The sequence below is a fragment of the Carica papaya genome, chromosome 8, assembly GCF_054855325.1.
Source record: "Carica papaya isolate Zhongbai chromosome 8, ASM5485532v1, whole genome shotgun sequence".
Lineage (NCBI taxonomy): Eukaryota > Viridiplantae > Streptophyta > Magnoliopsida > Brassicales > Caricaceae > Carica > Carica papaya.
This window is the reverse complement of record NC_142316.1, coordinates 25,519,487-25,582,391: the sequence shown is the minus strand read 5'-3', so window position 1 is coordinate 25,582,391 and position 62,905 is coordinate 25,519,487. Positions and strand designations below refer to the sequence as shown.

At 33.6% G+C, this 62,905-nt stretch overlaps 3 protein-coding genes and 1 long non-coding RNA gene across 7 annotated transcripts; 1 reads left to right on the top strand and 3 right to left on the bottom strand.

Moving 5' to 3' along the window:
* Nucleotides 1–2,320: 2,320 nt before the first annotated feature.
* Nucleotides 2,321–12,645, bottom strand: TPR15 (Heat shock protein DnaJ with tetratricopeptide repeat-containing protein). 3 transcript variants are annotated; one of them, XM_022035804.2, is made up of 12 exons: nt 11,028–12,641; nt 9,688–10,733; nt 9,329–9,568; nt 8,362–8,491; nt 7,349–7,501; nt 6,945–7,189; nt 6,796–6,865; nt 4,802–5,008; nt 3,624–3,853; nt 3,439–3,517; nt 3,189–3,329; nt 2,321–2,716 (listed from the first exon to the last, which is right to left on the bottom strand). In XM_022035804.2, exons 1-12 carry the CDS (start codon nt 12,459–12,461, stop codon nt 2,537–2,539), a joined length of 4,155 nt encoding a protein of 1,384 aa, XP_021891496.2. In that variant the 5' UTR covers nt 12,462–12,641; the 3' UTR covers nt 2,321–2,536. The 3 variants fall into 3 exon arrangements, 2 of the variants coding, with proteins under 2 accessions (XP_021891496.2, XP_021891415.2); XM_022035723.2 differs by having other exon boundaries at nt 9,688–12,641; XR_015813890.1 differs by lacking the exons at nt 2,321–2,716; nt 3,189–3,329; nt 3,439–3,517; nt 3,624–3,853 and having other exon boundaries at nt 4,938–5,008; nt 6,945–7,056; nt 7,118–7,189; nt 9,688–12,645.
* Nucleotides 12,646–15,784: 3,139 nt separating this feature from the next.
* Nucleotides 15,785–20,202, bottom strand: LOC148252751 (uncharacterized). 2 transcript variants are annotated; one of them, XR_015814130.1, is made up of 7 exons: nt 19,824–20,202; nt 19,457–19,691; nt 19,287–19,377; nt 18,772–18,883; nt 18,559–18,697; nt 18,411–18,485; nt 15,785–16,478 (listed from the first exon to the last, which is right to left on the bottom strand). It is a non-coding gene; the product is annotated as an uncharacterized LOC148252751 (long non-coding RNA). The 2 variants fall into 2 exon arrangements; XR_015814131.1 differs by having other exon boundaries at nt 19,287–19,344.
* Nucleotides 20,203–21,686: 1,484 nt separating this feature from the next.
* Nucleotides 21,687–26,939, top strand: LOC110813584 (uncharacterized). Its single transcript, XM_022040790.2, has 4 exons — nt 21,687–21,845; nt 23,456–23,536; nt 24,813–25,240; nt 26,645–26,939. The coding sequence occupies exons 2-3, from the start codon at nt 23,506–23,508 to the stop codon at nt 25,220–25,222; spliced, it is 441 nt and encodes a 146-aa protein (XP_021896482.1). The 5' UTR covers nt 21,687–21,845; nt 23,456–23,505; the 3' UTR covers nt 25,223–25,240; nt 26,645–26,939.
* A 14,497-nt stretch (nt 26,940–41,436) lies between these two features.
* CKX1 (cytokinin oxidase/dehydrogenase 1) lies at nt 41,437–44,240 on the bottom strand. Its single transcript, XM_022032181.2, has 5 exons — nt 43,301–44,240; nt 42,880–43,007; nt 42,505–42,765; nt 42,109–42,371; nt 41,437–42,019 (listed from the first exon to the last, which is right to left on the bottom strand). Exons 1-5 carry the CDS (start codon nt 43,944–43,946, stop codon nt 41,689–41,691), a joined length of 1,629 nt encoding a protein of 542 aa, XP_021887873.1. The 5' UTR covers nt 43,947–44,240; the 3' UTR covers nt 41,437–41,688.
* Nucleotides 44,241–62,905: the final 18,665 nt, after the last annotated feature.

Here is a 62,905-nt window from a genome sequence, read left to right as displayed (position 1 = left end):
CTGTTATGATCTTATCGGACATAGTGCCCAAAAAAATCTCTAGAATGGCTTATTCCATAACCAACATACTCATACGGTGTCTTATCACTTTTAGCAAAACATTGTTATAGAGAATGAAGCAAATCTCTAACTGTTGTGATCTCATTGGACATAGTGCCCCAAAAAATGTCTAGAATGGCTTATTCCATAACCAACATACTCATATGGTTTGACCAATCCTATCTTTCAAATTCTTTCTTTTTTTCAGGGGTACTGGCAGAAGTAATCGGATTGAGTTGATCAACCCGTAGAGCCCAATCCAAATTCATAACTCTAAGAAAAAATCGAACACTATTTTCCATTGCTTGAAGTTTGTTATATTCAACATTAGGATAGAATTAACATTCGCAGTGGTACTTCTAGTAGAAAAGAAAGTTGAACAGATAACGTACAAAAAATAAATAAATTAATGATCACATAAAACTGTAAATCATAAAATTTAATAATAAATTTTAAATAAAAGTATATTTTCATCTCAAGATACCAAGCACTCCATTAACACTCTATTTTTGAACAAAATATTAACTTATAAGTGGCAGTTTATAACAGTAATTAAATATAGATAGTAGGAATACGTTAAAAAATAAACATTCATTGAGGCCGATTTAAAATTCACATATTATACTAAATAACTATCATGTATTTATTACCATAAAAATGAAATATAATAATAATATTAAATATTAACATTTCTTTGGGCCGATTAACATTTATATAAATTATATTCATATAACTGTTTATATTATAAAATAAATAAATTATTTACAAAGAATGTCACTTTGGTAATATGTTGTATAAATTAATTTATTTCAATATATATATATATATACCAATATTAAAATTCAAAATTAAAACTAAATATATTATACTAACATGTCCTTGAAAAAAAATCATTCTATCCCGACAATTATTTTCTTTTTTCTAACTTCTACTATTATAAATTAACTCTGTGGAAATCCTATTTATTCTAGAAATGCCAAGTAAATCAAAATCGGAAGGCACTAGAATTTTTTTTTTTTTTTGGTTGGAAACATATAAGGTAATTGGATATAAAGAAAAAGCAGTTAATAGGTAAAATAGGAAATTTATTTCATATGTATTAAAACCGATTTCTAATTTATTGCAGAAATAAAATCCATTCAAACACAAATTTACTACAGACTACAAAATAGGAAACAGTTGTTTCTGATTGTGTTAATAATAAATCATCTTTGTAAACTTGTCACAGCTAAACTCTTCTGCCAAACTCCATTGATTTTATCCTATAAATACATACATACTAAATCAACCTCATAACATACTCTCTTAAGCACAGCAGTTTTTTAAAACTTAAAAAACAATTTTTCTTCAGTGAAAATTAGAGCTGCTTGATCAGATTTAGTCATGAGTCCAAGCTTCACAATGCTGTGTGCTTTACTCATTGCTCTTGCCTTTCTCAATGGTATGTCATATATCTCTATACATCATATATAAGTGAGTAATATAATATACATATATATATATATTCTGCTACAAGAGAAGAAAAATCAACAAGTAGTGCGGTATGACAAGTTGAAATGCTGTCAAAATAATCTATAAAAAAAAAATATGAGAAATTTAAAAATCTCATTTACAGGAAAGGCATTCATTAACTTCCCATATGATGTCCGATTGGATTCGAATTTCCTCTGAATGAAAGTATTTGTATATCATTGAAATAGGTTTAGTTAAATATGTTTGTTGTAATTACATGTTCTATACATATATGAATATATTGGGTGATATTTGGACAGGTATAGAAGGAGAAGAAACTTGTGGGGGCATCTAATCTGCAGATAAATCAAGCACCGTTGGAGTGGCAAGGAATACCTACATACGGTGTGGAATTAGTGAACATGTGCAAGAGCGGCTGCAGTCTGTCTAACATTCATCTAAAGTGTGGTTGGTTCAGTTCCACCAACCTCGTCAACCCTAAAATCTTCAAACGCATCTCCTACGATGACTGCCTGGTCAACAATGGTCAACCATTACCTAGTGGAAACATTATTACTTTCAAATATTCAAATACTTTTAAGTACCCGCTTTCTGTTGCTTCCATGCACTGTGATTGATTCATTCTCTACTTATACTTTTTTTTTTTATATATTCGTTCGTCTATAACAATAATAATTGGATTACACTTATAGTTTGGTTTAATAATAACACTGCCTTTTTTTTTTTTCTTTTTGATAATCAAGAGTAAAAAATGATAGAGACAAAAATTGTTCTTCTATAAGCACTTATTTTTTAAATATAGAGCAGCTAAGCTTAAAATTTGACCCACTTATATTATCTACCAATGAAAAATGTCAAATCTCAAGATTGAAAAGTCTCTCTTTTTCCCTTTTGTTGTATGGAACAATTATACGTTTATTCATCTTCCACTAGGTTAGATGCAATTTTTTAGTTGCCCTCCGCAATCTTTCAATGATCAGCAATTCACAAACCTGATACTTGATAAGAACTTCTTTCTAAGTTTCTACCACCAATCATGTGGATTACTGTAAGTTTTCTGGCTTCCACGCCAGTTTCGTCTGTTGGTGGTTCTCTCATATTGATAACTGTATCCTTTTGATGGTCCTCTGAAAGGGCCGCTTCCATACGTTTCCTCTGACGCTCTCTCTTTTCTGATTTCTTCTTCAAAATCATACTCTGAACGCTACAAACAGAAAAATGGTATATCAATATAATGCACAACTTCAATGAATACAGACCCTTCTAAACCGCATGGGGGCATCAAATGTCATCTTGGTGCAGAACAATATAAGACTTTATTAGCGATATATATACTTAGAGATTCGGTGGGTTCAAATCTTTTTCATTCAATATATACTTTTACTAGGACCAGACTCCAGAGCTTCAGATGCTGCACAAGAAAAAGGGAAGATGACAGCTGTCACTTCTCCATAAACAGCATGTTCATAAAAAAAATGGTAGAACCAAACAGGTTCCAAAAAAATGGTTGCCTGCCAAGAAATTTTAAAGGTAAAATCACATGCCATGAACTACAAGCAAGTTAAACAAGGAAGAGTCAGTAAAATCATTAAGCACCCATTACACAGTGCTCAAACATAGAGTGCAATGATCAAGAAGAAATTTAAACTGAAGCCAACAGACAAGAATTGCCAAACCTTAGTGGTGTCCGAAAGTACTGCATATGCCTCTCCGATCATTTTAAAGATCCTGTCAGCATCCTTGTGGACCTCTTGTGCAATTTCCCTCCAGAGTTGTCCCTCATCCCCACTTACACTTCTTGCCAGGAATTGACCAGCCTTAAGAAAAAAAAACAAAAGTACTATGTGAGAAACCAAAACAAGAATTAATAGAAGTGAGAAAAGTGTGCAGATACATGGTGAATTTGTAGGGAAAAAAAATTAAGACCTTGTCTGGATGGTGTTTAAGTGCTGCTCTACGATATGCCTTTTTAATGTCAGAGGCTGTGTCAGATGTTTTAATTCCCCTGGCATCATCATTAGAAACATGAATAAACATCAGATTACAAGACAACTTCTGGACATAGCATGTTTGGTTGGAGGTAAAAAAATTCAAGATTGATAGGAACTTACAAAATAAGATACAAATCCAAAGGGTTTTCCTTTTTAGCTTCTTCCATTGCAGACAAACGCCGACAAGCTTGCTTTAATTCCTTTAAACTGTTAGCAGATTCAATAGTAGAGCCTGGTGATTTGACCTTGTCAGACTGATTTTCAAGAATATCAACAAGTCTTCGGAGGTCACTAGCAGCTTGTCCATAGTCTCTGATTATCTCATGTAATGTGGCCCTTCTAGAAACTGCCTGAAGAAGGGCAGGGCCAGTCGGGTGAAACAAAAAAATATATCAACATAAAGAATTAATAATACCACTGCAGCGAAGGTAACCAATAATACCATTTCTAAGAACATTAAAGCAAATAAAAGTAACACAATAATTATAAAACTACAATTTTGGAGAAACCTGTCCCCATTAAAAAAAATGCATAATTGTGCATAAGTTCGTCGAGATTCAGCCACAAAAATTGCACACACTACATTTATCCTTTAGTATTTTGAAATTTTCATGAGCAAAGAGATCTCAGTGTAAGAATGTGTTTTGTTTCCCTTTATATTTGTTCAAGGTAGAAGACAGACCGTCAAACTCATACTCATCTTTGTACTAAATCAGAAAAGCTAACTCATTAACTTCAACCCGAATTTTCTAATATTAAACCCGAAAGTAACTGCTAGCTTATGGGTGGTTGAAGACATAATCAATCAAAGAAAATGCAGATGATTATGACCTCTAAATTTTCACATATTCACTTCACAATTTAATTGGTGGAATTTTTTGATGATCACAAAAAGGAAAAGTCTCTGGCGCAGCTAACATGAAAGAACCATAACAAACAATTTTGTTTCGATAAGCCTTGAAGATAGTATTTAAGAGTCCTAAATCAAATAGTTGTCCTTTGCTCAATGCATGATCCACAGGGAATTAGTCTTAACATACAGATGATCGTGCAAGTTGTTTAACAACCCTTCCATTTGTGTGTCTAATGTATTCCTCTGGAAAGCACTAAACTTTAACTTGTCAATGAACAAAAATACTATGGATATCTTATTAATAGCTTAATTCAGCAGCGACATAACTGAAAAAATTGCAATCTGCGGGAAGAATATGCATCACCAAGTAATAAGTATGTTCAGAGTTACAAGTGCAAGCCAGGAAACTGTGATAAGAATGTTTAGATAATAAAATCAGGCAAACCTTTATATATTTTCCATCCAGAGCCATGGCAAGACTGCAATCTGCAATGGCATCAACAATCTGGCCTAAAGCTTGGTGTGCAGCAGCACGGTTACACAAGCAGATTGCCGTGAAAGGACGTGACTCAACATTTCTTGATAAAGCCACAGTATAATGCTCTATTGCGTGTGCATACCTTTGTGACCGTACTGCTTCATTCCCTGCATTCTGTTATGGGAAGAATAGAAAACATAGTTAATATCTTAAATAGGAAGAAGTCAATCATTCACGAAACTTAGAGATGAATATAAGAGTTGCTTACTGAAGAAAACGAGAGAAAAAATCAGGACTAAATAACATATCTTATGTAGCTTATAAAAGACAACTATATCCTATATGCTATGGATTTCCACTTAAGCATCAACAAATTATGTTCTGCCTCATTTTAATGGAAGTTTCTACACCTATAAAATTTCTAGCACGATACTATACTTCAACTTCAATACAATTAGGTGTATTCTTCCAACTTAGACATGATAGGACCAAACACTTTGGTCTGAGTTCAGGAAGAACAAAATATTTTAATCCAGACCGAAAATACCAGTTTTAATTTTAAACAATAGAAAAATACATGTTCGACATTATGATATCATGAATGAAGGACGATGATTATGAATATGATAAATCATCAATAAGAATAGTAATTGTATTTGTGCAGCTTTCATTTTGAACAAACATAAATTAAAATTGAATTAATAATTGAACATTGATTTAATTGAATCAGAATTTGAGATAATTTCAATTTAAAGAATAATGTAAAAGTTATGATTTTTTTTTCAAGTAAAAGAATATTCGAATTAAAAAATACCAAGGAGGTACCGCCCATATACAAAAAGATGTTACATGTCAATCAGTATATCAACAACCACTCCAATATCTTCTAAAGATAGTAAATTGTGATCCAAGAGTAAGTAGCCAAAATAGTATAACCATCTATCTCTAATATTTGTAAGAGTATTTTTAATGCCCTCAAAAGCATGATTATTCCTTTCTTTCCACAAAATCCAAAAAATAATGAGGGGGATAAAGCAAGCAGCTTTGTTATAAGAATGTAGACATTCTCATGCCAGAAGTTCTTTATGAATAGAGCCCGCCATTATCCAGTTTATACCAATCAAGCTGTAAATCATATACCATAAATCAGTAGAGAAAGGGCACCATAACAGAATATGGTTGCAGCTTTCAGCATTGCATTTGCAGAGGAAACACTGGTTGACCAAAGTTCTGACTCCTTTCATCAAATTATCCAAAGTCAGAATTTTCTCCCTATCCACTTCCCATGAAAAGGAAGCAATCCTGCGGGGAGCCTTTGTTTTCCATATAGATTTAAATGGAAATGGCAATTGCTGATCGGAAATGTTCCCGTCCCAAAAACCCGTAATCTTTTTACAGAAAGAATTGATGGAAAACTTGCCATTCTTACTTAATTTCCAGATGAGGGTGTCTAGAGAGTCTCCCAAATGAACACTGGCCATCATAGAGAGGAAATTCTCAAATTCCTCCAGTTATGATCTTATTATTTTATCTAGATAATTTAACTTTATCTAGATAATTTAATATTTATGGTTATGTAAATAATTGATTCTATTAGTTTTATTAATAAATAGATTGTTTACATATTTTAGTTTACTTAGATTTTAAACAGAAATTGATTTTGGTTTAAGCTGAATTGTGTCTGAAAAGAGTCCTGCTATCTGTTCTAGTCTATTCAAAATCTGGGCCAATACATACACACCCCTAAATCCAATTCTATAAGATGAAGCTATTCTTGAAGATAATGTTCACAACTAAATTTAGCAATAAACATTGCAGCACAAAGAAAAGTTGACATATTAAGTATTATACCCATGTTCAGGCTAATAAAGGACCACATAAATGCTCTGGATTAACTTGCACTAACATCTTAGTAAGAAACCTTAGCAAGAAAAAAGCACTTGTCACAACAGATGACATACCTTAGAGGATAGAAGTTCACGAATGGCAGCAGCTAATGATAGTGATGATTCCAAAATCCCACTCCCACGCCTGTAAAATTGAAAGATCAGTGTCAATAATCACAAGGTCACACAAGGTATTAGCTGTCCATTAAGAGAATGTGTATTACTTGTCATTTATAGATCCAACTTGCTCTTGCTTCTGAAGTAAATCAAGTGCCACCTCAAGCTTTCCCATATAAAAGTAGGCCTTGGATATATAGTGCGTCCTCCAAACCCTTGCTAAGGAATAATTGTCAGAATCAAAACCATCAGCAGATGGTAATGGGTTAAGGGAACTAACTGATGAAAATTTTGTTTCAGCAACATGGAGAGTCAGCTCACATAGCTTAACTACTTCTTCATACCTTCGCAACTGCAAGATGCCAACAAAGGTGCAACATTCAAAGAGTAAATGTGGCATAAATCAAATTATGTTAGAGGTCTCTACTTTCCTCTGTTCCAAATATTTTCTAATTTAACAAGCGTGGAAAAGAACAGACACGAAGGATTCTTCGGTCGAAAGAGAACATACGACAAAAAGAGCCTCTGCTTTCATTTGTAATAATTTCTCTGAACATGAACTAATTGTTAAAGCCTCAGCAATTTTTTCCAAGGCACTGAGTGTTGCATCAGATGTTTTCTGTTCCAAAAGTTTGGTGGCGTGGGTTGTACACTCAACTACTCTCTGCAGGTGAAAAGGATCAAAAAACCAGTCACCAACCCAACAATGAAGAAACGTCTTTGAAGAGTGGAAGTTTTTAGTAGTTTGAAGAGGAAACCTAAATGCCAATACTAGTAATGCATTAAACACCAAGCAAATAACTAGTAAGATTCAAGATTCTACAAATTGAAAATGAAGAATTTTTCACAAACAAATAGGTTATGTACAAAATTGACTTTGGGACTGTAAAGATATACAAGCATTCTATAAGTACAGTTCATCCACATAAGATATTGCCAAAGAACAAAGGTTAGTCAGAAGCTGCTCTTGTAGTAAGAAAACAGTAATAAATTGATTCATGTCCATATATGATCGATTGTATATAGGGAATTAGGAATTTAATAAATGCGCAAAAGATGATTGAGTACATTAGACATTCCTTATACATAATATTCACATTAGGAAATCATATTTCTCTCTTAAATAAATTTCCAATCTTTCTATCAAAATATCCAAAGCACTTCCCATCTTGTGTTTCATAACAAAAGGAACCAATTCAATATAAATAAGAAATACGTGAAATAAACGTGATAAATGGTAGAATATATCTCAATCAAGGTTCTTTTGGGAATTTTTTTAAATAATTCTTTTGAAATATTTACTCGCGATTTGCAACCGACCAGGCATTATTTAGCCAGAAAGAGTTGGATAAGAAAAGTTTTTTGAATTCAAGCTATATCAGGTATATAAGAAATTCTATTTATTCTCTCTCGTTAACTCTTCTAATCTTTTTTCCTCCTTATAATAACTTAATTGCAAGGAAAAGCATCAAGCCATTTTTGTCCTTTTAGTGAACCATTAGCAGCTTCGCATGGAATGCATACCTGAGCTTCCTGCAAGCCATTAGCAGCTTCTATAGTAGTTCTGCGATCCAAACACACATCACCGCCAGATTTTAGGCATTTATGGAAATACTGCAGTGCATTTTCAACTTCCCCCAGCACAAGATGACAGCTGAAAAGAAAAGCTCAAGATATAAAACAACAAAATAATTTAATAGGAAATATAACATATACAGGCAGGTTATATTATAACACATGCAGAGATCAATTACTGCCACTTCCTCAGATGATTTTTCAGCTTTTAACCTCAGTAATTTCTTGCACTCAAAACAATCTGCAGCACTAGTAGTATTCTTTCTGAGAATTCATCAAGAACATGTCATGGAAATTTTTCCACTCCATAAAGTGATTAACTTGATAGCATTGAATAGAAAACTGCAATCAATCAATTAAATGGCTCAAGCATGTGTGACCTTTAGGCAGATGGCCAAGAATATTGATCTCAAGCAAAAGAGACAATTTGACTTTTCTTGATAGGAGCAACCAGTAATTATGTGGAGTTGTATAGATATCATTTATGATCTTCAAGGTCCTTATTCTCCAAAAAAAAATTGAAAAAAATTGAAAAAAAAAAACTGATTTACAAATTCCTTACTAAAAAGAAGAAAAAAAAAAGAGAAAGGATTTCTGAGACCCCTCACTAGGTCAAAAAAAGAAGCCCTAAGTAGTATAAAATTTAAATAAGCATATGACCATCTGATTTTCTTTCCATCTTTCTTTCTAAATTCAAAACCCAAACTCATGGACAACTTCCAGAATAACTAAAGGAAACAGAAATAAATAGATGATGCATGGGGTATAAGTTGTTATAATTAATGAAAACAGAAGGAAACAGATAATACAATAGGACATAAGTAGGTTCCAAACAGCATGCCACACAACAGCACCTATTAATCAAACAATAAAATTAGTCTAATCATCCATAAACTAACGCATAACAGAACTTTACTTTGCAGCTCTCAAGTAAGCTTTAAGAAAGCTAGGATCCAGTGTCACAGCTGTCATACAGTCTCCTAAAGCTTCCCTCAGCCTTCCAAGAGATATTAGTGTTGCTGCACGATTGCTGTAGCACAGCACAAGAGGCTTAATAGAACAACCCAAACTCTCACTAGAAGGTACAGCATTGATTCCATGCGTGTAATAAACCTCAGCTTGAGCCAGATTGCCGTTTCTATAGGCTTGATTACCCCTGTTGAAAAAGAAGATTGCTACATAAGTGAGGAACCACTTATATTAATTACTGGACGACAGACAGTAAGTGAAACCTGAATATATAACTTAGATTGCTAAACAATTATATTACAGTACCGGAGTCGCCAAGTCTCACAAGTTTCTGAAATCATAGATATCACAGTAGACCCTTGCTCGACTTTTACACCTGCTTCAGATTTATTTCCAATTTCACTTTGGGAAGTAGATTTATCTTCCTTCTGACACTCACCAGAGTCCAACACACTGGAACTAGGCGAAGAATGAGCAGTTGACGAGGTAGGCTTATCATTTTGACTTGGCATAGCTTTTACTGAACTGTTACGAAGTTTCGTCCTAGTTTTCTTTTGGGAGCGATGCTTTCTCGAAGATATGCTACCTTTCACAGACGACGATGAAGAAAAGATAAAACTTTTCTTGTCTTCAGAACCCATAGCAAAACAAAATTGCATTGTACAATTTCCTCTTTCCCTCTGCGCGACAAAGGGATCTTCATCTTCAGCTGCAGCAACGCCACCATCACTACTGGAGCATGAAGTTTGAGATCCAAAGCCAAACGTTTCCAACTTACAATCACCACTTGAAAACTTTTCATAGCTAGGACTCTTCTCATTTGGCTTGCTACATCTCTGATCAGGAGATGCTTTTGAAAATTGATTAGCTGCTGCAGTTTCCTGATATGGAGAAAAATCCATGGGTGAGCAATATCCTGGAGAGTTTGGGTTTTCCTGGGAATCTTCTTCCTTCACTACATTATCTTTTTGCAACCGCTGCTTATCTCGGGCAGATTGCTTTGATTTTCCTTTCATTTTCTTCAATTTTCTGTCCTTGGGTAAAGGACCCCGTCCAGTGAATTCCAGTTTTCTACTCATTGCGACAAATAGACTGGCTTTAAAGGAATTAGGATCCCATTGAGGTGTGTTAAAATTAGTAAACGGCACCCCTGATACTTCTGGAGTGCTTGTTGAAATATTTTCATTATTCTTTCCAATTCCATCAGTGGATGCTGCTCCAGAGATACTACTGTTTTCCTGCAAGCTGAGACCATGTGATGAAACTGATGGTACAGCAGCTCTGTTCTGGCGTACATCTTTCTCTACTCCTTGAAAAAACTGGCCCAAATTGGAACTCTTCCCCACACCAACCTGAAATTCAAATAGTTTTGAACTAGAATTTCCAATTCCAGAACTATCCCTATTGCAAGTAGTATGAAATGTCATATGGTCTACATTCCTAGTATTAGCATTATCCTTGAAAGCTGTCTTAAATGTACAAGCAGTATATTCTGATTCATGATCATGACTAGTTTCTAAATTTTCATTAGATGAGTTAAAATTCTTTTTATCACTAATGAACACAAATGCAGGATTAACATTGACGTTATTTAAATCATCACTTGCTTCAGCACGAGGAAGATTCTGAAAATTCTCACTGTTTACCTCCGTCTCATGTGTGAGCTTTGATGCCACACACTCATTGACAATGGAGGTCTTACTAACACTACTACCAAATACAAAAACACCCTCATCTCCCACAGGTCGAAACTTAATTTCAGCATCTTCTGCCTTTCTCTTATCACTACCGCCAAATATAGAAACACCATCCTTTCCACCATTACAAAATTTAGTTTCAGTATCTTCTGCTTTCCAAGCTTCTGTTTCTGTCGGAGCTTTGACATTCCCCTGATCATCAGAAACCAGTTTTCCAGAGTTTCCATCCTGCTCTGACTCCCCTAAATTCAAATTTGACATCAAATTAAACCAACTGGCACCAAATACGATACCCGAGCCAGAATCACCCACAGCTCTTATAGATTCATTACTTTTTGAACCTGAAGTTGATGACAACTCACTTGGAACATCAACGGAGGTACAAACCAAATCATCAATGTGTTGCTTTCCAACTTTCCCGCTGGACTCTGCCAAGTTTGAATTTGATATTGAATTATTCCCATAGGCACCAAACACAAAACCACCATTGCTGTCCCTCCCAACTTCTGGTTCAGTCCGTGATTTTTCCTCGTTACTAGACACTAATACAGCTGCACTTTTTCTATTTTCTCCCTTACCCGATTTTGATTGTGCTCCCACATCACTCCTAGTGGTGCCAAATATAAAACCTGCATTCTCAAACTTCATGCACTCAACTTCTCCCTCACTTTTCACCTCCATTGTTTCAGGGAATTTTCTCTTTTCCCAATAGAAGTTAGCTTCTGCATCAATGCTATTAGCACCAAACACGAAGCCCGTACACTCATGCTTTGTTGAAAGTTCACTATAATTCTCAACAGCATTCCGCTCTTCACCGTCACTAACCAACTTCGTTTCGTTTCCTCCAGGTTCCCCCTCCCCTGAATTCAACTTCACCGCACAATCAATCCCATCCACGAGAAATACAGAACCAACATTCCCATTTGACACACCCTTCCCGTCATTCACACAGCTTGAATTTAAATACCCGAGCGAAAACCCAGTTAATGTATCAATAGTATCGTTCTTTGCAGAAGGTGGCCGCTCGCCCGTCTGTTGGAACGGATTGAAACCGGAACCAATCTTACGCAAATTGCCATTTCTCGTGGTCCCATCATGCAACTGCTTCCGCAGCTTAACTAGCCTTGGCCGCAGCCGACCCGACATCCCCGGACGGGTTCGCTCCCTACTCTGCGAAGAGAAAGCTGCATCGAAACCAGACTCAGTTGCATTCCCGTCACTCGAAAAAGAAAATGACGACGAAGACGGAGTCGCCGAGACATTCAAACCCTGATGATTCTGTGCATAATTATCATGAGCAAACGAAGAAAAAGTAGGATTAGGGTTCTGAGCAGCCGAAGATTTGCTGACAGAAGACCGGATCTCCACCGCCGCCGGCGACATCTCCGGTGAGACAGAAAAGCTTTAGGTTATTGAGCTCCTCTTGTTACTGAATTTGAATGGATCCTTGGATGCTGCTGTAAGGGTTTTTGCTTCCTTTCAAAGTAACTGAGAGTGTTTGTGGAGCGGCAGAGGCTCGTTTGAACTCCCGTCACCGAAGGTTTTATAATCTTCTCCGCTAGCCCCCTTTGTTTTTTTAATTTTCTAGTCACAATGTAATTTAAAACGTGGCAGTGATAATGTTTTATTATCATTAATAATAAAATATGACAATAATTATTAATATAAATAAAATATATTGAAACTTATAATATTAACATTAAATTAGTTTTACTTGAATCTATAATTTTTAAAAATAAAATAAATTTAATTTATTTATATTCTCAGAATTTTAAAGAAAAAATATATTTTAAACCGAAAAAGACTAATTTAGAATGAAAATAGAATTAAGGCAATGAGATCTTTTGTTCTTATTTTTATTTAATTTAATTGAAGATAATTTAGTCAAAATTATAAAATAGAGCAATTACCAACAGTTTCAACAAAAATATTTTCTTTCAATATCTAAACATGATAATTAAGTTTATTTTCATTTGCGAATGATATCCTACTCTTTTGTTATTTAAATTACAATCATATTGTAAATATTAAGAAATTTTTGGTAAGAAAGTTTTGAGGTGCTTTTAAGTGATTTCGATTTAAATGTTAATTTTTTTAAAAGCTAAGATTGATAATGGATCATGGAGAAAATTAAGTGTGAAATAAACTCTTTTACTTTTGGAGCTAATCTCACTTCTAGTTACATGGCAATCAGTTTTTGACAAGATGAAAAAAAAAAAAAAGTTAGTGGCATCGAATGTTAGATATTTATCAATTGGGTCAACTACATTATTTGAATCAATTTATATATTTTTTATATTACTCATAAAACTATCAATTAATATAGTTAAAAAAATACCAGTATCAATAGTAATTTTACACAAGATCATAGGAATGTTGACATAATCTCATAAAAAACAAGTTGCTTACCTAAGGAGGGAGGATTAGAGCTTGCGAACATTATTAAAATGGATTGGATGTTATTGAATAACTGAACTTATAGGTTTGGCAGTGAAAGAGGTGGGTTGTGGATGAGAATTATTTATGATATTTAAAGATATGAGGAGCATAGGCTTTGTTTTTTGATGAGAGAGTTCTGTCAAGGTCAATGGGCTATTGGAAATAAATCATTAAGAATAGCCTCCAAAGATGTGAATCTAATTTTAATTGGTGTAATTGTTTTAAAATTTGTGTAAGAGATGACTCTAATATATGTAGTAAAGAAAAGCCTTAGAAATAGATTCACTAGAATATTCTATTTGTTTGGTATTAGATTTGATCCGATAATAGCATTTTGGGAATGACATTAGTTTAAACATATCTGAAGAGTATAACTGAAAAAGAATATTATTGATTGAAAAAAAGATATGAAGGTTCTGTTTGATAATATTTTTAAGAATATAGTATAACACAGAGTTTAAAGATAATATATTTTAAAATTTTAGCAGAAATAAAATTTTTATGTAAAGGATTGTACGGGAAGTGCCAAAAAGAAGGTGGAAAGTGGAGGTAGTCAGGTGCTTGAGGCTTGTATTTAGAAGTAAAAAATATCTCATAAATTTTAAAATATTTACTTGTTAGCTAATTAAAAAAAAAAATTATAATTTTAGAGTATCTCGATAGATATCGTATTAGGTTAGATTCTCTAACTGTATGTGCTTTATGTGAAAATTGACTATATTTTTTTGACCATATGTTCCTTTGTTGCGAGTGGAGTTAGAAAGTGCCAGCTTCTTGTTTAGGATGGTGGGATATAAAATGGGCAACGATGGTACAATTAAGAAATCTTTTTTGGTTGTTGGACATACTTATGACAAAGTAAAAGAGAGAATTGAGGAGTTTTTATTTTATTTCATTTTGTAGGGTTTACAGTTAGAGAGAAATGATAGAATTTTTAGACAAAAAAAAAAAAGAGTTTTGCAGATTTTATGAACTTGAATGAGATTAGGTTGGTATGGTGGATTAATTTATTTATTTTTATGTTGGAACAATTACTTTATAATAATATATTGATTTTAATTCTAGAAGAATTAGTTTATAAGAGATAAATTCAAAAATCATATCTAAAATATGTCATTCTCCTTTCGTTAGATATTAAAAATTCAATGTCGACAGCTCCTCTAGGGTAAACTAGAACTTTCAGGTTAAAAGACACTTTTGAGGGACTAATATGGAATTATAAGATATTTATTTTCAAAAAATTATACTATGTGGGATTCGAATAAAGTTGAACTGATTGGTATTAAAGAAGCACCTAAATTGCTTATTGAGTACCCATTCGAATAAGTAGATAATTTCCATGTGGAAAATGATTCCATGGTAGAAGTGGCATAGGTTTTACACGACAACTTCCCGTAGAAATTGAATGAGATCAATAGTGAAATAAAAAATCTAAAAACGACACTAGGAACGTCTTATTTGTTAATATAAACAAAAAACGAAATATAATAGCAGATCGTTTAGTCCGATCAAGTGTAAACTAGAAGTAAAATAAATATATGTAGCTTTAATTTGTGAGATTCATCATATGATTTCACTATAATTTTAAGGTCCTTTATTGACTTTGTCGACTATGCTTCCTTCTACTTGAACTTTTTTGTTGGCTCATTCAAGTTGGGAGTTTGGCTAAGAGCAAAATGATCTTATTTTATGTCTTGGAGTTTTGAATGGATCCAACTGGTTTAATCTTATTTTTGTTTATCAATTCATTTATTTTTTGTAGGTTGGTTCATTATGGTATCACTTATTAACATATGGTGGATTGTGGGATTAGTTTTTGGTATTTTTGTAACATGTTTTTTTTAGAAAAAAAAAATGTGTTAAATAAATTTATAAGAAAAAAAAATAAACTCTAAAATGAGTATTGGATTGGGTAGGTGTTGGATCCATACAGTAGTCGAAGAGTTTTTTTTTTTAAAAAAGTTTTGTGTTGAGTATCTACGTCAAGGGTAGGTTATTGTGTTGGTCATGAAAGAGCACCAAATCCAATTATCTGTACAACTAAGAATATTATACAGCCGTTACACAAACTGTCATTAGTAAATCACACACAGTTCAATATTTCCTCATGAATATATCTCATCTGGAGAATATTCTGAGTTAATTACAACAGATACATTTATATGTAATATATTTATCTTTATTATCTTGTATCGTAAAAAGGCTCTATATAAATGAAAATTTGATAACTCAACAAATATTCAAGTAGAGAATTGTCCAGCATTAAGATCCCATTTCATAACAATTCTTTTCTTGGTATTAGAGCCGGAAAAATGGCAGGAGGAAACAATACCAACAATGGCAAATCAAATAGCCAAGCCAATTCATCAACCTTAAACTAGCAAATAAATACAAATATTACAAAAGTTCAAACACTATCAAATAATCTCCTGTACTCATTCTACGCTTTGAAACTGAATCATGATAATTTTTTACTATGAAAAAACTTAGTGTTCCCTATTATTAGAAGAAACAAACTTGAAGGATTCATCACAGAGGCAAAGACCAATCCATCTGAGTATATAGAAAAAACTATCGAAAGAACTACTGAAGTTGAAATTATAGTGAATTCGGAATTTGAAGATTGGTTTGCTCAAGACCAAATGTCGTGGGGTTGGCTCTACAACTCAATCGAAATAAATGTTGCTGCTGAACTAATGGACTACACAACTTCAAAACAACTTTAGGACGCCATTAGAGATCTATTTGAAGTCAAAATAAGATCAAATATCGTCTATAACAAAAGAGAATTCGTGAAAGTGAAGAAGGGGAACATGAAAATGGAAGAATACCTTAAGAAAACTAAGAAGATTGTTAATAATCTCGCATTAGCCGATCATCCAGTTATAATTGAAGATCTTGTATCTCAGGGTCTTACAGGCCTTGGTTTTACTGGATATAACCATGTTGTATGTCAAATCACTGAAAAAGAAAGCATTAGTTGGTTGAAACTCCAATCCAAGTTGTTGAGCTACGAAAAAAAGTGTAGAGCAACTAAATGCAGGCATAACTAGCATTAACCTTACATAGCCATCAACTAACTATATTAATACAAAGAAAAATCTGAATGCAGGAGGTTATAACAAGAATCCAGGCTATTCACCACAACACTCAAACAGATGAGGATGAGGAAGACGACCCAATGCTAACAGCCGAGGTAGTCGATTCAATCAAGGAAGAGGAGGCAGAAATGGTGGAAATACAAGACCAGTGTGCCAGGTCTGTGGCAAGATAGGCCACACAGCTGCCTATTGCTACTAAAGATATGATAACAATTATATGAGAGCAATACCTGAACCAAGCAACAAAAATCAACACTCTGCATTTACAGCAGCTACTAAAACAATTATTGGAGGTCAGGCTTGGTATCCAGACAGTGGTGCTAGCAATCATGTGGCCGACAATGCAAATAATCTTCATTCAAAACATGACTATGATGGAAAAGAAGGTTCGGTCATAGGAAATGGTGAGAAACTTCTTATAAAACACATTGGTAAAGCTTAATTGCATACTTTAAATAACAGAAAATTGTTATTAGAAAATGTGTTTTATGTTCCAGAAATTGAAAAAAATCTGATAAGTATTTCCCAGCTGATTAAAACCAATAATATTAATGTTTTATTTTATTCTTTTAGCTATACTATGAATGACAAAACTATGGGAAAAGTGTTGCTGCTGGGGAGGCTCAAGGATGTTCTCTATCACTTTGAATCTTTGAGTCAACCATCACTTCAAAATCATTTTCCAGCTCGGGCCCTTTTATCAAAGAAAACCAAAGAGTTAGTAGCATTTAAACTCAAGTTAGAAAATTTTCAAATATGGCACAGACGTTTAGGACACCTCTATTCAAGAATTTTGTCCAAAATCTTAAACAGTTGTAATGAAAAATTTATATTGAATGAAAAATCTTTTTATGATTCCTGTCAACTTGGGAAATCTCACTTGTTGCCTTATTCCTTGTCTCAATCACATGCAAGAGTTCCACTTGAACTCATCCACACAAATGTTTGGGGATCAGCACCATTAAATTCACTGTCAGGGTAGAAATATTATGTCATTTTCATAGATGATTTTAGTCGTTATATATGGCTTTATCCCTTGTAAAGTAAATAAGATGTTAAACAAATTTTGGTTCAGTTTAAGACACAACTGAAAATCAATTTGAAAGAAAAATCAGGAGTATCCAATTTGATATGGGTGGAGAGTACATAAGTCTCATCAAAATATTGCAAAATAGTGAAATTCAAATAAAATATTCTTACCTTTTTACCTCTACTCAAAAACAGTAGGGCAGAAAGAAAACACAAACATATCAATGAGACTGGATTAACTCTCCTTGCTAAATCAAAAATGACATTACAATACTGGGTTGAAGCCTTTAAGACAGCAACTTTCCTAATCAACAAATTACTTACACCTGTTTTGCAAAACCTCTCACCCATGCAAAAATTATATAACAAATTACCTAGTTATCACTAACTCAAGATCTTTGGTTGCGCTTGTTTTTCGTGTCTTAAACCCTATCAAAACCATAAATTTCAGTTTCATTCCGCTAAGTGTGTGTTCGTGGGATGCAGCCTTCAACATAAAGGTATAAGTGTTTGAGTTCTACGGGTAAAATGTATATTTCCAGGCACATTATATTTAATGAAATAGAGTTTCCTTTCCACTCTGGATTTTTAAACACAAAATCATCAGAAAATCAAACTATAGTGTCTTTACCTATTTGGTTTAATACCTCTCAAATAGGTCTTCACACACGTGTACTCTCTCCTTCAAATTCAAGTAATTGAGACCTAATTATAAAATCTACAACAGCAACAACACCTCAAGTTGAGTCACAACAATCGTTACCTCAAAATCATCCAAAGCAATCAAGTGCTAGTAGTTCTCTATAGTCAAATGAATCAGATTTTGGTACTGGTCCACCTGCCATACAAAAATAAAATATTAGACAAGAAGAAGAAGAAGTATTAAACACTTATAATCAAGAAGAACCTACCATACACCAGATGTTGATAAAAGCCAAAGTAGGGATTCATAAGCCCAAGAAGTACCCACCAGAATACCAACTCTTCAATGTCAAGAAAATAGAAACTGAACTTTTTGATGTTAGTTGCAGCACCAACCAGTCATGCACCCTGGAAAGCAACAATGTAAGACGAAATGGATGCACTAGTAAGAAACAAAACCTGAACCCATATTCCTCACAGACCTGAAAATGAACATAGTGGGCAATAAGTGGGTTTTCAACGTCAAGACAAATGCTGATGGGAGCTTTCAGAGATGTAATGCAAGGCTTGTAGCTAAAGGTTGTCATCAAAAACCTGGCATTGATTTTAATCAAACGTTTAGCCCAGTCATCAAGGCATGAACTGTAATAGTAATACTTACGGTAGCCATTTCAAAAGGATGAAATATTAGACAGCTAGATATGAACAATGCGTTTTTAAATGGAGAATTGAAGGAAACGGTTTATATGAGTCAACCACAGGGGTTTGAAGATAAAAAAACCAACTTTTGTATGCAAGTTAAACAAAGCCCTTTATGGACTCAAACAAGCACCCAGAGATTAGTTCGAGAAATTGAGACTGACACTACTACAATAGGGTTTGAAAGACTCAGAATCAAACACTTCCTTGTTCTTTATGGTCAATGAATATCTTGTTATCCTAGTACTAATATATCTTGATGATATTATAGTGACATGAAGCAACACAAAGAGCTTACATTATTGATCAGCTTCACAACTTTTGCCTTGAAAGATCTTGGAGAGCTACACCTATTTCTGGGAATTGAAGGGACACGAGATGAAAAAGGCCTGTACCGGACACAAACTAAATATTTAAAGAGCTATTAAAGCAATAATGATTTGCTTCTCACTAAACCATGTGTTACACCTGCAATTGTTGACATTGCAATGTCACTTTATAATGGTGATCCATTGTCGAATCCATCATTATACAGACAAATCATTGGAGCCCTCCAGTACGTTACTCACACACGAGCCAGTTCATGCAAAAACCTACAAATCAGCGCCAAAAAAAGGTCAAAATAGTGCTTAGATATCTCAATGAATAATTGACGACCTTCTGACAGATTGGCGTTGGTAGGATATTCTGATGCAAATTTAGCCTGCAAAAAAGGCGATTGTAGATCAACAGCAAGATACTGTGTATTCTTTGGTTATACTCTAGTGTCCTCGAACTTTAAAAGCAAAATGTAATCTCTAGATCCAGTGAGTCAGAGTACAAAGCATTGGCACACCTTTCTTGCGAAATTAGTTAGCTTAAATCTCTTCTTAAAGAACTTCACTTCCCTTTGTCCCAAATACCAATTGCCTGGTGTGATAATGTGAGTGTCAACGCCCTTGCAAGCAATCCCATTTTTTACTCTCGTACTAAGCACATAGAAGTTGATGTCCACTTCATTTGAGATAAAATGATAGGGAAACAACTGGACATTAGATATGTACCTTCTTGTGATTAGATAGCTGACTGCCTCACCAAGGTTTTCTCTTAATCTCAGTTTAATTACTTCTGCAACAAACTTGGAGTGGTGCTAAGACCTCTTTCACTGCCAAGTTTGAGGGAGGGGGTGAAAGTGCACCAAATCCACCTACCTGTACAACCAAGAATATTACATAACCAGCTGGAGGAATATTACCATTACACAGGTTGTCATTAGCAAATCACACACAACTCAACATTTCCTCATGAATATTCCTCAACTGAAGAATATTTTAGGTTAATTATGACAGATGTATTAATCATAGATAGACACCTGTATATACTATATTTATCCTGATCATCTTGTATTGTAAAAAAGCTCCACATCAATGGAAGTTTGATAACACATAAAATATTCAACTTGAGAATTGTCCATCATTAAGATCCCATTTTATAACAATTCCTTACTGGTGATTAGTTCTATTGTGGCCTACTATGGTGCTTTGGTAGAGTAATCACTACTTTTTTGTTTAGAGTCTTAACATTAATTTTTTTTTTTTTGTTTATACTTTGTCGAGCACTACAGATGAAGATCTTTTGGATCTTTCTATCAATCAAAATTACTTCAAACAAGGTTGGTCTCTTATTTTTTAGGTTGGCAATTTAACATATGCTGGTTTAAGTTAATTAGATGTTGTGGTAATGGAATTTTTTTCTATTTTGATCCCATGTGGATAGGGCCATGGAGGTTAATTTTATCCTTTTGCTTGTCTACAATTGTAAATATGTAGTTTTTTTAGTGGTTTTTTCGATTTGGTTTTGTCATATTCTTTTTATTAAATTTTATTATTTGTCTTTTGGTTGTTGTATTATCTTTTGGGAGATATTTGTTATAAACTTTGATACTAATAAAATATTTATTTATTATTTTTCGGGATAAAAAAGTTAAAATATATAAAATTAAAAAGATAAAAACCATAAAATGTATAAAAAAAATTAAAAAAGATATAAACAAGTATATATTGACATATATATGAGAAATAAAAATAATATAAGAAAATAATTATGATAAAAAAATAAAAAAATGTATAATTCACATTTTTTTGACATATTAACTAAATATTACATACTACTAAAAAATTATAATTTATATTTTATTAAATAACGAATTAATTATTTTAATTTACATATTTATTGACAGTAATATATCTATTTAAAAAAATTATAATATAATTAAAAGTATATTATTTTGTTTTTTGTGATTTATAATTAAGAATACTTCATTAAAATATATTTAATTTTTATCTATATACTATATTAAAATAAATATATAATAAATTATAAATGGTTGCTTGTATAAATGTTGGACTCATTATTTTATAAAATATCATGAGTATAATAAAATATTAACCATTTGAGTATCCTTTTAAGTTATGTTATAAAATTTTGTACTCCAAAGGTGACATAATAAGAAGGTACTCTTTTAACTGGAGCAAATATTTAAAAAATATATTCATATATTAAATGCGTTAAAATACATTAATTTTGTATCACATATTAAATGGAATATTTCGTCCATTACATACAATAAACATATGAAATGACTTTTAAATGTCAATTTATGAAATGATATAAATGAAGCCACGTCACCAATTATTTTATTTTATTTATTTATTTATTTTTCCATAAATAACTGGCCTCCGCACCGCCTCACCACCCGCACCGTCACTGTCATCAGGCGTAGCCATGTGTATTCTGCTGTACTCATGGTAGCCATCACTAGCGCAACATTTTCTTTCTTCACCGCAAGCGGCAAAAGCTGAGTGTTTACGCTGTTCAGGTACGCAATGAATGTGTTTTTCTCTTGACAGCATGTACATTTCTGGTCGCTGATTGTCGATAAACCCTAGAATTTCTCTCTCTTTTCTGCCGGTATGTATATCGACGGATATGATATGTGCTTCAAAGGACAGCGATCTCTGGAGATAATGGATTCTACTTCGGTCGTGATTCTTGAATTTTTTATTCTAGAATTGCTGATTCTATGAAATGGATAGATGAACTATATGTATTCTTGTTGGTTTTTCTGTCATTTTCGCATTTTTAACTGTTTAATTATGTGCTGTTTTACGTGGTTCTCTTCCTCGAATGTCGTTCTAGCATTGAGAATTTTTTGTTTCTTTTATTGTAGAAAAGCATTTTCCAGCTCCCATTTTGTATATTTATACAAATGCACATATGTATAATACACACTTGTATATATATGTATGTAGGCCTCCATGCAGTGTTACTTGTCTGTAAAAATATATATTTTAATATTTAAGATATATATATATTCTCAAATAATGCAGCATCAAAAAATTACTGTATCCAAAATCTCTGAAGATTGTCATCTCAGCCTGTTCAATCTCTGAAGACATCAATAATATACTTATATATCAATATATATACATATGCTTGAATATATGAATTTTTAAGTGTATATATCTTTTTATATCTATTTTAAAATTTTGTATGTGTATGTATAAATAAAACACTAGACACATGTGTATCTGTATATACTAGTGGAATCATGTTAATCGTTTTTATGTGCATATATGATAAAAATTAATTTTTTCAGAAAAATTCTAAAATTAACTTTTACTATTTCTTAGAATAATTATACTCGATTTTCTGTTTTTTATAACTTCTTTTCATTTTCAACTACTATACATTACCATTTTTCATTTAAAAAATATATAACTTTGTATATGCATATGTATAGTATAGAACACACGCATATAGACACATGTATAAATGAATAGAAATGAAATTTGATGAATTGGATGTAGCATTTGTTATTGTTCTTTTTCCCATATTTTCCTAAGGTTCTCAATCTTTTTTCTTTGGATGGTTACTAATTGAACAAATTATATAAGATGAAATTGAACTGCAATCCTAGGATGTTATATGACACAGCAAGTACGAAAGATCTTAAATGGAAAAAATGAACTTAAAGAGCGAGCAAGGAGAAAGTGTCAACAACTCCACACACATTAGGGTTTTGTTTCTTGGCCTTATCCATTTATTTATTTTAATAGAAGCATAAAAGGATTAAAATTAGATTAAGAATAACAAGAAAAATTTGTCAAATAAGGTTTCTGACCTAATGCTTAACATATTACCAAGTGAAGTAGTGACAGCTGATGCTTGAACTCATTAGTTTCCCATTATGTTTGTTGCATTAGTTTCCTCAGTGCTTTCCAAGTGAGGTCCTATCTTTCCTATTTTTATATGTTTAGAATGAACTTATGTTGTTCCATCAAGGGTTTTGCAACTTCAGGTTCTTTGGTCATTCCTCTAATTTGTCTAGGTTGGCGTCATGTTGAATTACAATTATTTTGTGTTTGAAGTTTATTTGGCAAATTAATTGGTTATAATCTATAAATAGCATCGTTTATTCTCTTTCAGAAGTTCAAAGAAACTGATTCAGGCCAAAAAGAAGAGATTGTTGATAAATCATGGACGATGAATCAATTAAAATTTTGCATGGTAAGATCTACTTTAAATTGATCGCACGGAAATTTATTGTCCCTCGACCTCTCTTATTTGTCGTATCTCCCCTGCCTAGTCCTCCATTCCTGAATGGATAACTCTGTTCCTTGTTGGGGGAGGCAACATAACATGGTTCTGATACATCTTAGATAAACAGGGTATGCTTGCCATTTTTAAATACTTCATTTGATATTGGGGCTTATTTTAACTATTACTATTTCTAGCTGAAATATTTCTGTGAAGGCAATAAGTTAAGATTGAGTTTCATTCAAATTTTAATTTATGAAATATGAATGACAATTTAATACATCTATGATAGAAAAACTCAGATGAAAATTAAATTTTATCTCTGGATCGATTCCACATTCAATTTAGTTTTGGTGTTCTTTTATTTTTATTTTTTTTGACAAGTAGGAAGAAAAATCTTTTTATTTTTTTTAAAATTGAAGATGTGAATGGAGTTAATTTATTTATGTTTAAATATGTAAATTATGACTACGTTTTATTTGTCAAGTAATTAAGATCTATGAACAAAAATCTAGAGCTTTGATTCAAAGTTTTCTTGATTCATCCACCCATGAGGAATTGCCAAACCATTTGACTCTTCACACATTCCAATATAAAGGATTAGTCAATCAAATAATAGATAGAAAATGTGTCGGTTTGAAAATAGATGAATGACTTGTCGTAAAATATTATTCTCGTCAAACTTAAAACTAACTTAACTAAAATAAGAAAAAAAGAGTTCGTACAACTTTGCCCCCTTTTGCCTAAGTTAAGGTTAAATAAAGGGGCACAAGGTAAGGGATTTGATCCGGGGCTTTTTATTCCCATTCAACTTTTCTCCCATTCATGTAGCATAAATTAGTAGGGAGATTTACATCCCTTGTTTGCTCTTTCCAGTATTTTCCATATCAAAGAAATTAGGAATAGAGAATCTATATGAAAGAAAGGTCTAACTCTTTGGTCTCAATTGTTATTTGATTTGAAACATTGTGGTCAGTAGCATAAGATTGGTGAATTCATTGCGAATATGGAAAGAGAGGGATTCGATACATAATGATTATGACTGAGCACCTAAATGAGAATAGGATAAAATTGAATCGAATGCAATGGAAGAAATCTGGGCAGGGCTTTGTCAAAGTTCCGCCTTTATTGGGCCTGATTTATCATTATCAGAATATATGTCTTCTTCCACTGCTTTGTTAAAAAAATCATTGCCTGTGTGTGTGGGGATTCCTTTTTTGAACTAGGGTAATTGGTCCTTTAACAGATGCAGCAGACAGAAAAGAGAGCATAACAGAGAACGAAGCAGCTAAATCCAAATATCCTGATATTGATGTGAAAGATGTGTGTATACCAAGTCCAGGTCCAAGTCCTCCAGGAAAACATGCTCTGGGGAAAAAGGCTGACTGGAAAGATAGTGAACTTGTTTCCAGAGGTGGTGGCATGGAACATATAGACACTTTTGGGGCTGTAAATATGGAGGCTTCCATTACAACTGAGGATATCATTCGTGCTGGGGGATTTGGAGCTCGGGATGATATAAGTAGTTTCCTTCCTGTTGCAAGCGATACAACTGATTTTGAAGCCTCAATTCGCGATGCACATGACTATGAAGAGCCACAAGGGGAACCATGCAGACCAGGTCTTGGCTGGACAGATGCATCAGGAAGAAAGTAGCTCCATGATGCTGCTTTTGTAAGTGGTCTGATGGATCAGCTTGTCCAGCATTTGCTTTTATCAATACTTTATTGATTTTATTACAACTTTTGATGATTTGCATTTGTTTATATCTCAATGTCATAACTTGGCACGAGTTTATGCAGATAGTGGTATAGATTAAGTAAATATCTGCTATCTGCTCTAAAATCACTTCCTATAATGCTGAAATTATTTCTTTGATTACGATGCAAATTCTGATTCTTGATTTTGTTTATTTATCTATTTATTATTTTCTAAATCATGAAGAAAACTATAAGGTAGTTCCTAATTAGACATTGACCCATTGACCAATCTAAAGCGAGTGTTTGCTGCAACATGATGTGAATAGACCCAGAGTTGATGTTGTCTTATAGATTATTGGCTCTGCAAACATGTCCTTTCTTATATAGAACTTATGGTTGCTTTTTCTTCTGTTAATTAGAACGATAAAGAGTTTGAGATATTTGAACCTAGGAAATTGTTCTTTTTGCAGTTATTCAACATCGAATCCTTACCATATGTGCCAAGACCCAGAACTAATTGTCATAGTTTGTTAGAATTAATTGGTTGTTTGTTTCATTACTTAAAATTAGCACAAGATTAGCTATAATTAGTTTGTTTAGTTCTGCTATAAGAGCTAGCATTTGGAGTTGTTTTCCAAAAAAAAAAATCAGTAAAATTTAAACTTCTTTCTCCTCAAATTTTCTGCAAAGTTGTTATTTTTCTTCAAATCTTCTCTATTTCTTTGTCATAATGTTTTCAGCTGAGTATACTGGATTTCACTCTTAGCCTTTAAACTTTGAAGCTGTGGTATAACTTAGGCTCTGTCTAGCTGTATAAAATTTTCTTGAGTTTCCATTTTATAAATTAGTATATATATGTACACATACAAAACCTGTATAGTTGTTGAAAGTGAGAGTAAGGTCTCTAAAGTAGTAGTGAAAACATGGCATAGGTTTTTAAAAATAAAAAAGTTATTTCAAGCTCATGTAATATTTCCACTGTCATTTTCCCAAACTTATTCTGATTTTCAACAACTGTACATGTTTATTTTCTATCTCGATATGTGCTTTCTATCTTAGAATTATGAGACTGGTTTTTTTTTTTTGGTTAAATTCTCTAGACTTTGATATCAATTACTATGACAGTAGATTACAAACAAATAATATAAAGGGAAAACTAAATTTTATTTTAAATGGAATAAATTTTAAGTTTCCTCTCTATATTGTATACTGAACATGTAAGAAAGTTACTCTGCTTGGAGTTTCTTAAAGTGAAGTCACGTGATATTTAAATTCTTTGGAGTTCATTTTGGTTCTGATTTTTAAATTCCCCATTTCTATCTTGCAATAATTGTTACCAAACAATGGTTTACTAGAAGCTGTTGTTCCTATTTTGCAGCCAACATGTGTGCAGATGGATAAAGGGAGCCTTTCAAGAATCCAGTGTTCATTCTTCAAAGGCAATGTTTTTGGCAACTAGATATCTTGTTTTTATATGTCTTACTTGTCGTGCAATCTTATTCCATTCAAAGCTAAAGTAATATTCTGTACTAAGGTGATTTTGAGGTCCTAGATTCAGAATTTGCTCTTATTGTTGTTGTTCTTGTTATTTACTTGTAAAACTAATCATATACTATATGCTTTATTAACATGTCACGTCCCAAAACTCGATAATGAGGCGCAATTCCTACGCATACTATTTTCATATAATAGGCCCACAAAATATGCATGTGCATAACTCAAAAATTAACATAAAACTTAATATATAATGTGATATATACAATAGTTATATATACAGAATATGAAATCAAAATTTAAAGTTCAACAAAATAAAACGAACATTTGTAAAATATGAACAAAATATACATGAATGTGAACATTTTCACAAGTTCTAATCGTTTGACAGTGATTCTGACTCTTGTTTTTCATTTGAAAATTATCAAGATGAAATTTAATGAGTTTCATTAACTAAATAAGTATTTTCGTTCTTTCATACTCAAATAAGACCTCATGCAAAACACACAATATGGAGTATATGCAGAAATGATATTTTCAATACAAAAATCTATTTGTAAGTTATACCATTTTCTAAATCAGAATTTGCTTATTAAATACAATTGTTTCTAACATTTTAATTTTATATTTTTTAAATCGAATTCCTCAATTATACTTGAATATCATTTATAATCTCGAAATATAACTATATACACTCGAAAGAATATATATATATATATATTATATTCGACTCGAAAGATCATCTCTAAAGTTTCATCTCGCGATGTCTTTTATATCGTCATCAAGGAGAGGTGAAATGGATCCTCCCGCATGGATAGCACACACACAAAATTTCACATTGGCCACAACAGTTACGTTTGCTAAGTGACCCACACTTACAAACACCTATTCATGTCTGGATTAGGTTTCAAACTCTATCCATATGCAGGTTCACCATCCCCGCTGAATTTCAACCACACACACATGCACCCCTCTTCGGTTCAGACTAAACAAGAAAGTCTTCAGTATCCATGCACTATTCACTCGCATCATCTTCTTTTCCAATTTCTTATTCACTCCCATTTTTTTTATTTTTCTTTTAAGTATTATTTAAGTTTATTTGTTTCGCAACCATAATTAATTCATCTTTACTTTTATTTAATTTCTTATGTTATTTTTTTTTTCAACCTTTCGCTTTGTTGGTGGTTTTTTTTTTCAATTATAATTTTATTTCTTTTCACAATTTCAAACATTCATCAGTTCTTCATTTTTATCAGGTTTTCCATTTCCTCATAATTTCCAACAAGTTAGAGTTCACTCGTCATACGTCCATGTTTTGTTCTTCATCAAAAAGTCAGGTCAATATCTGTTCTATATTAAAACACACACAATTTTAAGAATACCTATGCATAAATCTTTAAAATCCCAATCCATGTTTGGAATAAGGAAATACTCACTAAAGTCCCTCAACAGATTGTACTCCACTTGATCAGCAATCTAAACTCACCATACATAAGTATAATCAGATTTAAGTGGTGAAAATAAATTAAACCCTAGGAAAACTACTAATAGTGGCCGTTTCAGGTAATTACCACAACGAATGCCGTTTCAGGTAATTACCACAACGAATGCCGTTTCAGTATTCGACGAACCACCATTTCAGCTTCCTGCATAGGTATGGCGATTTACTTTCTAAAACCTATACTTATATGTATACAGATACATACGTATTAGCATCTGACATCACCCAAAACTCCATAACGAAAAAGGAAACGAAAGGTCACTTGATTTGGTTTGGTGCTATGAAGGCCAACAGTTTTATTTATTTCTGATTCACACCACCGGAGATAATTTCCGGTCTTCCTGAGAGGACTCTCACACTCACTATGGCGAGGCGAACGCTTTACCTCCCGAACTTGCGCACACACACATACATGAATACCCATCTCGTCAAAAATAGACACCGAAAGAGGAAAATGAACGCACTTGGCTAGGGTACGGTGCTCCGAAAACCCAAACAGCCTCGGATTCGACTCCGATGATGGTCTTTTTGGTTCCCTGCGAATACTCCTTGCTTGCTTCAAAGTTTGGATGATGGATTTCACATCTACATGCCGGGTAGTATGAAATAGAAAATTGGATTCTCGAAAAATAAAGATGGAAATGAAGAAACTTAAAAATTTTTCGTATACTGGCATCGCATGCAACTCGGCTTCGGATTCTGCAGTCGACACGGTGTTTCTCAGCCCGATTCCCTTTCCTTCCCTTCCTTTCAGCTTTCTACCTCTGCAATACCTCGTCTTCTCTTCTTCGGCCACGTTTCCTTGCTCGTCTCTCCCTTGTGTGACGTTCCCTTCTCATTCTCGGCCCGAATCTTCCTCAATCTCGACCTCCTCTCTCACCCGATCGGCTCCTCTCCTTCTCTTTCTCATTTTTGGCTCCTCTTTTTTGAATAAAGAAGGAAACCCTAATTGTTTCCTTAAATACACGTCTCCTTGGTCATTGGATCTTGCAAGGTTCAATCTGGGCCGCTTAAACTAAATAGAATTCTAACCATTGGATCCCTCAGACGGTTCGATCAGGACCATCTATCTTCTGATTTCTTTTTGCCTCATTCAATTTTCATTTAATTATGCTTTTATCCCTTTTTTTTACCTGTTTCATTTAGATCTTTAAAATTAATAAAAACCCATTAATTATTAAAATTTCTTTCATTTAAATCCTAAACCGTAAATCCTAATTTAATTTATTTATTTACATATTCTTTTGTTTTTGGAGTTCGGATATTATAATTCTCCATTCCTTAACAAAATTTGGTCATTCAAATTTGATACACCTTAAAGTAAAGATATTGAGCTCGTATCGAGTCCTCAGTTTTGCAAGTAGCCTCTGCTGGTGAATGATGTTGTCAGAGTACTTTGAGCATCAGAATAGTCTTATTCCTTAATACTCGCTCTTGTCTATCCAATATGCCTATGGGTACCTCTTAATAGGACATGTCTTTCTCAATAGGAATATCTTCATATTGAAATACATGAGATGGATTAGGGTGGTACTTGCGTAGCATGGATACATGAAAGACATCATGGATATTAGCTAACTCCGGTGGCAATGCCAGTTGGTAAACAGTAGTCTCAATTCTTTCGAGTATTTCAAACGGTCCAATGAAGCGATGACTCATTTGCCTTTCTTTCCGCATGCTCATAATGCTCTTCATTATTGATACTTTTAAGAACACATGGTTCCCTGTCTTAAATTCCAAGCCCATTCTACAGTTGTCTGCGTAACTTTTCTGTCTACTCTAAGCGGTTTGAAGATTTTTCTTAATTAGAACAATCTTTGATGTAGTTTATTTGACTAATTCTAGTCCAATTAATTTTTTATCTCCAATCTCTTCTCAACATATAGAAGATCTGCAAGGTCTGCCATAAAATATTTCATACGGATTTGTACTAATATTAGACTGATAACTGTTATTATAGACAAATTTGATTAGTGGTAGATGGTCGTCCCAATTTCCTCCCATCTCTAATACACAAGCCCTAAGCATGTTTTTTAATGTTTGGATGGTTCTTTACGTTTGACTATCTATTTGTGGGTGAAAAGTCGTACTGAAAGATAATGTGGTGTTTAGAGTCTGTTGAAGACTCATTCACAATTTAGTGGTAAAACGAGCATCCCGATATAAAATTGCTGACACTGGAATGTTATGAAGTCTAATCACTTCCTTAATATATAGCCTGACAAGTTTGTCTAAAAGGTCTGTAGCTTTTATTCGCACAAAATGGGCTGATTTCGTTAATGTGTCCACTATCACCCAAATAGTATCATAGTTCAATTTAGTTCTAGGCAAACCCATCACAGAGTTCATAGTGATATGTTTCCACTTCCATTCTGGAATTGGTATGGGTCAGAGTAATCCTCCCAGCTTTTGATGTTCAGTCTTGATCTTCTGACAGGTGAGACATTTAGTAACAAATTCAAAGATGTTTTTCTTTATTCAATTCCACCAATATCGAGGTCGCAAATTCTGATACATCTTGGTGATGCCTGGGTGTATGGTAAAACTAGAATTATGTGTTTCCTCTAAAATGAGTCTCTTCAAGTTTGGGTCATCAAGAATGCACAGTCTCTTCAAGTTCAGGTCATAAGGAATGCACAGTTTTCCTCTGAATCGAAGCAATCCATTATCATGAACTCTGAAGACAGTTCTTGAACCTTGTTTTGTTTCTTTCCTCAAGGTCCCTAAAGTAGAGTTAGTTTCTTGAGCATTTTTAACTTTCTAAATCAATATTGACTCGATTTTCAAGTTGGCTATATACATTCCTCATTTTTTTAACACCCTATTGTAATTCTTGTAAATTTTTTAGAGTTTTCCATTCAGAAGCTATTAGTTTTGCAATCATATCAGAGGTCCTGTGACTCAGTGCATCAACCACCACCTGGATGGTAGGATGTCTTGCAATCGTAGTTTTTAAGAAGATCAATCCATCTACATTGGCACATGTTCAAATTTCTCTACGTAAAAAGATATTTAAGACTCTTGTGGTCAATATAAATCTCAAACATCTCTCCATATAGATAATGACACCAGATCTTAAGAGCATATACAATTGCAGCTAATTTCAAGTTATGAGTTGGGTAATTTCGTTCATGGTTCTTCAATTTTCTTGATGCATATGCGATTACTTTACGATGTTGCATTAAAACACATCCTAAACCCTGACCTGATGCGTCAGTGTACACTGCATATCCTGATCCACTTGGTAGTGTTAATACTGGAGCTATCATAAGTCGATTTTTAAGTTCTCTGAAACTATTCTCACAGTTTGTAGTCCATTCAAAAGTAGTATCTGTCTTAGTAAGTCGGGTAAGAGGGGTTGCAATATTAGAAAATCCCTTTACGAATCGGCAGTAATACCCAACCATATACAGAAATTTATGGACACCTTTCACAGTGGTGGGATGTTCCAATCCCATAATAGGCTCAATCTTTGCCGGATCCATAGATACTCCATCCTTAGAAACCATGTGCCCTGAAAAGACAATCTGTTCGAGGCAGAATGTACATTTACTCCATTTTGCATATAACTTCTCCCTCCTAAGGGTTTTCAGAACATGTCTCAAATGTTCTGCATGTTCTTCTCGACTTTTTGAATAAATTACTATATTATCAATAAATACAATAACGAACTGATTTAGTCAGGGCTCAAATATTCGATTCATCATATTTATAAATACCGCCGAGGCATTTGTCAACCCAAGAATTAAGATTAAGAACTCACAATGTAATGACCCCGAAAATATCTAAAAGAAATAAAAGATAATTAAAGTGCGGAAGCGTAATAAATGTTCAGGGTTTACATTCCTTACACAAATAACTTAAAATACCAAACAGTATTACAAAATTCACCATTTTGAAAGAAATATAAGAATAAGGAAATAAACAACAAATAAAAAAATCTAGCATCTTCTCGCAATCCTCTTGCGGATCGGGCTTTGGAACCTGGTCCTCTTGATCTGTAATGGTTAAATAAGGGATGAGATATACTAGCCCAGTAAGGACATTACACTATATCACCGACACATAAATAAAGATTGGTAAAAAATCAAAAATAGTAATGGAGTACTAAATTTAAACCAATACATATTAAAAATAAAACCATTTACCGTTCACTTATCGTAGTTAAATTCATAAAAACAATCTATACAGATAATAATATTATACAAATTATGATTTCATGTATAATCAGCAATCATAGCACATATTATAAATCTATATCCATCATCAATAAATCAAACATTAACTATCACTCTTTTTGTCAGCCTGCTGGTATCCATGGGAGTTCATAGGGATATCTCCGCTACATGTGAACTTTTTCATTTAACATTCTCAATTATGGGTCGTCCTCATACTCCATCCGGTATGAGCGCCAAATTATCAAGTCTTCCTACCCCGTTCAGTATGAGACAATATTCACGGTAGGATTTCTTATGTACCTGGTCCGTCCACCATCTCCCAGGATATCCAGTAAGGCCGCCGTTTCATCTATTCATTTCATCACATAATTTTTACCGTTTAACCTTTATTTTTTCCAATTAATAAGATACCATCATGCATATAAATTGTAAAAATAATCAACAAACAATAGTAGATAATTTTTTGTTCTAGTTCCATTAACAATCCGTAATTAATTATGCACATATTTTAAATTCATACAAAATCTTGTGTTATTATTTATTTACACTTCAATTCTATGATAGGGAATAGGGTGAGAGATTCTTACCCGATTTGATATCCGAAAAATTAAGATGTTCGACTGCGCTTACGGGCGATTTGCGGGTTCTCTGAATTTTTTTTCGGGAATTAAAACGTGCTAATAGTACCTACAAATATTCCAAACAAATCCAAAATTAGTCTCGGGGCCCACTTGGCCAATTTAGGAATTCCAGCACAGCAGCTCTGCTGTGCTTTGGTAACGGTGCCGCCGCCCACGGAGGCAGTCCGCCTCGAGTTAGCTGTTTTCGGCCGATTTCGGTTGATTCGGCATCAATTCCTGTGAGAAAATACGTTAAAGGGCCTCGGTTGGCCGAAAAATACAAAAAACTGAAACTCACCGGCGGGGGGGCTCTCCGGTGCGGTGGCTCCTCCGGCTCACGTTGCAGTTGGGTGTTTTGCTCCAGTCAACCTGTAGAGAAGGACACGGTGATCATAACAGTATAAAAATTACATAGAATGGGAATCGGGAAGGGCCTCATCGGAGGCGTTTTGTGAAATTCTTCGCGGCAGCACCACCGAGCTTCGCCGGCGTTTTTCGGCCAATTGGCGGGTCCTTTTGCTCCGATTTAGTCATGAGTGTGCTTAAAATTAAATTTCGAGCAAAAGAAGAAATTTTTACCTTTTTTGGCGGTCGACAAAAGCTCTGGTGCGGCGGAGGGTGGCGGCGGTGTCCTTCCGATAGCCAGGTCTTCTTCTCCGGCGAGGGGGTCTGGAGGCTAGGGTTAGGGTTTGGTGTGGATGGGGGTTATTTATATCCGTCTGCTTTTGATCTAGGCCGTCCTTCGCGTTTGATCTAGACTGTCCGATCGCAATTAAATAGAGAGTGAATCTGGATCGTTTATCGCAATCCAATATGGGCTATCCATCGTGATCTACTCTGAACCATCCGATCGCGTCCAAATCTGACCGTCTGATTGTGTTTGGGAAGGGAACGCATCTGGGCCGTCCATGTGCGCAGGAACGGATCTGGGTCATTCGATCGCGGGCACGCAGATCGCCCGCGTGGTACCGCGTCAGCTTCTGCTACCACGCGACGCATCCTGATTCGCCGAGCCTGTTGACCAGGCGTCTGATGTGACGAAACTTCTCTAAATTATATTTTGACCCATGTCTTTCGATTTTTCTTTCAAAAATACTTCAAAACTCAAATTTTCACCCATTTTTCCCAAAATTATTTTCAATTTAATCCTCCATAAATTCTACATTTTTACTCTAAATTAAAATTTAAAAATTGAAAAATTAAGAATTTACATTTATAATTAAACCTTAAATTAAAAAATTAGAGTGTTACACATAATGGCCATATTTGGTTTTAAAATTGGTCTTTGGAATATCTTCATGTTTAATTTTTATTTGATGGTAACTAGATCGTAAATCAATTTTGGAAAATACTTGAGCCCCTTGTAATTGATAAAAAAAAATCATCAATCTTAGGTAAAGGATATTTGTTCTTGATGGTGACTCGATTGAGTTCTCTATAATCAATGCATATTCATTTGGTTCCATCTTTCTTCTTGGCGAATGTCACAGTAGCGCCTTAAGGAGAGACACTAGGGTGAATAAATCATTTTCCTCAGAGTTCTGTTAATTGTTTTTTTAACTCTTCCATTTTAGTTCTTACTAGTCTGTAAGTAACAACAGAGATAAGTTGAGTGTCTGGTTATAGGTCAATAGAAAATTCTATTTCACGATCTGGGGTAACCCTAGAAGTTCGTCAGGAAATACATCCAGATATTTTCGAACTACCAAGACATCATAAAAACCAATCTCTTTGTTTTTATTACCTACCATATCAACCTCCATACATTAGGTCTAATAAATTCTATAACTTAAATAATAATATACTATTAATAACACAATTCTATTACAAAGTAAAAGTTTCTTCATTAGGAATATTAAATACAACCTTCTTATTATGACAGTTTAGAGTCGCATAGTAAGCTGCTAGCCAATCCATTCCTATAATTATATTAAAATCTCCTACATTTAAAAGTATTACATCTATCTTTACTCCTCTCATAGCTATCTTTATTGTTCAATTTTTATATATAACATCATAAAGTAATACATTTGCACCTGGTGTGGATATCATTAAAATATTCTTCAAGTACATAGGTATAACATCCAATCGTGATGCAAAAGTGTGTGACATGAATGAGTGTGTGGAACTAGGGTCTATTAACACCCTAGCTAAGTTTTTAGAGACAAGATACATACCTTGGACAACATCTGGATTCTCTTCAGCATATGATGCAGTAAGAGTATACACTCGTCCCCGCTTTGGAGCTTCCGTCTGTTTCTTCATAAGTGGGCAGTTGCGAATCAGATTTTGTTGGCTACAACATTTGAAACAGGATCGAGTGACATGATGACATGGATGGTTGCCATGATTCTTCCTGCAAGTATGGCAGGTTGACGCCTTCCCAGGTGTTGATTGTGGTCTAGGAGATATTTCTATTGTCATTCTAGGTCTTTTATCTCGTGAATCAAATATTGGAGTCGGCCTTCTCAATGGTACAGAAGGTTTAGAACTGCCTGCTCTAGAGGATGAACCCCTAAGTCCGTTTTTCACTATCTTTGTTTTTGCCAAGACTTCATCATAAGTACTCAGTTCTAAAACTGCAAGAGAATCCTAAATTTCTAGGTGTAGCCCCCACTGGAACTTCCTTGCCCTTTATCCTTCATCAGTCATGATTGTTAGAGCAAAACGAGTCAATTTAGTAAACCTCCAAGGATACTCATCTACTAACAAGTTTCCTTGAGTTAGCTGCATAAATTCCAACTCCTTATGATGTTGAAGTTGTGAAGAAAAATATTCAGCGTTGAACGCCCCCAGAAACCATTCCCAGGTGATGAGAGGGGGTAAAGTGGTCTGCCTGAACTTCCACCAACGGTCAGCTTCGCCTACAAGTAGATATGTAACAAGAATCATTTTCTGCTCAGTAGTCACCCCCAAAACTCGGGATGTCTTTTCAACTGCCTTTAACCATCCTTCAGCTTTAATAAAATTTTTTGTAGCGAAAGTAGGAGGATTAAGTCTCATAAACCTCCTTCGACAATCTGGATCCGTAACGGGTGGTTCTAGATTATGTGGAGTCGGTACTGTGGGAGGACCAAGTATCCCTTCCCTAGGCTGATTGACAAGCTCTTCTACCATGTGGTACAACCGATCAATATTTTTTTTGAAAGGACATATAATTGGGATGTTGCCCCGGTGGAGGTCGTCAATGTCTCATTTTACAACCCTACATCCAGAAAAGAATGGATTAGAATATTTCAATATAATGTTTTCTACTCTTCAACATTCTAAAAATGGTAAGAAATCACATTTAAACTCTAAAATCTCATGCACATGGGATGATTTTAGGAATGTGGGCTTAGATACCACTTTTCATGCCCCAAAACTCAAAAATGAGGCGCAATTCCTACTCATGTCATTTTCATACAATGGGCCCACAAAATATGTATATGCATAGCTCAAAAATTAACATAAAACCTAATATTTCATGTGATATATACAGTAGTTATATATACAGAACATGAGATCCAAATTTAGAAATCAATAAAACAAAACGAAAATTTCTAGAATATGAAAAAAATATACTGAACATGAACACTTTCACAAGTTCTACTTGTCTGATCGCGATTTTAGCTCTTATTTTTCATCTGAAAAATATCAGGGTGAAATTTAATGAGTTTCACAAACTCAATAAGTATTTCCGTTTTTCCAAACCCAAATAAGATCTCATGCAAAACACACAATATGGGGTAAATGCAGAAGTAATGTTTTTCAATGCAAAAATTTATTTATAATTTTTACCATTTTCTAAACCAGAATTTGTTTATTAAATACAATTGTTTCGAATATTCTAATTTTATATTTTTCAAATTAAAATTTTCAATTACACTTGAATATCATTGATAACCTCGAAATATAACTACATACACTTGAAAGAATATATATATATATTCGGAAGGTTATCTCTAAGGTTTCATCGTGTGATATCATTTATGTCATCATCGAAGAGAGGCAAAATAAATTCTCCAATTGCATGAATAACACATACACAAAATCTACATTGGTCACAACAGTTACGTTTGTTAGGTAGCTCAAACTCATAAATACCTATTCACGTCTAAATTAGGTTTTAAACTCTCTCCATGTGCAGGTTCACCATGTCCGCTAAACTTCAGCCACACACACATACTCCCCTCATCGATTCAGACTAAACGAGAAAGTCTTTAGGGTCCATATACTATTCACTCACATCACCTCCTTTTCCAATTTCTTGTTTCACTTCTCTTTTTCTATTTTTTTTAAGTATTATTTAACTTCATTTATTTCGTAATCATAATTAATTCATATTTACTTTTATTTGGTTTCTTACATTATTTTATTTTTCTCAACCTTTCACTTTGTTGGTGAGTTCTTTTTCAATTATAATTTTATTTCTTTTCATAATTTCAAACATTCATCAATCCTTGATTTTTCTCTGGTTTTTCATCTCCTGATAATTTCCAACAAGTTAGGGTTTACTCATTATTGCTCTGTGTTCTATACTTTATCAAAAAATCAGGTCAGTATCTGTTCTATATTAAAACACACACAATTTTAAGAATACCCATGTATAAACACTTAAAATCCTAACTCAGGTCTGGAATAAGGAAATACTCACCAAAGTCCCTTAATGGATTGTACTCCACTTGATTAGTGACCTAAAATCACCATACATAAGTATAATTAGATTTAATTGATGAAAATGAATTAAACCCTTAGAAAACTACTAACAGTGGCCGTTTTAAGTAATTACCACAACAAGTTCGTTCTTCGATATTTTGCGAACCACCACTTCAGCTTCCTGTGTAGGTGTGGCGATTTATTTTCTAAAACCTATACGTATACAGATACATACGTATTAGCATTCGACATCACCCAAAACTCCACAACGAAAAAGGAAACGAAAGGTCACCTGATTCAGTTTGGTGCTGTGAAGGCCAACAATTTCACTTGATTCACATCACCAGAGATGATTTCTGGTCTTCCTGAGCAGACTCTCACACTCATTATGGCGAGGCAAGTGCTCTAGCTCTCGAAACTATGCACACACACGCATGAATACCCATTTCGTCAAAAACAGACACCGAAAGAGGAAAAGGAACACACTTGGCTTGGGTGCGGTGCTCCGAAAATTCGAACAGCCTCAGGTTTGACTCCGATGATGGTCTTTTTGGTTCCCCTCGAACACTCCTAGCTTGCTTCGAAGTTTTGATGATGGATTTCACACATACATGTTGGTTAGTGTGAAATAGGAAAAGGGATTCTTGAAAAATAGAGATGGAAAGGACGAAACTTACAAATTTTTCATACATTGGTGTCGCGTGCAACTCGGCTTTGGATTTCACTGTCGATATAGTGTTTCTCGGCTGCGATTCCCTTTCCTTCCCTTCATTTCGGCTTTTCACCTTTGCGATACCTCCTCTTCTCTTCTTCGGCCACGTTTCCTTGCTTGTCTCTCCCTCGTGTGGCGTTCCCTTCTCCTTTTCGGCCCTAATCTTCCTCAATCTCGACCTCCTTTCTCACCCAATCGGCTCCTCTCCTCCTCTCTCACTTGATCGGCTCCTCTCATTCTCTCTCTCATTTTCGGCTCCTCTTTTCTGAATGAAGAAAGAAACCCTAATTGTTTCCTTAAATACCCGTCTCCTTGGTCCAACTTGCAAAATTCAATATGGGCCACTCAAACTAAATAGAATTCCAGCCGTTGGATCCCTCGGACAGTTTGATTAGGACCGTCCATCTCCTTATTTCTTTTTACCCCCTTCCATTTCTATTTAATTATGTTTTTACATCATTTTTCTTGCCTATTTTTATTTACGTCCTTAAAATTATTAAAAATTATTAATTTTTTTTTTATTTAGACCCTAAATTCTAATTTAATTTATTTATTTACATATCTTTTTATTTTTGGAGTCCGGATATTACATAAGAGTTTGTTGTTTCTCTTTCTAATGGGAGCACTCATATAGAGCAGTCTACGTTAACCACCTATTTTGTTAAATTAGGGTTAACTTCATTTTTAGTCTCAGCAGTATAGTTGTTGTGAAGTGCCACAGGGAAGAATTGGTACCATGGATAACTTGAGAAAGAGAGCAAAGCTCATTATTTAATCTGGTTTGAGTATGAATCCCCTAACCATCTTTTTCTATGGTTTTGGAGGTTAGGAGGTACTGGAATTCTTTCTAGGTTTCCTTAATTTATCTTACTTCACTTTTGGGTTTGGTGGAGATTGACTAAAGGCTTGGTTGGAAATTGGAGCATGTAAGTCTAGGAAACACTTTTTATTCTATGTCAAATCTCTATCTTTTGGGTTATTTGGAGGCAAGAAAATACGATAATTTCGATAGCGCCTCCTATCTGAGAAGAATAGATATTATTGGTTCCACACCCTGAATATTTTTTGTTGACACCCTATTCTAGGTATTGAGAATTTAGGGAACCTTAAAATGCTTCTGATCCTCTCTAGCTCTTTTCTTTATGGTAGAAACCTCCTTGGAGTGTTTTAATGCTTGTAGTTTGTTAATATGAGATAACACTAATCCTCTTGTTACAAATTAGGTGTAGAACTCTTTTTTCTTTCTCCCTCATAACCAGGTTTTCAAACTATCAGAACTTATCTTTCTTTGCTACCAGGTTCTCAAACTATTAGAAATATTTCAATTCTCTTTTTGGACTAGTTGGACATTTGTGTTAATTTTGGGATTTATAACAAAACAATTGGTATGTGGAACAACCTAAAATTACAAGTGAAAGTTACAATCAGCCCTTAACATTATTTTAACCATGTCTAGAAAATGAAAGCATGGTGCGTAGTGCCTCTATTCTTTTCTAAGGCATAGACTTTTTCCTCACAAAATATATCAATAAACAATGAAAGAGTTTCAAGCAATTATAGATTTCCACGTTAATAATCTAAAATTTCCTTTATTTGTAGGGTTGGGCAGATATGACAAGAATAAGAATCTGACTGCTCCTACCATACACTTATGGTGGAGAAGGGGCGATGCTAGTAGGCTAAAAGGCTTAGGAGTTTTGAATTAAAAAAACTGTTGAAACAGTGATAGACAGTTTGAGAAAGTGACTATTTGATTATTTTAAAGCAAATATAAAAGTCCACCAAGTATACCTTGAAACGCTTTGCTTGAATTACAATTATAAAACCAATACTATCACATCTCCTAGATACTTACTCTTTATCCTGGATGGAGCTGAATGTGACAACCCGATATTTTTATCATAAAAATCAATAGCTAGTCCACTTAAATTTTGTGACAAGCTATTATAGGTGTGGTTTAGGGTATTTGCTAACCAAAGCTTCTACTTTCTTTTCCCGTAATCTTTTGTTGAATAGGAACCCATGTTTGCAGATACTATAGTTTATTGTATTTTAAAAAATATGGAGAATGTAATGAGGTTTCCCCAGTCACTTTGGATTGATAGTAACTAATACCAACATCAGTTCATAATGACATTTGGACAAGCAAGAGAAAAGCTAAGCAGAGTTCAGAAAATGCTTCTAGCCTCTGCACATTGTGGTAGTGACTCACGAAAAATGGTATCAAATGGAAAAACTTGTTTCTGGTCAAATCATATATGTACCACTAGGTTCTCCCCTCCAGACTATGTGGAGGGTAGAGCTTGTTTCCATGGTGGATTGTTGTCTTTGAACTCAAACTATCTGGTATCACCCCATCGCTAGAAGGTGCTTTGTCATGAAGTTACGGGCAACTTCCACACTTCCTGTTCTGTTTTTGCAGTGGAAGCATTGTTCTGTAGTTTTATATTTTTGATAGGTAATAGTATAATATGTTGATTCTAAGGTAACCTGATTACCTACAAAGATTCTGATTCTCATTACTGCAGGTTATATTAAAAATATTTTTAAGATTTGTGTTTATGTCCACTCAATTTTTAATTTGTGCTTTGAGAATCTAAAATTAATGAACTACAAGTTACAGTAACTTGGTTTGATCTTAAGATTGCACCATAAGATGGGGAAAATTATGATGATTTGCTTGACTGTCGTACTATTGTAATTTGTATTGTATTTATTGTTAACTACTGTTGTATGATAAAATTTAAAATTAGAGATGATATTGTTCTATTCAGTAGAAGTTCTATTATGTAATTTAGGTTTTGTTAGAATATGTCAGAAAAAAATTTGGTGACTATGGTTTATTTTGTAGAATTATGATAGAAATTATGGTGGTCTGGTTCTCTAGTCCCTGCACAACAAAATATGTTATGATGACTTGGTTTTTTCTGCAGAGTAATAATATAATGGTATTTTAGTAGTTGGATCACTGTACAACAAACGTATGTTATATTGAGGAACATCAAGCATTGTTTTCTGACTTTAAGATAATAGGAAGTCCTCCTTCAGTCAATTAATTCTCTGATTTCATATTTCAACGCTACTTATATATTCTCTGGTATAAGTGGAACAAAATTGTGAAGTAGGCCAATTTTTTCCTGAATTGGCTAATGGTTGTCAAGAAGACCTAATAATGTATGATGTTTATTATCAGTGATCTACAGTTTTAGGCATAGACCGCTCAGTGGCTGAACACGACTCTAGGGGCCCTTTTTATTAACGTGTGGCTTGGATGAGAAACTAACTGGGAGAAAATGGTATTGACTTTTGGAAGATTCTCTGCCCAGGAGCCAGGATTGCTAAAGGGTCATAAGCAGATTTTCTCTGGACAAAAGTATGCCACTGATTTCCAAAGTGAGTTTTCCACTCTTCTTGACTGCTGTAGTAAGGCAAATACTGCTTAACACCCAGATGTGCCTTAGTACAGAAATCAAGAATTCTTTGATTTTGGATTGTAATAGCTTCTAACCCGTTTGATCCTGTTGATGATGGCAATGCAGAGGAGAGGAATGCTACCAAGAAGAACACATCTTCACCAGGAGTAACTAGAGATGTTCTGTTTGTTAGCCACCTGCAACATGAAGAGTTCGTTAGTATTTCTGGGCCAGGAATCTGCCGGAATATGAAAAATAATTGATCATCAAGTTTATATATACATACTTAGACTTGTTTACTGGATAGATTAGTATAGGGCCATTGTTGTTGTTTTTCAGAATATTGCCAAAGACTTCTTTGGCAAACTCGAAAATCTTGCTTTTTGGTACCAGAAGGTTGAGCCATGGATGTTGAACCTCCCACAATCCTTTTGCTCTAAGTTTCATCTCAGATATGTGAACTCGGTTCAAGAAGTCTAGATAAGTCACTTCTGATAAGAACAGTGTTGATGGAATGTAACTCAGTTGTGACACAAGCTTCTCAGTTTTCTGCATCACGTTATTTATTAGTTGTGTTGATATATGAAGGTTAATCAATTGTCATTAATGTAAATAGTTTTTTTTTTTTTTTTCTTCTTTTTTAATAATTTACTGTATAAAAATCGTAATTAAGGTCTTATACCTGGTTCATGATGCTAGTTTCTTCGTGGCTGTAATAAATACCCATTTCTAGACAGTACAGAATTTTTCCATTTGAATTGAACTGGCTTGCTAGGAGGGTGTCTTTGGGGTTGAAGGAGGATCTCCAATTATTGAGGAGGCCAGTTTGGTTTATAATGACAAAACCTTCAATATAGTCTAATAAATTTTTGGATGATATTAGATACTCTTGGTCCCTGGAAAATATGGAGAATTCTGAATAAAGTACTCGAATCCACTTGACCTGCAAAAAAGGTAGGTAATAAATTCAGTGCTTATGATGCATTATTGTTTACTGATATATACTATAGCACATGCGTGAGTCCACACATATGTACATGTATAGTCTGCTCATTACCATCTGTGGTGCAGGTTCAAGAGAGATTCTCGCCTGAGTGATGATGCCAAACTGTCCCAATCCCCCAAGAACAGCGTAGAAGAGGTCAGCATTCTGCTGCTCGGAACATTTCACTATTTCTCCTTTCCCTGTGAGTCCATGTGTTGTACATCAGACTTAATGACAATTGCTTTTATATATATATATATATATATATCTCATATCTTGTCATCTCACAGAAGGGCGAGTTAGTCAATTCATGATAGAGTCCATTCATTGTCTCTTTCTGCTTTAAGTTACTTGTATTCTCGCAAAAATTCGAACTAGTCAATGCAGAATTTACCCAAGTAAACATAGATTTCCATCGAACTGACACGTGTTCCATCTTTGCTACGCATATCAAAATATAAAAATACATATATATATATATTTATATATATACCTGTGACAACCTCTAGCTGGTAAACGTTATTGATTTGGGGTCCATGCTTGAATGCCTGGCCGCTGATTCCAGCATGTGAAAGGGTGCCTCCGATGGTGAGATACAGGTAATCAGTCCAGGACTTTGGTGCCAGTCCATGCTTAAGTGTCTCATGCAGGACACTGATCCACAATTCACCACCTGATACATCCACGTAAGGCATCTCCTCTGAACTAACAATCTTGATCCCTCGAAGTGATTCCATGTTGATAACAATTCCTTCATGGGTTTGAGCTTGGCCTTCAAGTGAATGGCCATGGCCTCTGGCTGCAACTGTTAGCTTTGAGGAGGAACCCATATGGAAAATATGCTTAATTGTGGAAGAAATGTCAAAGACTGATATGGGATATAGAATGGCAAAAGGCATGAAATGATATCTGTTGCCAAAGTCCTTGGCTGCATATTGAATGTTATGAGCATCGAAGTTGAAGTAGCCATCTAGATGTAGTGCCTGCAATGAGAAAGTGATGCTGCTATTAATGGAGGCGACTGAATGGGAGCAGAGGTTGGTTTTATTAAGTATGGAGCTCAAGACCAGAATCATGAACAACCTAAGGAATATAATGTTGCTTTGTTTGAGATACCCAAAAGGTGGTGATGACCCCATTTCTATAAGGAGAAAGATAGAAAAGAGAGGGTGGAGAGAAAGGGAGGGAAGAGAGATAGGGGCAGGTCTGTTGTTGTGTGTGTTGTCTTGTGAAGGTTAAAGCTAAAAAAAGAGAGATATAGAAGAGCCCTAGGAAATGAAAGGCTGAGAAGAGAATTTAAAGAGGAAGCTTTTGGGTAGCAGCATAATAGTCAAATAAAATCAGAAAATCTACTGTTGTAAAGAGTACTTTATTGTCTTGGCTCATAAATAATTTATGATTCTCTTTTTGGATCTTTTTTTAGAGATGAACGTCACCAGAGAGGAAAAATCTAAGGGTCACAAATAGCATGTACATTTATATATATATATATATATATATATATATTTTTTTTTTTTCCTACTGTTACTTGCTACTTATGAGCGTACAATCTTTATATCTTTCTTTATTAATGAGCTCTTAGGAGATGTTATTGCTAGCTATATCAAGAAAATTTACTTTGCTGACAAAGACCACTCAGTTTCTTTTGCTTTATATATTTCTCTTGAAGATAACACTACCTAACTGTATATACGTACTTGTATACTTCTATTGTTGTCAGATCATATGGAAAATATAGGATTTGGAAAGCTTGACTGTCCGGCCCCTACTAAGTTTGATGTTGTTGGAGGTCGAGTGTGCAAGTCGTGGGGTCCCTCAGCACATGAACTTCACAAGATTGTGGCTTGACAGACCAGGCAATATATTATTATTATTATTTAATATTATTATCATCAATCTGACTACTTTTTTTTTTTTTTTTTTTTTTTTTTTTTGGGGTATGATTATGATATTAGCCATTTCACTATGACTACTCAGATGCCAAGTCCGTTCTCGCAATCCTGTCAAAGTGCGAGGATTCATCATACTTTAGTGTTAAGATCCAATTAAAGGAAGGGATCAAATGCTTGGTTAAACAAAGGTAAGATTCTTTAAGGTTAAGGTTTGTTTACGTAACATACTGACTGACTGCTGATCTATTGAAGTACCACTTTAATTGACCTGACGATAGTCGAGTTGATCATTGGTAAAGTAGAACTCGAATTAAAAAAAAAAATACAATACTATAATTTACAATTAACTCAACTTAAAAACAAGAAATAAATAAATCTTAATATAATTTTAATTCGAATTAAATTTTTAAGAACACAATTTGAATTGAAATTGACTGAAAAAATAAATAACATTAGTCCTACCTAGATTTGGTTGTCCGTTCTAAAAATTATTTAAATACATAAAATACTTGATTTGGACCGGAGGTGACCCAACTTGATAAAATCTTGAAATGACAAATCATAGAATGACCAACTGCTAATCTATGAAAATTTTGATTTATTGTATTACTTCATATTATATTAATTTTTATTTTAAATTTGGGGGATAGAATATAAGCTCCTTACCTAGTAGATTCTGAAAAAGATTTACATGTTTTTTAAAACTCAAGTCTTAATTGAGATTTTCTTTTTTTTTTTTTTTTTTTTTTTTGTAGGTTGATTTTTATTGGAAAGAAAAAGAAAGAAACAGGATCCAGTAATGGCAGCTTATATTTTGCTTTATTTTCTCTTTGTTTTTTTGTTTCAAAATAAAAATAAAAAAAAAATTCAGAATTACAATAAGCTTTGGATAAAATTCTTTTATCAATTTTGCGATTGTTATTTTTAAGCATTTACAGTAAATTATTAAAACCATGAATTAATTTTAAATTAACAACTATTGTTTACTTGGTGGGGTGGCTGATATTTTTCTGCTAAAGAATTTATACTCCTGCTATATTTGTTTAAATTTATGTAATTATAAGTTATTAAACCTGGTTGACATTTTTCTTTATACGTAGGAGATGTGTGTATTTTTATTTTTTAACTCTGATTCCGTACACAAATAATACCCCTCCTCTCACCTTGTGCCTGTAAAACTACTAGGTAGCCAGTGTGGAAATCATGACACCATTTTGCTTTTGCTGTTTGACAACTAAAAGAGTTCAACTTTATTATTAAGCATCCATTTGAAATTTTGGCAAACTTTTCTGGAAATAATTATGTGGATTCCATTAATTAATGTGTATTAACGTCCAAGATATTTTAATTGTGTTGATAATTTGCCTTGTCCCAATTATTGGGTTCATTAAGGAATATTATATTCTGCAATCTCAGCCTACATAAGAGTCTAGTCTAGTCCTCATCATAGTGTGTGTGTGTGTGTGTGTGTGTATGTATATATTGAGTGAGTGAGTGCCCTCAAAAAGCCTTACATAGAAATCTTGCATGCTTCAAATCAAGTATACAATTAATTAATTACTTAATCTCCAAAACGGTTGTAATTATGTGATTAATCAATATTTGTTATTTGAACATACCAATGCACTCGCCCGGTATTACGTAGACAGACTATTTTCAAAGAATAGGTTGGGGGGGTGGGTGGTATTCGTGATTCTCTCCGAGTGTACTCCTACTTCCTAACATCTCCTGAGAAACTTGAGGAAGTAAACCCACGTGGTTATTAAGATTTTGATCTGAATTTTAAATATAAGATGTAATAATTTTTCTTCTGCCTATTGTTATTACGAAAGCAACATACTAAAAAAAATATATATAACATTATTATAATAATATTGCAAGTAGTATCGTTTTAGGCACCATATATCGTGTGTCGGTCTGTCGGTCATGATTTATCGATATATCAATGTAAAAATAATGGTCTACTGCGAAATAGTATAGCACGCATACATACGGTGTCACATGAATGAACTTCTGTGACATACATAAGAGGATAAAGTATATATCAATTGATTCCTTTCAAGATTTGTCAAATTTAATATTAAATCAATTTGTGTCCGTGTGTATATTATTCCGAGTATAAAACTCTTTAGATATGCATGTAGAAAACAAAAAAAAAACAAAAAAAAAAACAAAGCAACGATTTTCAAAACTCCACCACTATATTTTTTTGTGAGTTTGCAAATTTGAGTCTCTTCACAAGATTCACATCAACAAACCTTACTCTTTGTTAGTTCAATATATAGAAAAAGTTAAAAGTATTCTCGACTAAAATTAATTATGTAGTACCCGAGATCGAAGATCGGTCCGGAAATTTTTTTAGGATAAATAAATTATATAAATAATAAATTCAATTTATTTTAATTTATCTTTTATTGAATTTTTTGATAAAAATGAATTAGTAACGAAGTTGAAAATAATTTTAAAAAAATTAGTGAAAATTTAAATATGAAGAGTATTTTTAAAAGAAAAACTGAAAATATGGGACTAAATCGCAAAAGAAAAAATTTGGCCATGTAGAACGGCTCAATCAGCAGCCACGGGGAACCAGAGCACGCCGCGTAGTAAAACACGCTAATATCGACACCAAGCGAGCGAACCGCGTGCTTGGCGATTTGAAGTCCCGATCACGTCCCCCGCGCACAGACAACTCAGATGGATTTTTTTCTTTAGGCGCAATCAGACGGACGAGATCAATTACGATGAACGGTCCATATTTGACTACGCAATCGGTCTAAACAAGCACCGATTGGATGACCCTCCTTTCTCCATGTCGATGCGAACGGATGCCCAGATCGACGCGGGATGGGTATTTAAACATCACGTTTTAAGGAACCCTAACCCTAGCTGCATCTGTTCTTGTAAGAGAAGAGGAACCAGACGCTAGAAAAGGAGATCGACCCTGGTTACCGCCGCACTAAAACCACCAGCAACCGTAAAAAAAGGCAAAACCTTCCCCACTCAAAATTCGATTTCAAGTCTCATATCGGAGCAAAAAGGACACCAGGTGAGTCAGAAATCACAAAAAAAGCTCGGTGGAGCTGTTGCGGCCAAAATCCTAAAACTTTTCCAATGAGCCCCTTTCTATTTTTCATTTCACACAATTTTTTGATCATTATGTTCACCGTCTTTTACAGTGCAAGTTAGCCGAAGAAGAAACCTCAGCCGCGAAGGAGAATTGGCAGAGCTGCCGCACCCGGAGACCCCATCGCCGGTAGTTTTAGTTTCTCTCTCGATTTTTTAGCCAACTAAGGCCCCATAACTTATTTTTTTGTAGGAATACGTGCCAAACCGGTCAAAACTAACCAGGTTGCAGCAAATCGCCACCGTGGGCGGCGGAGCCAGCGCCATGCCAGAACCCTAAAATTGGTCGAAAAACATTTTCAACACTAATTTTAGATTTTTAGAGTATTTTTAGGTACACGACGAGTATTTTAATTTTTACATAAAAAATTCAGAAAACTCGTGACCCATTAAGAGGTGTAGTAAATAGTACAACATTTTAAAACACCGATTCAGGTAAAGATCTCTCACCTTATTCTCTGTTACAGTAAATTGAGAATTAATGATGAATAATTTTGTGTTTCGTAAAATTAAAAAAATCCTAAAAATAATTACAGATCACTAATGGAGTCGGAACTGGTTAATTTATATTTGTCCTGATTCCCTGTTTATTTTTCAGTACTACCTAAATTACTTACTATTATATTGTGTGTATTTAAATTGATAGTTTTTATGGTCTTCTTAATTATTTGGTTATTTAGTTTCTCCTACATTATTTATTCGGTATTCTGTTTATTTGGTTATTCGGCTATGTTAAACTATATCGCTTGCTTAAGTATTGTTTAAATTAATCTGTGAATATAAAATAAGATGTTGGTATGCGTTGGTGGTTATTTGGATAATGAGAATCTATATAAATAAAAGCTTGTTGGGTATCCTAGGAAAGAGTGAATGGACCCGGTATATAGGAAACTCTACTGTGGACATTACCTCAGTTGGAAGGGGTTAGGAAGTCCTATACTGTAAGGGTTTTGGGAGATATGGTTCACCCTTATATTATACGGAGTATCGAGACGATGGTGTTTTTGGCGCCTATTATCGAATGGGATATGAGGACGGTTGAGTTAATTGTCAAATCTTGTACTAGGTCCATGATTAGAGAGATCTCCATATGAACCCCCAAGGATCCTAGTAAGTAGGTTAAAAAAGAAAAATTGTTGATCTTATGCATGAAATTGAAATGTCATTTGGATATTTGTCCTTATAAAAGATTATACCCATCTACATTTGCAGGGGCATCATCTTTCAAAGAGGCCGAATATTGGTTAGTTGAGACAAAGAAGGCTTTTGCGACTCTTGAGATGGTTCATAAACAAAAAGTTGTACTTGCCACCTACATGTTCGTAGGAGAGGCAGGTCACTAGTGGCAGCTCAAGTAGGCTACCATGCCCGTTCCAGTCACTTAGGAATAGTTCCTGATGGCATTCAATGCAGAGTATCTCCCAGAGCACCTTCAATATTTGAAAGAAATGAAGTTTGCACACCTAGTCCAGGGTGATATGACTGTTTCAGAGTATGCCTGAAAATTCTTAGAGTTAGGTCAGTATTCCTCCGAGAGTATGATGGATGAAGGCATGAAGGCAAAGAAGTTCGAATGGGACCTCTGTCTTGAGATCAGACAATAGTTGTACGTATTTGAGCTCAACACCTACTCATTCGTCTTGGCCAAGACATAGCTAGCTGAGAGGAACCTTCATACCTTCCTTCAAATAGTAGAAAATTTCATACCATCGGTCTCACACCACAGACCAACACCCACTGTATCAGTTCAGTAGAATAAAAGGCCTAGTCCAGTGACTCAAGCTCCTCATCAGGCTCCGACAGCAGGGTGCAGTAGGACTTGCCAACACTATGACAAGGATCATGGGACCAACACTAATATTGTCTCAACAATACTTACCGCATGTATAGGAGTGCCCAACATTGCGCAAGAGAATGCTTGCCGAATTAGAATAATGTCAGACCTCCTAGCTAGGGTAGAGCTTACAACCTCATTCAGTAGGATACTGAAGCCAACTTGGATGTGATACATGGTACGTGCACTATTTGTGATCACCTTACACATATTTTGATTGATACTGGTGCTTTGCATTCATTTATTTCATATACTTTTTCATAAAACTTGAATGTATTATCTGAGAGACTTGATTCTGTATTGTTTGTGTTTACTCTTGGGAGTAAGACGCTACTAGCGGAGGTTATATATAAATCTCGTATCATAAACATAGTAGATAGAAAATTGAGTATGGACCTGATAAAGATTGACACGGGAGACTTTGATGTAATCTTGTGAATGAACTAATTAGCGGCGTATCACACCACCATAAATTATTTTCATAAAAGACTTGTGTTTAACCCTCCTAACGAAGAATCATTTATAAGTTAATAAAAGTTCTGAATATTATTCCCTCATGATAATTTCTTTATTACATAACGTTTTAACTCGATTGTCTTCTTTACATAGTTAAACCTAAGAAAGAAATTTGCATTAAAGAGATTCCAATAGTTCGAGACTTTCCAAATATGTTTCTTAATAAACTACCTAGACTGCTAGTAGACAGAAAAGTTGAGTTCACCATAGATCTTCAGTTTGACATCCAGCCTATCTCAGCTGCTCCTTACCGCATGAGTTGTGTTGGGATGGAAGAGCTGATAATACAGATTAATAAATTGCATAATAGTGAGTTCATCCGACATAGTGTGTCTCATTAGGGTACTGGAGTCACATTTATAAGGAGGGGGATAAGATGTTAAGATTATGTATTGATTACAAAAGATTGAACAGAATCACGATTAGAAATAAGTATTCCCTCCCCAGAATTGATGACCTTTTTGACCAGTTGTAGGATGCTCAAGTCTTCTTCAAAATAGAGTTATGTTCGGATTATCATCAGGTAAAGATCATAGCAGAGGACATTCTTAAAACTACCTTCAGAACCAGGTATAGACATTATGATTTCCTAGTCATGTCATTTGGACTAACTAATGCATCAGCTATTTTTATAGACTTGATGAATAAAGTTTTCAGATAATTCATAGATCAGTTCGTTACTGTATTTATCGATGATATCCTGATCTATTCAAAGAGCATAAAGGAACACGCTCACCACCTAACTCAGATTTTATAGATTCTTAAGGAAAAGAAACTATATGCAAAATTGAGTACGTGTGGGTTCTGCCTCGAGCAGACTACCTTCCTATGACATATCATATCAAATGATGAAGTATTAATGAACCCCAAAAAAGTTGAAACAGTACTCGGTTGAGAGAAATTGACATCGATTAAGGAGATTCATAACTTTCTAGGAATGACAGGTTATTATCGCATTTTTATGGAAGGATTTTCTAGCCTACCTGCTCATTTAACCCGGCTCACAAAGAGGAACATTAAGTTTGAATGGAACGAGGATTACGAAATGAGTTTTACAGAACTCTAGAAGTGGTTGACTACTGTACCCGTATTGGCTTTACTGAGTGGGACAAATTGATATATAATTTATAGTGATGCCTCCTACCTAGTGTTTAGTTGTGTTTTGATACAGCATAGGAATGTCATAGCATATGGGTTCAGGCAGTTGAAAAGTCATGAAAAAAATTACTCTACCCACTACTTAGAACTTGCCATCATTATCCACACTTTGCAGACTTAGCGCTACTACTTGTAGGGGGAGACTTTTGAGATTTATACTGACCATAAGAGCTTGAAGCATATATTCACTCAGAAGAATCTCAATAGGCACCAGAGGCGTTGGATAGAGCTCCTCAAAGACTATGATTGTAATATTTTATATCACCCGCATAAGGACAATGTGATAACCAATGTGCTTAGCAGAAAGGTACAGGTATGTTGGCTCACTTAATTATTTTTGAATGCAGGATAATAGGACTGCACAACAGATATGACTTCAAGACTTGAAGAGAGTTATATGTTTGGCTCACCTAATTGTTAGCCCGAATTGATCCAGAGAATAAAGGAAGCCCAATCAACTGATTCCATCCTAGCAGCTCTCAAGAAAGATGCAAAACAGGGAGTAAGCCCAGAATTCAGAATCTCTGCCGATGGGTTGTTTAGATTTCAGAATAAGGTATGTGTTCCAGATGATAGTGAACTGAAAATGGACATCATGACAAAGGCTCATAGTTCGAAGTTTGCTATACATATCGGAAGTACTAAAATATATCAAAGTATGCGGCCCCAATTTTTGTGGAGTGAAATAAAAAGAGAGATAGTTGACTTTATCTTCAAGTGCGTGATATGTCAACAAGTTAAGACAGAGCATTAGTGCCCTAGTGGGCTACTTCAGCCATTACTGATCCTGGAGTAGAAGTTGGAATATATCACAATGAACTTCATGACGGAGTTGCCTAAGGCACGTTCAACACATGATGCTATCTGGGTAATTATCGATCGACTCATCAAGTCTTCTCACTTCCTGACTATCAAGATGACCGACCCCTTAAACAACCTAGCAAGAATATATATCCAGGAGATAATTAGGTTACATGAAGTCCCGATGACGGTGGTATCCGACAAAGCCTCGGGTTTACTTCTCAGTTTTGGTCTAGTTTTCAGCAAGTGATGAGAACGAAACTGTCCTTTAGCACTGCATTCTACTCTTAGATCGATGGACAATCAGAGATGACGATTCATACCCTGAAAGATATGCTCCGAGCTTGTGCTCTAGACTTCGGAGGCCATTAGGATGATCACCTACCTTTGATAGAGTTTTGCCTACAATAACAGCTTTCAAGCAAGCATCGACATGACCCCATATGAGGCATTATATAGTCGACCTTGTAAGTCATCGATTTGTTGGGAAGAAGAAGGTGATAGAAAATTATTTGACCCGAATCTTGTGGATGGGACTACTGCCAAGATAGTTAAGATTAGGAAGAACATTCAGACAGCTCAAAGCAGGTAGAAGAGTTATGCAGATACCCGGATGAGAGATTTAGAATTTGAGAAAGACGATCGGGTATTTTTTAAAGTCACCATTTTCAAGGGAATCAGTAAGTTGGAAAGAGGAAAAGATTAAATTCCCTCTTTATTGGGCCATTTAAAATCTTAGACATGATTGATATATTCGCCTACAGACTGATACTACCTTTAGAGCTATCCAAATTCCATAATGTGTTTTACGTATTCATGCTACGCAAGTACAACCCGGACCCTTTATACATCTTGTCCCATGAGCCCGGTTCACTATAGGAGGATCTACCTTATGAGGAGGTGCTGGTAGGCATTGTAGACTAAAAGAGTAGAGTACTTTACAATTGAGAAATTTTTTTCGTCAAGGTCCTATGAAGGAATCATACGCAGGGAGAGGCCACTTGAAAACTAGAATCAGACTTGAGAACCTAGTACCCCTAGCTGTTCGACTGAGTGAGACGGTGATAAATTTGAGGGACTAAATTTTTCTAGGGGGAGAGTTGTAATACCCGGGATCGAAAATCAGCCTGAGATTTTCTTTTTAGTATAAATAAATTATATAAATAATAAATTCAAATTATTTTAATTTATCTTTTATTGAATTTTTTGAGAAAAATAGATTAATAATGAAATTGAAAGTAATTTTGGAAAAAAAGGGGTGAACTTTTGAATTTGATGGGTGTTTTTGGAAGAAAAAATAAAAACATGAGATTAAATTGTAAAAAAAAAAATTTTACCACATAGGACAACCCAGTCAGTAACTATAGCGAACTAGAGTACGCCGCGTGACAAAATACATTGACATCGGTGCCACGCGGGCGATCTGCGTGCTTGGTGATCTAACGATCTCGATCATGTCTCGCGCGCATGGACGGCTCAAATGTATTTCTTCTTTAGGCGCGATCGAACGAACGAGATCAATCGTGATGAGCGGCCCATATTCAACCACGTAATCAGCCTAAACAGGCAACGATCGAACGAGCCTCTTCGCTCCACATTGACGCGAACGGATGGCCTAGATCGACACGAGATGGATATTGAAATATCACGTCTCAAGGAACCCTAACCCTAGCCGCACATGTCCTCGTCGATGAAGAAGAACCAGACGCTAGAGAAAGAGATCGACTCTCAGTCGCCGTCGCACCAGAACCACCACCGACCGCCAAAAAAGGTAAAACCTTCTTCTTTTCGCTCGAAATTCGATTTTAAGTCTTCCTGTGGCCATATCGGAGTAAAAGGGATGACGGGTGAGTCGAAAATCGTGAAAAAAGTCATGTGGAGCTGCCACAGCTAAAGCCCTAAAACCCCTCCAATGAGCCCCTTCCCATTTTCTGTTTCACACAATTTTCCGACTATTGTGTTCATCGTCCTTTTCTGTGCAGGTTAGCTGAAGAAGTAACCTCAGCCGTTAAAGAGATCCAGCGGAGCTGCCACACCCGGAAACTCCCTGCCATTTAAATTATATCATTTACTTATTTGGTTATTCGGTTATGCTAAACTATATCGCTTGCTTAAGTGCCGTTTAAATTAATTTATCAATATGAAATGCGATGTCGGTATGCGTTGGTGGTTATTTGGATAATGAGAATCTATATAAATGAAAGTTTGTTGGGTATCCTTGGAAAGGGTGGACGGATTCGGTGCATAGGGAACCCTGTCGTGGATATTACCTCAGTTGAAAGGGGCTGAGAAGTCCCACACAATAAGAATTTTGGGAGATATGGTTCACCCTCATACTGAACGGAGTATCGAGGTGATTGTGTTTTTAGCACTCATTACTGGATAGAGTATGGGGACAATCGGGTTAATTGTTAAATCTTGATACTAGGTTCACGAGTAGAGGGATATTCCTATGAACCCTCAAGGGTCATAGTAAGTAGGTTAAAAAGGAAGAATTATTGTCCCATGCATGAAATTAAAATGTCATTTGAATATTTATTTTCATAGGTTGGTTTTGGAAAAAATCGTAACGGTAAGTATCAGATAAAACGTTTTAAAGTAAAATATATTTATTTAAATCAATGGCTACATTAATTATTTTCTGATTTTTAACAACATTTGATTTTCTGTATCAGTGATTAGTGTGATATTGTTACTGATGTAATATAACTCACTCTTTTATTGACTATTTCAGATTAGAAAGATCAAAATCTAGATCTCGATTAGCAAGAGAGTTGTGAGTAGTTCATATCTCGGACTTCTCTCAAGTACTGATGAAGGTTACCTCTAGGACATCTATTTATTTATTTATTTTTATTACCATTTATCTTTTTATGAACTAACGTAGAAGAGACATTCTCATAACCCTATTGGGCATTCCAATTTACTGTGTAATGAATGTAAACCTTAACATTATTATTCGCATTCGTATTTAAAAATATAAATTCATTTTCTTTGAATTCCATGCCATTACAAATTCAATTAAAGAGGAAAATGGGATCTCTTCTTATATCAAATTAAGAGCTTTGAATTTTTGCTTTCTTTTTTTATATCGTCAATATTAGTATAGTAGAGAAGTATGTTAATTTTTTCAAAATTGCACAAAATACAATTATTTCAAATATAATTTTCTTATCCCTCATACATTAAAGATGTCCAATGAAAACTCACCCCTATCTTCTCCATTAGGAAGGGATAAATAAGAAAACAATAAAAAGCGTAGAGCAAAAACAAATGAAAGAAAAAATATATGTGACAAATAGAGATATCGATTTGTGTACTTAAGAATAAAAACCTAAATATTGCATTTACATTTCTTAGATATTACTGTAAAAAAAATTTTAAACATCAAGATTAAAGATTTAGTTGCATCATACAATCATAAAATAGTAATATTATATTTTAGAGATAATCTACTGCAAAATGTCACAAATAGTTATTTGGAACTGTTTGGTGGAAGCTAATAGTACAGTTTAAGAGTCTAGTATTCTGATTTTAATGGTTTTAGGGTTCTATTATTTCAGTATGTAAATTTTTTATTTTTATTAATATGAGTATTTATTAGTTTAATGTTATTGGGAAAGGTTTGTTTATGAAGCATATAAATATTTTTATAATCTTATATTATTTACATTTCTTAAATTTAATAATCAGTGTGATGTATTTGATGGTGAAGAAATGTTATGTTTTTTTTTTTTTCTTTCTCTTCAAATTTTTAGAATAAGTAAATTAACCCATATTTCTAAAATCATTTTGGTTTATTAGTATTTTGTTTTGTTAAACTGTTTTAAAGATTTTTAATACCTCTGATTTTTTTTTTCTTTTAATCAATAAATATTTAAAATTTTTAGAAATTTATACATATGATATCAATTTCTGTGGTTTGGTGAGGTTATTAATTAAGTTAATACTATTTTTTTTTTTTTTCCTCTTTGTTTAAAAAAGAAAAGTGCGTGAAAAAGGCACTAATTTTAAGAAAATTATTATGTTGTTTATAATCATAGTATAATGAATATTGTTATGATTATTGATTTACATGTTTGCTTTCCAGAGTGGGAGAAATAAGGTTAATAAGTTCTTAAGACTTATGATTAGTTTGGTCCAGAAATCCCCATAAAGGAAAACAATATGGCATGAACTTTTAATTAATTAAATAAAGATTAGAAATTAATTAATGGTAAACGTATTAAAGAAATACCCTAGTGACCAATGGCTCCATTGGAGGAGACCAAAAAGGATGTGCAAATCATAGTTAAGATTTAAGCCAACGACATAACATAATTAGAGGAAGAAGTTGTGTGTAAATTGAACACCAAATTACGATTAAACATCTAATTAAGCAAATTATAATATGATTATGTTTACTTGTTGGAGGCAAGGCCGATAGAATAGGAACACTAAAGTTTCCCATGCAATATAATACATAAAAAAGTCAATACGGTAGCCCAACAAGACAACATATCCAAGTAGCTTTTAGTAATTTGGTCATTTGAGTTTTCATTAGAGAGTTGAAAATATTATAATTTAGGCAGATTCCTAGGTTGGATAAGATTTTAATATTTTGGTGGAAGAATATTTTGTTTGTTCTTTTAAAGTGTGTAAGAATTATGCTTTAAATTTAGTATTTTATAATAAAAAATATCTTTAATAATTACGTTTGATTACCATAAATTTAAATTTCTTTTTATAGGCTTATTATACATAGATTAAATAGATGTATGTATCTTTTAAGAGCTTTTTTTTTTTAATCTATATATTTTGTTTAAATGTACAGACAAAGATGGATATGTTTTACTTAAATAGCTTTATATAAAGTGGAAGAAACTCTATTTTACATTTTTTTTAAAAAAAAATATGGCATAAATATTTTATTAGAAAATGACAAAAGTATTTTCCATTTTACCCTTCTACTGACTCATTACTTAATGTTGAATTCTATCAAATTCACATACATATACATACATATATGCGTGTGTCTAAAGCTTATATGTACACCAATATAATTCTCAATTAAATAAGTGAAAGTAATGGATGGGTACCGAAAGGGGTTTTGAGCCCTTGAAGTAGGAAAAGTAAGCAAGTGAAACACATTGAGTGGTTGGGATATTCCCAAAACCCAAATCAAAATGGGTTCCACTCAATAAAAGATCTAGCACACGTGGCACGAAATAACACTCAACATATATATAATATGTAATTTATATATATATATATATATACACATGTATATACACCCATCCATACAGACACACTTATAATCAATAATGTGTGAGGGTTAGCGGGGGGTGGGATTCCCTTAATTCGGGACCATACATGCCATATGTCATCCGTGATGTGTATCTTTGTAATCCCAAATTCACTTATTATTGTACATAAAAGACTGTCTGAATTGAATTAGTTTCCTTAATTCCTGAGTTTCAGAGTTTGATATATGATTTATGATTTTTAATGGGTATTATTATCAATTTAGAAAAGAAAGTTGTAATGGCCCCGAAAATTTAAATGAAAATGTATGTATTAAAGATCTTAAATGTAGAAGCGTAATAAAAATTTTGATTAACATCTCTTACACAATAACAAAAAACGTACTTAAAACATGAAAAAATAAGGTAATTAAAAGTGATACTCGAAATAAAAACTATAAATAGAGCTATAAACTCCTTATGCGTCTAACTCGCCGTCTTCCTGCGAAACGGGCTCGGGAATCACGTCTTACTGATCTGAAATGGTTAAGTAAGGAATGAGTTACACTATCCCAGTAAAGACATCACACTATCTCACTGCCATAGAAGTAAAAATCGGTAGAAAACGAAAACGACCAATGGAGCATAATTTATAGCAAACTCATTTATTAACATAAAAACCTTTACCGTCCACTTATCTCGGTGAGATTCATAAAAATAACCTATGAAAATAATAACATGATAATCATCATAAAATCGTATACACTTTGTAACAGAACACATGTCCTACTTTTGCACCTCAATAATCAGAAAATAAATTTCCTCTTTTACCAGTCTACTAGTATCCATGGGGATCCATAGGGGGTCTCCGCTATACGTGAACCATTAACATTAATAACCTGATTCTAGGGCCGTCCCCATACCCTATCTGGTATGGGCGCCAAAACCATAAGCCTCAATACCCCGTCCGGTATAAGGGTGAAACGGGCCGTCCCCATACCCCGTCCGGTATAAGGGTGAAACGGGCCATCCCCATACCCCGTCCGGTATGGGCGCCAAAACACATAAGATCTCCATACCCCGTCCGGTATGAGAGACCACGTTCCCGATAGGGTTCCCTACGGACCCGGTCCGTCCACCATCTCCGAGGATATCTAGTCAGACTGTCCACATTATTTATTTATCAATTCACATAACTTTTTTGCTATTTTCTTTGGTCTCAATCATCCAATCATACACAACATGTAAACCAGTAATTGACACCAAACAAAATAACACAGTATCGGGTTCACCATAATACAAACTATAATAAAAAAAATCACGATTCATGCATACGAGACCATAAAATAAATACATTAAATATCATACTGCATTTAATACTGAAAAATAGATCAAACAACAATTGACCAACAATGTATCAGATTCGGGCTCCATTGGCAACCTCAATCAATTATACACATCCATTAATTCACGAAAATACTGTTTTATCATTTATTGAACTTTAATACCGTGATAGGAGGTAGGATGAGAGATCCTTACTTATTTCGGGGTATGAAATCGGCTCTACAATGCGCATACAGGCTGTCCCTAATTTTTCTGAATTTTTTCTTGGAAAACTGAAATGCACTACTAGAATCTAAATTTTTATCCATTTTTCTTAAAATCAATTTTAATTAAATCTAAATAATAATTTTACCTAATTTTATCATTATCATTATTTTTATTTTCATTAAATTAAATTAAATTAAAATCTAAAAAATTCAAATACAAAAAAATAAAAATAATTTGGGTGTTACAAAAGTAATATTTAGGTTGACAAACATTCAATTCTAGTAGTAGTTATATTATCTAGTCATTATGAAAACCAATAAGATTAAATTCTTTTATTTCTTCATCACAAGTTGTGCCTTCAAGCTTTCAACTTGCGGTACAATGAGTACTCTCCCTCATCACCCAAAAAATTATATCATTGTACTGAGTGTTAAGTGGAGATTTGAAATTCAATTTGTGGGTATTATTTTATACAAACTAAAAATAACGTTGACCTAAAATGATTGTCAACTAAGGTTTAGGAAATAACAAATAAACAGCCTACTAATCATATCCAACTAAACTAAAATAGTTAATCAAATTATTAAAATAAAAAAAGTTTAAAATTAATTATAAATATTTGGTCATTTAATATAAATTATATTAATTGATAATATTGAGTATTGAAAGAAGGGGTTTCCCCTAATAGAATGACTAGATTAAGCTATAGCTAAAATACATATATATATATATATAGGTTTGCTATTGAGGAAAGTCTGTGTGCGGTACAATTTAGGTATTATCTCTCTTTCTGGTGCAATATATTATTTATACCCACTAACTTTTATATATATATGTATATGTATATGTTTTAGGTTAAATTCTTTTTTTTTTTTTTTGGGTCTCTTTCAGTATTAAATCACATACACTACCATCATAATTATGAATAGACAAGCAGCCAAGCAATGTTTTGCTTTACGGTTTCTTCCATATATATATATATATATATATATATGTTATATTGTGTGTAAATAAATGGACTTGGTTCTTCGTGTGGTGGAGGATTTTAGAACATGTGAATTACTAGGGGGAAAGAGCACTACAAATCCACACTTTTTCTTCAAAAGATTGAGAGCAAAAGCTATGTGTGTGTGTGTGTATACATATTATATATTACATGTATATGTACGCTTGATATGCTTTGGCAGTAAAAAATTAATGGAAATTGGGACTTTGTAAGAGAAGTTAGCTTTTGTATGATTATTATTTTTTATTTAAATAGCATGTTATTATTATTTTTTTTGAAAATAAATATTTATTGGAAAATAAAATATCTTAAAAAATATATGTAGTTACAGTAATAAAAATAAAATATATAAATATTTGATTAAATTTAATTTGAGTAGAATCTAATAAATTTTAAAAATTAAATTAAATCGAATTTTTACTAATTTTCTAATTTACAGAATAAATTATGACAATATACACCCTCATGCTAAATCTTTCCATTTATTAAAATAAATAAATAATTAATTAATTAATGTATATATTCATGCCCTTCTATTATTATGTCCCATGTGCTCTTGTATTTAGCACGAGACATTATTATTACTGTTACACGATTAGTTTTGCTTTCAAGAAATCGATAAACGGTAAACCACTCAACCTCGCCTACCAACTTAAGAATATTCCGTTAAAATTAACAGATTTTATTATTTATAGATCTATATATATATATTTTTTTATAAAAAAAAAAGAAAAAATTCTACCCTACTATTATTTTCAAATTCTAATTTCATTTGTTTCAAGTATATTATATTTTTATTTAAGTTCGACATCTTGATTATAATTTTATTTTTAGAAAATTAGATTCAAAGTTAATATAGATATATATATATGTTTAGAAAGTAAAATTCCAGTATACTTTTCTATATCTAAACATAGTAGATTCATATTTTCTTTTTAAAATTATAAACATTATAATACACGTACATATATATATATATATATCTATATGAAAAGAAAAGATGATAAAAATATAAGTTTTGCGCTATTAATCATATAGTTTTATCAACTCTAAATGTAATTCTCTCCATCGAAGATTTATATGTGTGTGTATATATGCATACATATGACAACCTTATGAACAATGTGTTTGTGTATGTTCATATATATATATATATATTTATAAAAGTTGATGAAAAATGTCACTTCCCATTCCATATATATATGTATACAAGTTGATTTTTTGTTTTGCAATGACTAAAGAATTGAAAATGTCTCCAAAAGAGAAGGCTGTGGGCGCTGTGTAAAGGCATGCATGGAGGTTTATTTCTAAGCTGGACCACAATATTCTTCGCACCCATTTGCCATTCTTTTTGCTGAAATTTTCCCCCATCAATTCTTCCCTACAAACAAACCTCTCTATATATATACATATACCTACCCACATATACATATATATATATATATTATATAACATATATACATACACAGACATGAAAAGGGAGGGAGGGAGGGAAGGTACTTTTGCATCATTCGCTTCCCTACTGTTGCTAATATGGGGAGCAGAGAATAACATGGCTTGTTGCTTTTTATTCCTAGTCTTTTACAAAAGGGTAAATAGCTTCTCATTTTTTTAAAAACAAAAATATGTATACATTCATAATTCATAATTTTTTATAGAGTAAATAAAGTATTAACTATTCTATTTGAGTAATAACTGGTAAGTTTACATTTTAGCCAACAAATATATGTGTATAATTTTTTATTTTGATAATTAATAACATACATATATATATATATATGTGTTTATCTTAATATCCATTGATTGTATATGGGAGTTGACGTAATAATTAACTAAAAGCAATAAGATTGAGAGAGCAATTAGATAACCGAGTGAGTTAAGGCAGACCCTGAATTTGAAAAAGATTGGGGAGGTTGATACATATACATACATACATATATATATATATATATATATATATATATATATAGAGGTTGGAAAACCCTACCAAGTGGAAGTGGCGCACTTGGGTGATAACCTCGTGGTTTCACCATGCAAAACTAGGCCCTTCCTTTCCCTTCCAGATACTGCCACGTGTAACGTTTCAAGCTTTGTAACGTGCATAGTGGAAGTGGAATTCTTCTTCTTCTTCTTCTTCTTCTTTCTGAGTTTCAGAGGTATCAGTGTCAATACACCCATTTCAAGAAAGTGATGTAGTTTTTGTCAAAACTACTTCATCACGTGAACATATATACAACTCCATTTATGTTTTATTATTATTATTATTATTATTATTTTCTTCTGAAAAATTCAAAGTACCAAGATTGATCAAAGTAATCCTTTGAGTAAAGTATATATACATTTAAAAAATTAAAATTAAAATACATTTTTATTTACCAAATAGGCCCTTCAAAGATGTTTTTAGTATACTGTTAGTAAGCTATTTTATGTATGCTTTAATTATTATAAGAATATGTAACTATTACAAGCATATATGGATTAGTGCATGTATACGAATTAGACAATTTTTTTTTCTTTTCTTTTCTTTTCTTTTCTTTTCATGTACTGAAGTCTTAAATTTTTTAAATAAAAAAATGTTGAATTAAGCCAAATCATAGGTAATTATTTTAAATTTATACTAATATTATAGGCAACTAAAATAATTCTTGTTCTAAAAGTAAATTATGTAGGTACCGCAGCAGCTTCTAAGTAAATAAAAATAAGTAATTTAAATATTTAATTAGATTTCATGTATAACCCTAAAAATGTTGAATTTTGCATTTATTATTGACTCTTATAATTTGCGATGTGTGATTCATTTATATAATTCAGAATTTCTTATTATTTAATTGAATTGAAAGATTTAGAACATAAATTGTAACCCTTTCTTCCTATTAACTTTTGGTAATATAAATGAAAATTTTCTCAAATTTACTTCTGTTATACTAAATCTTTTAACTGGCTCAATTCGCTAGTAATTGAAGACTATTCTGTACGTGCGTAGACGTGTATATAT

Bases quoted from the DNA above. Each gene is read 5' to 3' on its own strand.
- TPR15 (XM_022035723.2), bottom strand. From the start codon at position 12,461: ATGTCGCCGGCGGCGGTGGAGATCCGGTCTTCTGTCAGCAAATCTTCG. The intron at 5,009-6,795 runs GTATGTCATCTG...TTCCCATAACAG, and splicing joins GTGAACTTCTATCCTCTAAG to AATGCAGGGAATGAAGCAGT. The intron at 2,717-3,188 runs GTTTGGCAATTC...TTCTGTTTGTAG, and splicing joins TACTTTCGGACACCACTAAG to CGTTCAGAGTATGATTTTGA.
- LOC110813584 (XM_022040790.2), top strand. From the start codon at position 23,506: ATGGACGATGAATCAATTAAAATTTTGCATG. The intron at 23,537-24,812 runs GTAAGATCTACT...GTCCTTTAACAG, and splicing joins ATCAATTAAAATTTTGCATG to ATGCAGCAGACAGAAAAGAG.
- CKX1 (XM_022032181.2), bottom strand. From the start codon at position 43,946: ATGGGGTCATCACCACCTTTTGGGTATCTCAAACAAAGCAACATTATA. The intron at 42,766-42,879 runs GTAATGAGCAGA...CCTTTTTTGCAG, and splicing joins TTGAACCTGCACCACAGATG to GTCAAGTGGATTCGAGTACT. The intron at 42,372-42,504 runs GTATAAGACCTT...AACGTGATGCAG, and splicing joins AAACTAGCATCATGAACCAG to AAAACTGAGAAGCTTGTGTC.